Source organism: Epithele typhae (genome assembly GCF_022376455.1).
Source record: "Epithele typhae strain CBS 203.58 chromosome Unknown BXZ73scaffold_170, whole genome shotgun sequence".
In the NCBI taxonomy this organism is placed as follows: Eukaryota; Fungi; Basidiomycota; class Agaricomycetes; order Polyporales; family Epitheliaceae; genus Epithele; species Epithele typhae.
Window position 1 is genome coordinate 1 of NW_025954361.1, and position 53,122 is coordinate 53,122.

General features: G+C 60.1%; 11 protein-coding genes across 11 annotated transcripts; 5 read left to right on the forward strand and 6 right to left on the reverse strand.

Annotated features, from left to right (window-relative positions):
- Positions 1-61: 61 nt before the first annotated feature.
- BXZ73DRAFT_83225 (uncharacterized protein) lies at positions 62-3,397 on the reverse strand (the record flags this gene model as incomplete). Its single annotated transcript, XM_048023883.1, has 13 exons — positions 62-421; positions 476-643; positions 695-751; positions 803-937; positions 1,026-1,163; positions 1,252-1,329; positions 1,416-1,485; positions 1,535-1,945; positions 2,003-2,355; positions 2,430-2,536; positions 2,620-2,827; positions 2,888-2,941; positions 2,998-3,397. Coding segments are annotated over 13 exons (2,539 nt in total), but the record flags the coding sequence as incomplete, so codon positions are not given.
- Positions 3,398-3,663: 266 nt separating this feature from the next.
- BXZ73DRAFT_108551 (uncharacterized protein) lies at positions 3,664-8,846 on the forward strand (the record flags this gene model as incomplete). The annotated part of the gene is made up of 10 exons (XM_048017177.1): positions 3,664-3,688; positions 3,744-3,761; positions 3,812-3,946; positions 4,010-4,923; positions 4,976-5,040; positions 5,106-5,331; positions 5,514-6,496; positions 6,560-6,609; positions 8,610-8,741; positions 8,797-8,846. The coding sequence occupies 10 exons, from the start codon at positions 3,664-3,666 to the stop codon at positions 8,844-8,846; spliced, it is 2,598 nt and encodes an 865-aa protein (XP_047871061.1).
- Positions 8,847-18,285: 9,439 nt separating this feature from the next.
- Positions 18,286-19,897, reverse strand: BXZ73DRAFT_57801 (heterokaryon incompatibility protein-domain-containing protein; the record flags this gene model as incomplete). The annotated part of the gene is made up of 2 exons (XM_048021616.1): positions 18,286-19,248; positions 19,757-19,897. 2 exons carry the CDS (start codon positions 19,895-19,897, stop codon positions 18,286-18,288), a joined length of 1,104 nt encoding a protein of 367 aa, XP_047871062.1.
- A 1,444-nt stretch (positions 19,898-21,341) lies between these two features.
- On the reverse strand, positions 21,342-22,549 carry BXZ73DRAFT_108553 (uncharacterized protein; the record flags this gene model as incomplete). Its single annotated transcript, XM_048017178.1, has 4 exons — positions 21,342-21,559; positions 21,630-21,785; positions 22,048-22,464; positions 22,525-22,549. The coding sequence occupies 4 exons, from the start codon at positions 22,547-22,549 to the stop codon at positions 21,342-21,344; spliced, it is 816 nt and encodes a 271-aa protein (XP_047871063.1).
- Positions 22,550-22,799: 250 nt separating this feature from the next.
- Positions 22,800-24,101, forward strand: BXZ73DRAFT_57800 (HET-domain-containing protein; the record flags this gene model as incomplete). The annotated part of the gene is made up of 3 exons (XM_048021615.1): positions 22,800-22,963; positions 23,118-23,136; positions 23,298-24,101. 3 exons carry the CDS (start codon positions 22,800-22,802, stop codon positions 24,099-24,101), a joined length of 987 nt encoding a protein of 328 aa, XP_047871064.1.
- A 1,996-nt stretch (positions 24,102-26,097) lies between these two features.
- On the reverse strand, positions 26,098-27,400 carry BXZ73DRAFT_57783 (uncharacterized protein; the record flags this gene model as incomplete). The annotated part of the gene is made up of 5 exons (XM_048021613.1): positions 26,098-26,160; positions 26,210-26,405; positions 26,459-26,547; positions 26,606-27,194; positions 27,255-27,400. The coding sequence occupies 5 exons, from the start codon at positions 27,398-27,400 to the stop codon at positions 26,098-26,100; spliced, it is 1,083 nt and encodes a 360-aa protein (XP_047871065.1).
- A 3,228-nt stretch (positions 27,401-30,628) lies between these two features.
- On the forward strand, positions 30,629-32,351 carry BXZ73DRAFT_108556 (laccase hybrid; the record flags this gene model as incomplete). Its single annotated transcript, XM_048017179.1, has 4 exons — positions 30,629-30,808; positions 30,860-30,928; positions 30,984-31,282; positions 31,337-32,351. The coding sequence occupies 4 exons, from the start codon at positions 30,629-30,631 to the stop codon at positions 32,349-32,351; spliced, it is 1,563 nt and encodes a 520-aa protein (XP_047871066.1).
- Positions 32,352-33,562: 1,211 nt separating this feature from the next.
- BXZ73DRAFT_108557 (uncharacterized protein) lies at positions 33,563-34,585 on the reverse strand (the record flags this gene model as incomplete). The annotated part of the gene is made up of 6 exons (XM_048017180.1): positions 33,563-33,576; positions 33,628-33,921; positions 33,972-34,218; positions 34,316-34,375; positions 34,425-34,452; positions 34,500-34,585. 6 exons carry the CDS (start codon positions 34,583-34,585, stop codon positions 33,563-33,565), a joined length of 729 nt encoding a protein of 242 aa, XP_047871067.1.
- Positions 34,586-37,779: 3,194 nt separating this feature from the next.
- Positions 37,780-39,472, forward strand: BXZ73DRAFT_57797 (heterokaryon incompatibility protein-domain-containing protein; the record flags this gene model as incomplete). The annotated part of the gene is made up of 2 exons (XM_048021614.1): positions 37,780-37,914; positions 38,501-39,472. 2 exons carry the CDS (start codon positions 37,780-37,782, stop codon positions 39,470-39,472), a joined length of 1,107 nt encoding a protein of 368 aa, XP_047871068.1.
- A 3,347-nt stretch (positions 39,473-42,819) lies between these two features.
- BXZ73DRAFT_108559 (uncharacterized protein) lies at positions 42,820-44,705 on the reverse strand (the record flags this gene model as incomplete). The annotated part of the gene is made up of 8 exons (XM_048017181.1): positions 42,820-42,969; positions 43,023-43,151; positions 43,204-43,291; positions 43,341-43,495; positions 43,567-43,590; positions 43,653-44,105; positions 44,253-44,307; positions 44,683-44,705. 8 exons carry the CDS (start codon positions 44,703-44,705, stop codon positions 42,820-42,822), a joined length of 1,077 nt encoding a protein of 358 aa, XP_047871069.1.
- A 5,044-nt stretch (positions 44,706-49,749) lies between these two features.
- Positions 49,750-50,274, forward strand: BXZ73DRAFT_5889 (uncharacterized protein; the record flags this gene model as incomplete). The annotated part of the gene is made up of 1 exon (XM_048021668.1): positions 49,750-50,274. A coding segment is annotated over one exon (525 nt), but the record flags the coding sequence as incomplete, so codon positions are not given.
- Between the last annotated feature and the right edge of the window lie 2,848 nt (positions 50,275-53,122).

The window sequence follows — 53,122 nt, forward strand, 5'->3', positions numbered from 1 at the left end:
CTGAAGAGCGGAGGGCGTGCCTGCGGTACTGATATGGACAGTAATAGTGGCGGCGGAGTACGAGGGGAGGGGGAGACGGTGCGCTGAGTGGCATCAGGGGTGGAGTCGGTGACGGGTGCCGTGAGCTGTGGCTCGGCAGTGGTTGGGGCAGATGCATCGGTCGTAGGAGGCAATACCGGGAGGGCCGACTTCGTGACGCTGTTGGGCGCAGCCAATATGTCAATCGGCGTAGAGTGCCACATTGGCAGCGGGAGTGGCCCATCACTACCGGGGACACTACCAGTCTGCGGTAACGACCCAAGGGTGTTGTTCCCGACGCTTCCCCTTCCCCTGGCAGTGGACTCGGCATTTGCAACCCCGATCGGCATTGGAATCCGAGACCAGTCCATGTTCAACGGAGGATCGACGCTCTGCAAAGGATCTATGAAGTATTAGCGCAAGTGGGTAATGAGTGAAGTTAGACAAGGTCACATACCGGCAGGGGAAGCGGACTGCAACACCTCATGGGGGACGTAGTGGTGACTGTGCCCTGAAGGGCCGGCGATCGGAGCTTGTGGGTTGTAGTAACCCTGGCCCGCGTTATTACCGTAAGCGTCACCTCCGTGACCAGGGAACTGAGCATTGTACAGATGGTACGGGTTCACTGCCGGAGGCTTATTAGTTATTGCCGGGTGGACATGAATACCGGACGTACTGCTCGGTATTGGGGGCCAGACGAAGGGCACGCCTTGGAATCCAGTCTGGTTTTGAGCTGCGAAATGATTTAGTTGGCATGCAGATATGAATAGAAAGTAGAATGTACCATTGAAGACGGCGGCATTGAGGGTTGCAATTTGTTGCGCCATCTCACCCATCTGCTGTTGCATCGCTCGCATGGTCGTGTGAATGTCGGGAAGAGGTGCGTGGGGGTCTGGGCGGAAATCGTGCATAGGATCGACTGGAATGCGAGTCGTCAACGGAATGTTTAGGAAGTTGAAACCTGGCGCGCTATAAGCCGACGCCAGGTTGCGAGTATCAGGACATACCAGGAGGGGGAGGCGGCAGGTTCCGGGGGTCCAATGCCGGCGAAGGTGGACGGATCCGGGGCTGCGTTTGGAGAAGTGACTTAGCCCGTCCACTTATGCGCCTCTTCTTGGCCGGTGGCTCCGAAGAGTTACGGTGACCTATGGCGGATGTGTTAGTACCGAGCTATCTGTGTGTAGATAACCGCGATCCCGGTATTCAATGTGTGCGATCCGACGACTAACTCACCGTCTTCGTCGTCGCTATTGTCGTTGTCGTTGTTGCTTGCATCGTCTTCGTCGCTCTCGTTGCCTTGTTGACGCGCCGCTAAAAAGAAAATTGGCATAAGCACCAACTACCGACCGCTGACTACCGACTGCCGACTGCCGAAGGCGATGGCGCCCGGTACTCACCGGTAACATCCGGCTTTACAGCCCTGCCGGACCTTCTTGTCCTGCGAGGTTTTGGGTAGTCCTCGGAATCCTGAGCGAGGATAAGCAGATGTTACAACGAATACCAAGATTGTGCGTACCGGATTCACCTCCTCGTCACCAGCGACCCTCTGAATCGGGGTCTTCCATTCCTCCACGTGCAAATCGAGGTGGTACTTCGGGTCGCTGATCATCATCTGCCGCGTCGCCTCTGGTAGCTCGTAGAAGTCCCAGTACCAGTCGAAGTACCAGTCGACGAGCCCCGAGTCCTGGAGACCTAACAAGAGACGGGAGAGCATTACCGGGTCAGGATACATCGCCGGGTTTGCCAACTGCACGAAGGCCCGGTATGAGCGGTATGACGCGGCACCAAGTTTACCGTGCCCGATGGGCGAGAGGTCACAGGCCGCTTTCTTGACGCGGCACCCATGGCAGTATGACCCATCGAAGATGAATATCCGGCAGTCGGTACCACCGGTCTTGCACCGCTCACACCGGAGGTGCGCATTGGGCTGGTGTGTACATGGTAAGCATAGTTGTGTATGAGACGAAGCATCTCGTACACTTACCCCGTTCTTTTGAATCACGTAAATCGGGATGCGGCCTTTGCGGTTGGGGAATGGCTCGAAGTTCTTCTCGGGGGCGACATGGTCAGGGTGAGCGGGTCGATTTACTCGCCTGACTGCCTTCTTGGGGGTCTTGTCCCCACCACTGCCGGACACCCTCTTCTCGCCATCATCGGTAGTCGTCCCAGCAGTCCGCTTCGGGTCACGACTCCTCGCCCTCTTCTTCGGCGTCAACGCCGTCTTCTTGGGCGGCTCCGGGGCCACCGATGAGGCCCGCCTTCTCTTGGACACGGGTGGCGTGGTGGGGGTGACGAAAGACACCGCCTTCTTGGCGGCCGAGCGTGTCTTTCGTACCTCTGAGCGAAGGTTAGAAAATAGGTGTGGCTATGAAAACCGACGACCACTGCACCTTTCAAAGGCTCCCCTTCACCTTTCTCACTGACGTCCTCATCGGAATTGTCGTCGTCTACGTCGGTGGTCGCCTCCACAGTTGCGCGACCCTTTCCCTTGTCACGTTTGGTGGCCTGACGGCCGTTGCTGTATATACATTGTCAGCGTGATTGTAAAGAAACGTCAAGATGATATCGCAAAAGAAGAGGTAGGACGCAATAGGAACGTACTCAGCCTTCGCAGTGCCTTTCACCACCGGGGGCACGGTGATGGTGCCAGCCTTCTTCGGAGTGCTAGCGGTCTTCGCGCTGCCGGAAGTCTTAGACGTACCGGCAGTCCTCGCAATGCCGGAAGTCTTCACAGTACCGGTGTTCGCACCGCCGGTAGTCTGGGTGGTGCCGGCAGTCGTCGCACCAAAAGCGGGCGACTTGTCAGAACCTATACATCGGTGTTCAGGATCAGCGACATAGGCGTCAAAACGTTACCGGAATAACATACCGTCGCCGGTGGCATGTTCGTGGTTTGTTGTGGCCGCCTTCGTAGATGTGGCCCCTGCACAAGCGGGTAATGAGAGAGTATAACAATGCAGCCAAGAACAGGATACTCACTGCGGTAGTACCACTGATTGACGTCCTCTTCCGGAACGAGGTGGATCTCACCGCGGTCATTACCGACCATCTCCAAGTCGAAGCCATAGCCGGCACGATTGGCTTCCTCGGTGTCGGCAATGCGGACCACCTTGAATGGCGAGGCCCTGTATCCTTTGATGCGTCGGGCCTTTTCGAACTCATAAAAGGCGCCAAGGGTGTAGCGCGGCCAAACATTGGATTTGAACTCGTCCTGGTAGTCGTAGACGATGTTGAGGGTCTTGTAAAAGTTGTCCTCCCACTCCTTGATTTTCTCCGCTGGTGTGGTGGTTGGGTCGGGGCGGTGTGGCATCGCGTAGTGGATCTCGGTAACGGCATGGCAGACCTTCAGAAGGGCGCTCTCAGATGCGTGGGTAGACATGTTCGGTGGTGGGAGAATGCGGGGAGTGCGGTGATGAGCAGGGAGGCGTGTTCGGAAGTTGGTTGGAAGTGGGAGAGTGACAGAGCAGACGCCACGTCATTCAGCCCGCTGGTTGATCGCCTAAAATTGTTGGAGATCTGTATCGGGATCAAGCCCGGTGCTAGCCCACTGCCGCCGCTCCAACCAAACCTAATTCACCCACTCTTCCTCAGTCCCACGGTTTCAACATTCCCCACTGTCTCAGCACCTCCACTGCCACTGACACAATGAAGTACAACCTCCGAATCCTAGGTGATGTTTATTCATAAATTGTTGCGAAGCCGTTCTAATCGCCCAGGTTTTGTAGTTCCATCGCTGACCAACCGTGCGTTTCGGTGATGCTGCGTGGCACACCTGTCCTGACACTGATTACAGAGACCGAAAGTAACCATAAATATCGACACATCCCCGATGTTTCATTCACAGACTGGGAGGCCAAAACGGCTCCCAAAAAACTAATTCAGCTTCTGGTTCCCTCCGTGGCTGTAACTGTATATGACCTCGTCAAGCGTGAGTTCTGCTCCGAAGTGGCTCCACGAACTTGGTCCGCCGGCAGCCCTCTCTCGTACTCAGCCGAACCACCGGTCTCCGCCGAAGAGCTCCCCCCTTGGGTTTTCTACGTCGACCACTACTCTGCTCATACATCTGTCCCATTGCCGAAGGCGCAGGACTTCCGGTCATTGCCGAGCACATTCCGCTCGGTAATTCACCCCGGTGATCGTCGCACGCGACTACCGCTGTGGCTCGTTGACCTATGGCGACAATTGCGCGACATTGACACGCACCGGCGCAACATCGTGTCTGGACTACATTGGCTGCACAGATTCCAAGAACAGAATGACCTCGACTACAACATTTTCGGAGAAGCCATCTGGCCCATCTTCCTGCGCCCGGCTTTGTTGCATCCATGGTGCGATATTTTCACATCCCTCATTACCGACCACCGCGACATCAATGACGAGGTCATGGATGCGGCAACAGCGGTCGTGAAATTCAAAGCCGACGCTCTGGGTGGAACACAACATTATTACTCCTCCCTCATTTCCCAGCTCCAGCCTGTGGATCTTGTCGACCTGTTCAGCAAACGCGCGGCTCAAGGTGACTTTACCGTGGACAGTATCATCTACATCCCATGGATTCTAGGCGACCACTGGATCTTCGCCATCATCAACATCCCCGGTCGCGATATATGCATCGGTGACACCACTCACCGGAGCGACCATGATGGCCAGCTTGAAGTCGCCAAGCGAACGATGAGCCGAATCGCTCATGCGGTAGAAGCGTCGGTCAGCCAGACTCGCACGGACTGGTATGTCCAGGAATACAAGTTTCGCTGTGGGATTCAGGACACCCCCTTCCCTTCCGGTGTTGCCATTGCCGTGACTCTGGTGGGGGCTGTGGTTGATGAGGCGAAGCCTTTGTCATCCGAACACGAGGATTCACACCGGATCGCTGTATTCTTCGAGATCCTAGAAAACCTCCCCACAGTATGCGCCCTCTGCAATATGTTTTTGACATTTCTGATGGTCTATTTTGCAGAAACATGTCGATCCCAACAGCTACCAGAAGAGTGTTTGGGAGTTGGAAGACGACCGTGATGTTTCGTCATTACCGCCCTCTACTGGCGTTGCCCCCCTCCGGTTGCCGGTCCTTACCGAACCACTCACAGTCCCCTCGACGTGTCCAGCATCACCACCGAGTCGGTCCGCTTCACCACCGGCGTTCACTCGCCAACTGGCACGTCCGCGGACGCTGGACTCCCACCCAACGGTAGTGAATGCGGCAACCCCACCACCTGCCTTCGTGCGGGCAGTTGCCCGTCCGGTCTCCCCTTCCTCCTCGTCCCCGCCAGCATTCGCACGGAGGCTCTCTACGTGGTCCTCTTCACCACCGGCGTTCACCCGCCAACTTGCGCATCCGCCAACGCCTGACTCCCGCTTGACGGCAGTGAATGCACCACCGACGCGGTCGCCTTCACCTCCTGTGTTCACCCGCCAGCTCGCACGTCCGCCAACGCCGGAATGCCGCCAATCGGTATTGAATGGGGCAACTTCACCACCGGCCTTCGTGCGGGCAGTTGCCCGTCCTCCTCCCCTCCCTCCTCCACGCCGGCATTCACGCGGGGGCTCGCTCGGCGGTCCTCTTCACCGCCGGTGTTCACCCGCCAGCTCGCACGTCCGCCAACGCCGGAATCCCGCCCAACGGTGGTGAATACGGCTACCACACCACCAGCTTTCGTGCAGGCAGTTGCCCGTCCCTCCTCCCCTCCCTCCTCCACGCCGGCATTCACTCGGGGGCTCGCTCTCCCATCCTCGTCCTCGACCAATCCGCAGACGTGGAAGTGGTACGAAGGCTCAATGGCAGAGTATATGCGCGAATTGTGGGCCCAGAGATCAAACGAAACATCACACCGCCCCGACCTGATGTTCTCTCCTGGGACGATCGTACCGCCAGCCTCGATGCCGGAGCACGCCCTTCCCACCACACCATCGTCCCCACCGCGGGGACTTTCCGTCTCCTCTTCTACGTCCTTCCCACCTACATTCACAAGGCAGCCTGCGCTCTCCCCATCGCCTTCTTCTTCCGATTCGGAATGGAGTCAGCTGCTGAAGATGGCCGACACATCCTCGCCCTCACCGCCTGTCGTCACACCCCCGGCCTTCACGTGCGAGGTTGTGCCCCCAGCAGCGTCGCCACCGGTGTTCACACGAGGTCTCGCCCGCAACACAACGCGATCCCCGAGCTCGTCCTCTCCACCGGCATTCACCCGGCAGCTGGCGGGTACCTCAATGCCTGCCTCCACATCTCTGGCCTTCACGCGCGAGCTTGTGCTCCCAGTGGCAGCACCATCATCACCGGTATTGACACGAAGCCCAACGCCGTCCTCTCCGGAACCAGAATGGAGTCGGCAGCTATTGAGCCTATTCGCACCGCAACTACCGGTGCCCGCCGCATCCTCGCCCCCGGCTTTCACTCGGCAGCTGGCGTGCTCTTCAACGCCTGTCTCCAGACTCCCGGTGGCAACCTCACCCTCGCCACCGAGTTTCTCACGAGACCTCAGTGTCCCCACCCGACCCGCCTCCCCGCCACCGGTATTCACACAAGGACTTGCGACTCCTGTAGCTGCGGCAAGTTCCCCACCAGCATTCACGCGACAGCTGGCGCAGCCTACAGTACGTCCAGATAGTGATAGCCAGATGGATGTCGACCCACAGGAGACAGTCGCGCCTCCCGCATACCGACGGGTGTTGACACACATAGCCAACCATGACTGCAGACCGTGAGTTGGGGCATAGATAGCAGGTCATTCGAAATCCTTTCTTGCTGAGTATAAAATTCGTAATTATGCTTTCGTAGTATGTAACACCACTATTGTATTTTGCTCTCTACTCGTGGTTTGAACACGACAACCTATACGTTACGCTATGTCACCGCAAGCCCTTAGCAATACCGAGATCACCACCGGAATGTCTATGCATTACCGCTGTTCCAGTGTGTGCGGGCTGAAGGAGCCTCGTACGACCGTCTCGGACGGGGTACATGCTGGTACGAGCTCCGGCAGTGTGTGCATCGCCGCGGGGTAACCACCGCACGTATGGCCGTAAAACAAGACATTCCGTGCTCAGAACATCTGTGGCTACGTACTACATCCATCACCGCAATTCCGGTGCGTGCCGGCTGAGGGAGCTCGTACGACCGTCTCAGACGGGGTACATGCTCGTACGAGCTCCGGCAGTGTTTTCGTCGCCGCGCGGTAACCACGGCGCGCATCAGGAAAACCCCAAAATGCGAATTAGCGCTAACAGCGCGAAATTAGTCCTAATGGCTCGTCTAATCGGGCTAACAGAATTGGGGGATCTAGTCGCAACTAATGCATGATAGTTGAGTACTAGCAGTACAGTCGATCATCTATTCTCAATAATTCTAGCGGCTCTCTCACTAATTGGTGTAATTCACTGGTATCCGATCTCCCATGTCACTAATTCGAACGTCACACAGATATATTGCAGCTAATTAGAGTAACATTGAAAGGACGACATAGGGGCCCATATGGATGACGCCGTAGACGCAACACACAGGCAGAACAGGCAACACAGGTGAGGTGGGCAATATGGGGGCGACGGGGGCGGGGGTGATGCAAACACGGGGCCGAGACGGGGGTGGGGTGGGTGACGCAGACACGAGCGACACGAGCCAGGCGAGGGCAACGTGGGTGACGCGTGGGCGATGTTGATGAGGGTGCGATGTGGGTGAGACGTGGACGACGCGCGGGCGAGGCGACGAGACGTGGGTGAACGCAAGCGTGGTGACGACACGTAGGCAGACAAGGGCGAGGTAGTGACGCGAGGGCGAGACGGACGACGCAGGGCGAGATGTGGACGATGCGGGGGCGACACAGACGTTGATGCAGAGGCGGCGCAGGAGATACGGGCGACGTGGCGACGACACGTGGGCAACGCGGGCGTGGTGGGTGAAGAGAGCGACACGGGGACGAATGCGGACAACGCGGGGGCGACATGGGGGTGATGAGAGCGCGGTGGGTGATAGGCGAGGCAGATGAAGTTGGCGATCAGGCGACGTAAGGGCGAGACAAGGGCAACGTGAGCTAGAGCGAGACGGTCAAATGGAGGTGGGTGACTCCTGTGGCGAACAAGACAGAGACGGAATGGATACTCACCGAGAAAAACAGGCTGAACGTCGGCGTCGCAGGCGGGAGCTTGCTTCCCGCTTATGTCGGCGCGACAGCGCTTGAATACGCGTATCCTGTGAGTTTTGAGTCCTGGCTCGTAATCGATGGGATGGAGAGTGATAAGAGAGGGCTGTGAGTCGTGCCATCGGTGATGCGGGTGCGCGGGTGACGCGGACGAGGTGGGCGAGGTGGCAACGCGGGTGAGCAGGGCGAGGACAACGCAGCGGACAAGGTGGGTGACAAGGTGGGTGACGTGGGCGACGTGGGAGGCGAGGGAAAGACCGGCGAGGTGAGTGATGCGGGCAAGGGCGAGACGGGCGAGGGCGAGACGGGCGAGAGGAGTGGGGAGAGGTGAGGACGATGAGGACGACGATGTTGCTGGCAGAGCCAGTGCCAAGCGCTGGAGTCCACGCGACACGCGTCGATTCCCACGTGTCTGGGGCTGCCAGCACGTCGTCCTTCCCTTCGTCGTCTCCCCTGCAGCTGACACCAAGCTCGTCTTCCCCGTCCTCCACATCCCGGCCCCCTTCGTCTCCCCAGCCCGTATTCTGCGCCCTTCGTCTCAACCTCCTGACCCACAATCTGCGACGACGTCTGTGGTCACGCCCCGCCCCGGTGAGTCCCCCGCTCCACCCTCTTGCGCTTCCTACCTCGCCCACCAGCTCCCCAGGTCCTGCCTGCGCCATCATCCCCATCCCCACAACGAGCACGTCCCAATAGACATGCTCGGGACGCTCGTTCCCAAAGTGACCGTGGGACGCCGTCGTTATCCCCCGCCTGCCGCAACGCTGTTCGCCTGTGCTTGCCCCGTATGCAACCCTGGTGCGCGGTCTCCTCGTCTCGAGTGGGCCGCGAAGGAGAAAGAGGCCTGCACCGCGGCGGTCACGCGCGTGAAGGTTCATGCCCTCGGACGACAGGGTACGGAGGAGGGCACAACCTCAGTGCTCAGAGGTAAGCCTTTCCCATCTCGCCTGCTCTGCGCTCGCCCGCTCATGCATTCTTGCCCGTGTCTCCCAAGTCGCCCGCGTCCGCCTTGTGCGCCTTGCCTGCACTGCCCGTGTCGCCCACCTGGCCCGCGCTGCCCACCTCGTCCTCGCTCTGGCCCGTGTCTCTCTCATCTGCTCGCTCTCGTTCTTGCTCGTCTCGCTCTCATTCACCTTGCCCCCGCGTCACCCACGTCGCTCTTGCCCGTCTCCCCTAATGCGCGCCACCAACCTCCGCCGCCTCGCCCTCGCCCGTCTCGCCCTTGCCTGCGTCACTCGCCTCACTGGTCTTTCCCTCGCTTCCCGCGTCGCCCTCGCCACCCACCTTGACCTCGCATGCCTCGTGTCAGCATCACCACCTGGTCAGCGTCGCCCGCCTTACCCTGTCTAACCCCCGCGTCGCCGTCATTTCTTCCCCATATCGCCTGCGTCGCCTATCTTGCCCGTTGCCCGCGTCTTGCCCCCCATGTCGCCACATCACCTGCGTTCACCCCCGCGTCGCTTGCGCTGCGTCGCCCGGCGCCTCGTCTGGCGTGTCGTCCATCTGCTCCCGCATCGCCCGTGTTCACCCACGTCTCGTCCCCGCATGGCGCTTTGCCCACCTCGTCCGTCGTGCCCGCGTCACCATAGCATAGTACTTATATCTCTACATTTAAATATATCTGCTTTGAGCTCTCCAAATCTGTGACTACCTGTGTGCTTATTGTCTCTAAAGTTCGTCTAATTGCGTGTCTAAGGGTGATAATCACCACTAATGTCTGCCCAATGTGTGTCTAATTCCCCACTACATGCCCAGATACCCGGAGTAGCACATGGCTAATTGTCGAGCTATTCTGTCTAATGGTCCGAATTCGCAGGGGACCGATCTAATTAGACACTAATCGATAATCCGCACTAATGGCTGATAATCAACTAAATTAGTGCCATTAGTGCGAATTCGCACTTTGGGGTTTTCCTGATGCGCACGGCCGTAAAACATCAAGTTTTGTTCGCAGAACGTCCGTGGATATCTACTACACTCATTACCTGTATTCTAATATGTGCGGCCCGAAGGAGCCTCGTACGACCGTCACTGACGGGCTACATGACCGGACCTCGTACGACCGTCACCGACGGGCTACACGACCGGAGCTCGTACGAGCTCGTATGGCCATTACCGACGGCAACATGACGGGGTCGTACCGCCGTTACCGACGGCTACAGAGGGGGAAGGGGGTCGTCGCCGCGCTTGAAATCAAAGTCGACGATGCCGGCGGCGTGATCGCGCTCAAGCTTGCGTGCAGCGGCGATGCGAGCAGCGAAGACGCTGGAGTGGATGCGGGCGAGGTCGTCTTGACGTCGTGCAAGTGAGCGAGCGCGCGAGGCGATAAGCTCTTCGGTCGACTGGAGCCCGGTCGGAGGCGGCGCGAGGTACGTGGCTTCGACGAAGTCGAGAGGGAGGACGGGATGGCAGCCGGTCGCGGCGAAGTAGGGTGAGCATCCGAGGTGTCGGCGTGTGGTGATGCGGTCGGCCCAAAGGACGTGCGGGACGAAGAGCGGCCACTTGGAGGCGTCGCCGTCGGCAGCCTTGAAGAGTGCTTGCCGGACGTCGAAGTGCGGTCGTTCCACGATGCCGTTTGCGCGCGAATTGTAGCCCGAAATGCGGACGTGCCGGACGCCGTACTTGTTGCTGAGGTGCGTGAGCGCGGCGATCCAAGGCGTACCATTGTCCGTGACGATCTCCGCGAGAGCGCCCCACCTGCAGAGGATGTCTTGAAACAGCCAGTCCGCGATGGCGCTGCCAAGTTCGCGGCGGAGGGCGCGGCCTTCAGCGAAGCCCGTAAGTGCGCAGCGAGCGTGGACGAAGTACTTGAAGCCGCGCGCCGGGGGAAGGTGCATAGAGTCGGCGTGAACGCGAAGAAAGGGGGCAGCGGGGGGACGAGGAATGGTCGGCGGAGGGAGGACTTGACGCAGTTGTCGCGTCTGACAGATGTGGCACGTCTTGACGAACCACGCAACGTCGGCTTGCATGTGAGGCCACCAAAAGCGCAGGACGACGAGTGCGGTGGTCGCGTAGGTGCCCTTGTGCGCGGCATCTTCATGGGCCTGCTGGAGGATGCGCAGCCGCGAGCGCGGCCAGACGACGAGGCGGTCACCGACTGCGAGCGCACGGCGCCAGAGACAACCTTCGCTGATGTAAAAGCGCGTCGCAAAGCGGTGGAACGCGGTGAAGGCGTCGTCGGAGAGGTCTTCGGGGCGGACGAGCTCGGAGAGGTAGTACCAGACGCGGACGACGCGGTCGTCCTCGGCGAGCGCTGCGGGCGAGCGCGGGATGGTAGAGACCATGTCGGCGCTGGAGGGCGCGCTGGCGATGTCGGTCGTGAAGACGTCAAAGAGCGTGGAGGGAGGGGATGCTGACGCGAAGGCTTCGAGCTCGCGCGCAAGAAGGGCGGGGTCAACGTTGATGTGGTGCAAGCACCCGTTGAGACGGTCGATCCAGTCGTTGTCGTCGTCTTCTTCGGCTGGTTCATCCCCGTCCTGGCGGTGGCGGCGTGAGAGCCCATCGGGCCCGTGCATAACACCAGGTACGTGTACGAGGGTGAAATGGAACGTGAGTATCGCGACAATCCAGCGGTTGATAGCGGCACTGGGCGACTCATCGGGATTGTTCAACATCCCCTGGATGTACCGCGCGTCGACCTCGACGATGAAGCCGCGGAGACCGAGCACGACGCGCTTGCACTGCTTGAGCGCACGGTAGAGTCCGTAGAGTTCGAGCTTCGCCTGCGAGTACGCTGCTTCGCGGTCGTTGAGTGAGATCGACCCGAACTTGGCGATGTATCAGCGGGATGGGTCGTTGGGGTCGCACTGGGAGATGATGTACCCCACGGCGATGTGTGAGGTGTCGACCGCGAGGATGACGATTGCCGGTGAGTCGTAGTCGATGGGGCGAAGTGCGGGGGAGCGAATGAGGGCGTCCTTGAGGTCGTGCTGCGCGTTCTGCTGGTCTGGTCCCCACGTGAAGGCGGCGCCCTTGCGCGTGAGCTGCGTGAGTGGCCAGGCACGTCGCGCGAAGTTATGAATGAAGACGCGGGCAACGCCAACTGTACCCAGAAACGCGCGGACGTCGGAGAGGTCGCGGCAAGGTCCCCAATTGATGACTTTGTCGTAGTTGCCGGGCTCGGGGATGCGTCCTTCTGGTGTGCAGCGATGGCCGACTGCCGTGAACTCGCGGGCTATGAGGACGGACTTGGGGCCAGAGAACGTCGCGCCGACGTATTCAATGCGCTGGATGACCCGGTCGGTGTTGACGAGGTGTTCCCAGACGAAGTGCCGGATGCCAGGGTTGTCGGGGTGCGTGCGGAAGGAACCATTGGCGAGCTTGTACTCGGTCTTGCTGCCGCGCATGGGGACGTCGTCGATGAATGGAATGGTGACGTGGGGGATCTCTGGCTGGAGCGCATAGCAGACGTCTTCGTGGAAGATCGGGACGGAATTTGTCCAGCCCATGGGTAAGGTGACGAGTCGGCGCGCACCGAAGGGCGTCTGGAAGGTCGTGAGGTCGCGCGAGCTTTCGGCGATCTTGCGCTCGTCGTACCCGACATAGAGGTCGAGCGCGCCTCCGCAGGCACGGCCGGCGAAGTGCTCCGCGATCTGCTCGGTGAATGGGGGGACGCCGGAATGTGCGATCGTGACCGTGTTAAGGGGTTCGAGTGAGTGCACGAGGCGGAGGGACTTTCCGTCCTTCTTGACGACGCAGAACCAACGCGAGCGATACGAGGAGTTGGATGGTTCGTACACACCTGCGTCCTCCTTCGCGCGTATGATGTCGCAGATCTGGTTGAACAGCCCGGGCGGAATGGGGATGTTGCGCTGTACCCATGGCTTGTGCGCGATGACGGGGATCTGGACGGGTGGGAAGAAGTCCTCACGGAAGGAGCCGCGCTCGGAGTCTTGCCACGCGAAGGCTTTGTCGTGCTTCATGTAGAGCGCGTGGAGCAGCTTGCGTTCGGTCGGCCATAGGAAATCGCCGCCGTGGAGTTTGTCGACGATGTCGCGGCGCTCCGCGGTGTAGCGTCCGGTAGGCTGGAAGTCGGGTGGGTGCGCGGGCAGTGGCGCAAGGTGTTCGAGTGGGTCGCCGACGATGTTGCGCACGATGCGGAACTGGTCCGGTAGCGGCGCGAGCACGGGGCGTGTTTTGAGTGCGACAGGCTTGTACTTTTTCCTTGTCTTCTTCTTGGTCGTTTCTTGTGCGGCGAGGAAAGCGGGAGTGGCGGTGCTGGAGTTGTCGGGAGAGGCGGGGCTATCTGGGGAAGAGGAGAAGTTGCGGGGGAGATGTGTGAAGACTGGGGAAGACGGGGAGAGAACAGTGTTCTGGATATGGGAATGGATAGTGAAGGATGGCAACGTCGTGGGAGGCGCGGACGCAGGATTAGGTAAGGAAGGCGAGATGGGATAGGAGAGATTGAGTGGGGAAGCGGACGCGTGTACAAAGGAAGAAGCGGACTGAGACGTGGGTGCAATGTCGGATGCAAGGTATGGGAAAGAGGGGTCTATTAGCGAATCAGTATTCAGAAGGGAAGGGGCACATGCGGAGAGATATAGTAGAGAGACATCGGAAGGAGAGAAGGAGGGTTCGAGCGTGGAGAAAGCGTCAATGCGGGCGGAGAGAGGGAGGCCGGGAGAAGAGGAAATGAGAAGTGCGACGTCTCCTCGGCTGAACGCCAAATCATCGACAGCTACTGAAAATCCGATTCAGGGGACGAGGGAACGGAGGTCGGAGGGCGCGAAAGGAAGGATGGAGGCGAACGTGGGGCCGTAGGCACAGTACATACGAGATCGGAGTTGGGGTCGCGGAGCGTGATGGTTTGCGTGCCGTCGGGGTTGGAGCGTATGACGCTGGAGGTGAGGAGTTCGAAAGGTCGCCCGAGGAGGACGTCGTATGCGGGCGAGCGGATCACATGGAACTGTAAGTAGACCGTGATAGAACCAAAGCGTACCGCGACGTTGCGCGCGAGACCGAGCGACGCGTCGGTAGCTCCGTTTGCGCTCTGCATGTGTAGGATGACGCGGGGGTCGTATGCGAGGCCGAGGTGGTGACAGACTCCCTCCAACATGGAGACGATGCTGGAGCCGCTGTCGTGGATGCACGAGATGTCGACCTTGTTGAGGAAGGTGCCCGTGATGGCGCGGATCGAGGCCGACTCGAGCACGACGCGAATGGGCTCGGGCTCTTCGCCAGGTGGGAGTGACTTGAGGTACATCTCCACCGGGTCCGGGATGACGAGAGCGCCGATGGGGGGATCGTCCTCCTGCGCGAGCTGTGAGAACAACCCTGGCATGTCGTGAGTGAGCGCATCGCGCGTGGATGCCATCAGTGTGTCGTTGGTGTCGACCGGAGGTGTGAGGACATTGTCCGTCGTCTCGGCGGTGAGCACCGGCTCCACAGGCGCACGTCGAACGGTGCAGAGCTCACGCGTGGCAGCACAGAACTCGGGGGACATGGACAGCAGTTCTTCGCGCGTGACCATGACAGGTTGGTCGAGACACCGCTTGAAGACGTTGGCGACGTGCTGGGAGTTGTAGACCGGAGGGCGTGCACGATAAGCGGGGTCGGGCTTCTTGCTGAAGGGATGCGCGGGTTTCTGCGGTGTCGCGAAATTGCGCTGAGTCGGCGGCTGGTAGGTGGCGTCGCGTGCGATGGCGAATGGGTGTTCCACACGGGGAACTAGTGCCTTGCTTACCGCCTCAGGCTTGTGCATGCTTGTGGGGGCAAACGCGCTGCTCGGCTCGGTGCTCGAGGTCGCGGCGGCGGCGGGTGGAGCATCTTCGTCCGGGACCTCCTCGATGGTCGCGCGTGGGACTGCAGGGCCACGCTCAGGCTCGGGCGAGTCAAAGCGGACTGCACGACGCCGAGCACGCTCCTCGCGAGCTTCCGTGGTGTTGGCTGCCTCGGCGGTTTTCTGCCTTGCTGCTCGCTGTCGTTCAAGCGCGTACAACTCCTGTTTGCGGCTCTGGATCTGTTGCTCCAGGTCGAGCTCGTAGAAGTTGTCGTAGTGCGATATAGGCGGTGGGGCAGTGGCGACTGGTGTGCGCGGCTCGAAGAGAAGCTGCTGTGCTGTCCCGGGACCACGTGCGTCCGGATAGGCTTGGTGGTAGGCCTTGACTCGGTCGCGCAGGGTATTGCCGGTGAATGCATTGGGGACGAACGAACCCGACGGAAGGACCACGTTGCCTTCCTCGTTGCGGCGTACCAAGCCGGCTGTCGTGTCCGTGGTGACAAGTGGGCATGCGCGGATCGGATGGGACGGGTCGCCACAGTAGATGCAGGTGCGTGGGCCGGCGACTCGAGGCTGGGTTGGGGCTAGTGTCATATGCGGCGGCAGATCACGAGGGTTTCGGCTGAGCGCGGCCATGAGCGTGGTAGTGAGCGTCTCCATAGCCATTGTGAACTCGGATTTAATGACAGGGGTAACCGCAGTGGCCTTTACTTGCGCGTGTGAGCTGCCTGCGATGGTCCCAACGAGCGTTGCTTCTATGGCGTGGTGCGTGGCTTCCGTGACGTCACTAATGGAGTAGGGATCGCGGGGGTAGAGGACTGTGGGTTTGACGACACGGAGACGTTCGAGGACAGTGGCGCGCAGGGCGGGAGGCAATCCGAGAAGGAAGATTCGGTCGTGTTCGTGTTCCTGGAGCTGCTTGCCCACGATGAGGAAGTCCGCAATGTCCCGGAAGCGACGGCTGAACGCGTTGAACGTGCTGACGGCGTCCATGGCTTTGTTCGCTGCCGCGTCGACGTGGATCTCCAGGTCGCGTCGACTGAATAGTCCGATCCCGTTTTCGCCGACGTATTCTTTAGTTACCGCCTGTTTGAACTCGTCGAACGTCTGGGCTACGTCGGTGTATTCGGGGAAAGAGCGCCATATGGTCTTCTCCGAGTCGGGGGCGTATCGGACTGCGTGTTTCTTCCGTAACTCGTCGTCTGTGATACGAGCTTCGTCGAGGCAGAACTCCAGATCGTCAAAGAAACCGAGGATGGTGCGCGGATCACCCTCCGGATCGAATGATGGGGCTCCGGCGGCTCCGCGGGCGGGCATGCGATAAGTCATGATGAAAGGACGTGGAAGGACTAGCGGAGGCGGGGGTGGCGGTGTCGGAGCAGTTGGGATCTCGGGGGACGGAGGCGGAAGGTAGAAGGCGAGGCGGAAGAGGTCTAGGAGTTCTTCGTCGCGGTTTGCAAAGCTAGATGCTTCTGAAGGTGGGGGCGCGTTGGGGGTAACAGATCGGTAGACAGGGGATAGAAGTGGGGATATTCGCGGTGATGGGTCTGGAGACTCGAAGCGGGAAGACGTCGGGGATGATCCGGTAGACTCGGATCGGCGCGGGTTTCGGGGGTTGTTCCAGTCGACGAGCCGAAGGCGGAAAGGTTCGCGATCCGTGGTGGAGAGTATGGACCGCCGTTTGAGGGCGTAATGCAAGAGAGGGGGGTGTGTAGAAGAAGGTACTCGCCGGCTCAGAGGCCTACTGAAAGGACTTTAAATCCAACCCTCGCGGTGGGCTCCAGATGATGTGATGTGAACTCCGGTAAGAGTCGACAGGGGGTGAGGGCTGAGGTCGAGTCCGCGTAGGCGTGAAGCGCGGGAAGTCGGTAGAGGGGACGAGCACCGGGGGACAGAACGTCCGAGGGTGTCGCGGAGGAGGAAGGGGACGGAGTGCGCGAACGCGGAGGAGAGGAGAGGAGGACAAGCGAAGAGACGATAGACGCGGACGAGGGGGGCGCGCACGGGCGCTACGAAGGCGATGGGCGACGGGCGATGTGCGACGGGCGATGTGCGACGGGCGATGTACGACGGGCGATAGGCGAGGGCGATAGTCGATAGGCGGCGTGTGCGATGACGATGGGCGACGAAGACGAGATGAGACGAGCTGAGGTCGAGTAGAGACGAAGTCGAGAAGTGAGCACACAATGCACGCACAGAAATGCGAGGAAAAGGAACTGGATAACACTGAGCGCGAGTCGAGTCTAAATACATGCGAATGCGGCCTGCGCGAGAGCGTGACTACGACCGAAACGAACACCCAAAACATATCTACGAGTCGGAGTGTCATGGCGAGCAGCTGAAGATGTCCGGAAATAAGGGAAACAAGTGGCGGAGCGGGGCAACGAGTGTGGCTGACCGTGGCGGCCGTGGAATGAGGGATACGGGGGGACGAAAAGGGGAAGAAACGTGTGTGGGTGGGTAGCTAACTATGAAGCGGAGCGATCGCGAGGGTCGGTGTGGCGTACCGTAGGGATGAGGGACGAGGATGCACGGGACGAGGATGTACCGTGCGTGAGGGCGCGGAGCTCGCGCGGGCGTCTGACGGACGCGTGCACGTACCAGCGGCGGTGGATGCACATCACCGGACTTTCACTTGCAGTGTTCCCAGTCTACCCAACGGGCTGGGAGAAAAGGATAACACAGCTCTCCACAACCGACACTGCGCTCGGCGCTGCACTGGCCATGGTCCGTACATGCTGATATGATCCGTCTCGCACGAATGTGCAGTCGCGGCGGTTGGGGCTTCTTCACCTGGGCCCAGGTCGGACATACGAAGGACGTAGAAGTGTTCTCGGCGTGGTGCACCTATACCCGTCGCAGTTTGGAATGATAGAGCCGAGGAAGTTGGCCTAGATGAGCGTACTAGGTGGTTGTGGATGGGGGGCTTGGTGTTAGAGCACGTCCCAAGAACGACGACGAGCGTTGCGTTTACATCGTCCAGAGGCTTGCAGTTGAAATAAAGGGAGACGTCTCCGGTGGAATAGGGCGACGGCAGGATGCTTGCGCCGCCGTCGAAGAAGATGTACTGCTCTCGGAGCTCGAGGAAATTGCGAAAGGTGAGGTGAAAGGGGGAGCTGGTAGTGGTGACTTCGCAGAAGCGCCTGAGCAACTCCATCCCTACTGCGGAGTCCTCGGAGAGGTCGCCGGTGTACGGTGGGAGGGCTACAACGCGCAGGTAGGCCATCTTCCAGCCATTCGAGGCGATCGCTGCGCTTGGTTCATCCATGCGCACAACGGGTTCCTCTGCGGGCTGGTATAGCAGAGTAGCAGCGCCAGCGACGAGCTTGTCGTCCACCCTTTCGAGCAAGAGGAAGAGGGGGCTGGGATCTCTGCAGAATAAGTCGACGAGGAGGGATCTATCTGTGTCATCCAGAGCTAGAACGGCCGCGTGGAGCTCGATCCCATCTGCCGACATGGAGAACGTGGGAGCGCAGAGTTCTGCGGTCGCGCTCGCAATCGAGCCGTGCTAAAGTAGTCGTCAATATCGTACAGCGTACTAGAATAGCATCCATACCAGCGTACCTCATTTCGTCCCCTCCGTGAGCGCGCACACGGGTCGTAGAGCATCTGAGGGTTGGGCCTGGATGCTGTGCGAAAAGTCGGTGAAGGATTGAGGGGGAGAAGATGACGACGTGTCCGGCTTTGGGGCTCTCTACGGAGGCGTGATTTGAGGTCTTCTAACCCAGCCACGTATTGTCGTTTTCCCAAGAGAATGATGGAAGGATCCCGCGAGGCTTTCAAGATTTCCATGAGGAACCGGCAGAATGCGTGCCGTCCTTCGCCGTAGAGCGTCGGCATATTGACCCCGAAAAGCCCAAAGAGGCTGTAGGCAGCGTCTTCGGGCCTCGTGGTTTTCCGATGCGCCGCCCAGGATATGCGTGTCGCGATACTGGCGTCGGTGAACGGGCTCTCGAAGCGGAGGACTGCCGCGGAGATTCCGGTTGCTTCTTCCAGGCGATCGGCGAGCTCGTACTTGGTGCCTAGACAGATCCACTCCTTTGAATAGAACATGAGGACGCGGGACGCGATGAGCTCTTGGAGAGTCCAGCCCCGCCAGTGCCAGCGGCTTCTTTGGAAGGCGAACCACATGTCGTCCGATGGATCAGTCTCGGAGTATTGGACGTCGCTGAGGTAAACGTAGCAGATGGTAGAGAGGGCGTAGTAGCGGAACATGGAATTGATGCCTTCCGAGAGCTCGGCACTGCTCTCCTTATTGATACAGCACGTGTCGACCCAGGCGTATTCGTACCCGTGCTCTTCGGCGAGCTCAAGGAATGATCGAATTTTTGGAGTGAGGTGATCGCGTGGGTTGAACCATGGTGGCGACGAGCGGGATGGCTCAGCAAGTCCTTGGACGGGTGTGGGAGTAGGGCGAAACGGTATCCCGGGAACGCGTGGATCTGAATCCGTCGCATATGTCAGCGCCGATGAAGAAAGACGAGCTTCAATTGCACTGACCGGGATCGCATACAGTACCGGTTGCTCGCCTGTCTCGGCGGTTCTCGTCGGATCGATCGCGACCGACGGGGGAGGTTTCGGAACGGCGAGGAGGGCGTAGGTGTAGTGGCAACTTGAGCGTTTGCATGATTGGGGACTTCACTTTGTTGAGAGCATTTTTCAAGGTTTTCCAAGCCGCAGATTGTTTTGGAACTGCTTCGGAAATGAGAGAGCAGATGTCGTCACGGAGAACCGCTGTTTCTTCGGAGACTGCCTGGGAGACGAGAGATCGGAACTCGTCGCGGAGAATGGCCGCTTCTTCAGAGACCGCCTGGGAGATGATAGATCGGAGCTCAGCTCGGGGCAAGGGATGTTGGTCTTTCGGGGCGAAGATGCCGTTGGATTCTACATTCAGCTTTTGAACCTTTAGAAACGTGTCTGCTTTGTCCGCTTCGAGCCAGGTGTGCGACAAGATAGCATACCCTCTAGGAACTTCTTCAGGTTGGGGAAAGAAGATGAGGTCCGCGCGCGCGGTGCCCAGGAGCCACATCGCTTCTGGTACGAATATTAGCACAGGTATTTCACGCAAGGGCAAGCACGAATACCGGGTGCGAGTTGATGCGTAAGATTTGCGGGGAGTACAGACACTTCGGGAGAATAAACAAATGTGATACAGGGCATCGGAAGAGCGGACGTACGATGAGAGTATCCAAGACAGTCAATGGGTCTCCCGGTACCTGATAGCACGGAGGGCGTCGACGTCGATAGCTGGGAGGAAACGCGAGATGGATGGGAGGAGACGTGCGGTGGGTTGAGGGCGAGACGGAAGAGACTAAGTTGCAGCCTTGCGAGGGCGACCCCGGTCTCATACGCCGACCGGCGGCCGCCATGTTCCACCATGCGGAACATGGCGACATGACTTGGACATGGCATTCCCTGCCACGAACGTGTCAGGTGATATCGGGCGTGTTTGCCATTGGGCGAAGCTGACAGCCGAGACATTGCGCGCGATCGTCGAGAAGTGGTCCGACACTACGTCGGGTGAATGTACGTACATAAATAGCCGCCCAGATGTTCAAAGATGCCTAGTTCACCGGAGTAGACACTGACAGTGAACGGGAGTGCCTCAGCCACAGTGCATCTATACGAATGGACGGCGGCGCCCGGCCAGCCCATCTGTGATTTCCCAACTCAACGTTCCTGTGAGCTCTGGGCAGGCCTGATCAAGGTTACCAGGACTTCAGGGATGTCGCTTCGCGCGTCCTTATAGCATTACAAAGGCACTTACTTAGAGGTTCTGGCTTGAATCCATCATCATCAGCTTCGTGCGTCCTTGTACCAGGGTCGTTTCAGGGAGTCCGGGCCGCCAGGCCGGCCAGTTCGGTCAGGCAGGGCCAGAAATACAAACATTCATAGTTGCATATATACATGGTCACTTTACTTAACGCTTTCAACTTCGTGTATGGGTATACAACGCAGCCTTCCCGAGGCAACGTGCTCCTCTCGCCCCACCACCGCCCAGCTCCCGCATCCCTGTATACACCATCGCCGTAAGGCCGAACCACAGGATATCTACATCACCCGCCCTGTACTCAGCGAGGGAGCCCATCCACCACACCTGCTACATCCCCAGCGAGCGCGGGCCACGGCGTGTACATGCGCGCGTCCCACGCGGTATGCGGCCGAGCGCGGCCGGAACTAAAGGTGGGTTACGACAGCCGATGAGCGCCGCAGGTTGCGCGTGGGGTTGAATGTAGAGTGAGAAGAGACTTCAAGAGGGGAGGGGCGGGTGACGTGTACTGGATGTCGGCGAAGGCTGCGTGGCGTAGAAGTTCTTCGTGCCGACGAACACGACTGGGATAAGTAGGCGGGTGTATGCTAGGGTCAACGGGTCTCTTCTGCCCTCTCCCCCCGTCTCTTGGCAGGGGCACTTACACTGGTCAACTGGTCTTCAGGCAGCGCATTGAGGAACTCAGATGGGAGGAAGCGCAGGCTCACCTGAGCGCCTTGAATGTGTTTGCAGGGGGCATTGGGAACCATGCGGATGAGCGCGCCCAGCGGGTCGAGACGACATTGATCGCGAGGGAGACGACGCTGATCGCGAGGGAAACAACACTGAGCGTGAGGGAAACGCCGCACTCACGACCGGCGAGGCGCGTGACAGCAAATACGACGCCTCCGATGAAAACGGAAAGGTGCTGGACGGCGAGTTCTACAGACACATCGTGAGCAATGAGTATGGCATCGGAGCGGACACACCGATGAACGTGATGCCCATGAACCATGGGTCCCTGAGCACACCTCGAAGATGTTGTACCGGCGGCTGAACGAGTTGAAGATCTGCGCGAACAGAGACGCGATGACCACGAGCGTGTTGTTGCGGAAGTTGTACGGTGGGAACCCGAGCAGAGCGTCCCGCGCGATAGCAAGAAGTAAACCTAACGATAGGTTAGAACACACGCTTCGAGATAGCACAAGCGAAGGAAGGCTTTGCGCGACTTGGGGCGGAGTGGTGGCAATCATGGGGGGACAGTGGGGGTGTGTGCACGCGTGAGGAAAGCTACATACCTATCTCGTTTTGGAAGACTCTAGCTCCAGTTCTTCGTGCTGCGTGAGCTCTGATGGCAATGCGCCTGCCCCTGGAGCTGAGAAGGAGTCAAAGTTAGTCACCCGAGGGTCTGGATGGGCTGTGTACATAACTGGCATTGTTGACAAGCGTCTCGACGACGACGAAGACCGTCACCTTGCCCGCGGTAATGCTACGGTGCTTCTTGAGCACCTGTTGGAGGACGTCGCGGAGCGTGGCGGCGTCGCCGTGCGCAAAGACGCGGCAGCAGGAGAGGTTGATACCGTCACGGAGGGAGGTGTGCGCGAGCTCGTCGAGGAGGATGGCGTCATACCCAGTGTTTCCCAGAACTGTGTTCTCGGCGTCGCTGGTGGAGATGCTGCTCGAGCCTGGCATACGTGAGCCGCCAGACACGAACCCTCGAGGATCCTTGGAAATATTCTCGAGGAACACGGTGCAATCGATGGTGGGGCGCGTGGAGTGGTGCAGATTGGGTGCAAATAGGAGGAGGAGGAGGAGGAGGAGGAGGAGGAGGAGGAGGGAGGAGGAGCCTAGGAGGAGGAGGTTGTCAGATTTCAGCTCAACGCGTCAACACGTGATGCGGAGGCCACGTGTTTGACCCGAAGCGGGCACCATGACACCGGGGCTTGTGCAGCCACACCATACTCTCGCAGCTGCGATCCAATTTGTCGGCCGTTTTCAGTGTACGTGGGCCCTTCCGTGGCTCTGCATCGCGAATACTCAAGTACTCAAGTCCAGGCAGCAGCGTGTTCATCAGTCGCGCGCTCACCTCCTAATTCTTCATCACATCTACGAGGTGAGTCACCCGTCAGTATCATGGCTGTTTATGCTTTATGCCTACGCTAATAGCAGCCCTTCTAGGCCGATGTGGCTTCTCACCACAGCTCGAGCAAGACTCGACTTCTTCCCCCGTCCCGAAGATGTCCCCAATGGATATGCCATCTTGTCTCACACGTGGATGCAACCTGGAGAAGGAGAGGAAGACACCTTCCAGATTGTCCAAAGGCTGAATGAGGAAGCACATCGACAGTTCGCGTTGGACGCTCTACCGACACAAATTGGACGGAAAACCACTCCACGCATCCCGAAGAGCGCGAAGCAGCCGATCTCTACGATGAACGTGGTCTCGGTTCGGCGTTCCGCCTCCGCAGATAATCTTGTCGGGACCGACGATCCCACAAAGCTCTCTACACCACAGCCGGGTGGCTCTGCGTTCGCAATACCGGGTGGTCGAGATCCGTCTGCTGCGGTACGAATTCCTTCCATGCTACTTCTTTTACGTTGCACGCTGATAGCGTATGGTTTGAAGTCGTTCCGCACGACGCCAACCTGGCACAATCCTCGTGATGGCCTCACTCCCAAGGTCCGCGCTTTCCTCGAACGGGCGGAGAAGGCCGGATTCGACTACGCCTGGGTCGACACCTGCTGCATCAACAAGGAGAGCAGCGCCGAACTCACCGAGGCCATCAACTCCATGTTCCGATACTACGCGCTCTCCGAAGTCTGCTACGTCTACCTCAGCGACGTTCACACCGCCGGGGTCAAGCTCTCAGGTCCGATATCCGATCCAGATACCTCGGAAGATCTGGCGCGCGCTTTTGAGAGAAGCCGGTGGCACACGCGTGGGTGGACACTCCAAGAGCTCATCGCGTCGCGCGTCGTCGTCTTCTTTTCTCGCCAGTGGACGCTCCTCGGCACCAAGCACGAGCTTTCCGGCCTTCTCAAGAACATCACGGGAATTCCGGCGGTCATTCTCAGCCTCAGGGTGTCGTTCACGGACAAGAGCATCGCTGCGCGCATGTCCTGGGCGGCGAAGCGGGTGACCACGCGGCCCGAGGATAGGGCGTACTGCCTCTTTGGGCTCTTCGGGGTCAACATGCCCACGCTCTACGGGGAGGGCGACAATGCGTTCATCCGACTCTTGGAAGAGATCATGAAGACGTCACGAGACCCTACTCTCTTCCTCTGGGGATCGGCTCGAGACGTCCAGAGTCTTGACGGCCTTGTTTCCGATCTTAGAGAGGCAGATACTCATGCTCGGCATATCCTTCCATCGACCCCGAAGGAGTTCGATGGATGTGGCAGGATCGGATACAGCGACCACGCTGTATTTCGGACGAGTGGATCCATGGTGCGATTGAGCGATGATCGTACAGTGATAGACTAGCTGACTACATTAGCAGGACGAAGCGCTTCAAACCAAGTCTACCTTCCGTGGTCCTACGTTCTCGCTATCACCAGACGGAATCCAGCTCTCGGCCCCCATGCTCGCACTCGACGATGCGAGGACATTTCTGCTCATAGACCTGTCCTGCACGAAAGGGGTGGAACCTCGCTACATCATCCTGCAAAAGCTTCTCGACACTTCCGCCGGGAGTCTGCCATTATATCACCCGGTGGAGACACACGTCGTGCGCATGTTCAAAGGATTCCAAGAATTGGCTGCCACGCGCTGGGTGATGTCGAGCGTCTGCGTTGTCGCGCGCCCGCCGTACGTGACAGACCCCTCCGCGCACCATCACGAGGAGATGGTCGAACTGAAGCACTTCGTCGAGGCGATAACCGCCGCCTCTCCCTTCCATCTCTCTTTCCGCGACTTCCGCGCTCTCTCCACGGCTCTGGACGACGACCTGTCCCCTCCGAGCTTTAGTCAGCGCGCGAGCACCATACCTCGTCCTGTACCCTGGCCCTTCACGTCCCTCGTCCTCTACTTCAAGCTGCAGGCGTCAGACAAGTCCGTCCTGCTCATCTCGCTCGGAACATGTCGGGACTCCCACCTCCACCAAACCTCCTCCGACACCGCCCGTCCTCATCCTCATCCTCATCTGTCTCCGACGAGTCCCTCTCTCGACTCTCCAAGTTCTCCGACACCGGCCACCGGTCCATCCGGGACGGACGGGCCGCAGGCGCACTTTTGCGTCCTTCGGTGGTACGACACGATGGACGGGGCTCTCGCTGACGGCGCCGCGCACTCGTGCGGCGCGGATCACGTCAAAGCACAGGATGCGAGGCGAATCGAGCGCGAGTGCGGGGGTTGGCGGTATGTTGTGTGCTTGACGTTCATGCGGAGTCCGTTTAGTTTGCGCGGGGAGACGCTGCAGGTGAGGCTCCGCGTGTCTAAACACTCGTTATCTGTCAGCACGTAGAGTGCGTTTGTGTTGTGTACATCGATCCATATGAGGAGACTTTCCCTTATCTGTAAAAGAACCCACAAGCCTGGCGCTGCTCGATGACTGGCACACTGGGCGCCGGACACAAAAACAGTGGGCGCTGTTTGCGTTGTCTCCTTTCGGGTTTTCTGTTGTGGCGGGGAATGATTGCCCTGGACATGTCTCAGATTCGCCCATAACGTGCGATTGCATCAGATGACTCCGCCACCGTTCTTGTTCATAGCGGTATAAAAGCATCAGGAAAAATAGGATTGCTCCCCGCCGTGTGTCCTCCCCTCCCCTCTCTTCTGTCATTCTCGCCTCATCGACGCCGTCAGACGACGCCATCGTTCGGGAAACGCACCGGTGTGGTGGTTTGGTGAGATCCCGGCGCTTTTCTCGAAGTATCCGTGGTATGTGACTTGATCATGTACATGTTCCTCTCGATCTGTTTCCACATAACTGCCGCTCACAAAGGTGATAGCTCCAGCGGCGCCCGTTCGGTCTGCACTGCGTGCGACCGCCGGGCTCGCGCGGAGCCAAAGACCCACCGAGGGCGAAGAATGCGCGGAAGATGTGCGGTAAGTGACGCTTCACGAGTCCTCCTCGCTGCATGTGCTACCGCCGCAATGAGCACACAAGTGTGCACCCTCCGCGGCAGTTGGTACGGCGACGACCGCAACGAGACACGGCATCAGAGGCGTCCGAAATCGCGCGCGGCCGCCGGTGCCTCACTGGCCGCGGACAGTGGCAAGTCTGCGTGTGCGCGCGACGTTCGGACTCCAATCTCAAAGCTCGGAGGACCGCTCGCCGCTCGCCGGAGTGTTCGCGCGCGCTCACGAAGCACAGGTACGCATACGCCAGTTCGATGTGCGATCGCGTGGCGGCAGCGCACGTCACCGTGCTTTCATCATGCCGATCGCCGAACGAAACGGCTCAAGCTGAAAGATGATGACATGAGACGACGACGACTGAGTGCTACACTATGATGCAGGATACCCAAGAGACCAATGCTTACGCCAGGTGAGGCTCGTGCTCCGCACCGCGGCTGGCGTTCCACACATCCCCGTTCGCTCCCTGCGTTTTCGTCAGCCGCAAACAGCTGTGTTATCATCAGCGTGCGCACCATCTCGTTGCTGACACGCATGTTCTCCACCCATGGCGCGTGAACCACTTCGCGCAGGTGCCGCGCCGCGCCGCGTGCGACCGCATCGGCGATGATCGCGCTTTGATCCGCGAGCGGCGCCATACGGACGCTGTCTCCGGGCCGGGTGAAGTAGACGAGCGAGTATCGCTCGTACCGCGCCTGCTCTCCAGGAGGTCTGTTCAGAGCCGAATCAGTGGAGACAGGGTGCGCGTGTGATGGGACGCTTACACGACGCGGTGGAGGTTGGACCTGAGAAGGCCACCGCTGAAGATTGTCAGTGCATCTCCGACGTTGCAGATCGCGTGGCCGGGAATGGGCTGTATCGCGGCGAGACGGCGGTCAACTCGATGGCGCGACAGTGCGATGGGGACCCACCTTGACATACCGCCACGTCTGCGTGCCAGGTACCATGTCCTGCAGCCCCCCAAGGCGGTTGTGCAAGAACGACAGGCTGCCAAAGTCGGTGTGAGCGGCGAGCGGCGACTCGCGAGCGCCGCCTTGGCTTCGTCGTCGGTCGATGCCCTCAGACGGCCCGCGCGGCGGGCCCCGCGTGACCCGCGCCTCGCTCTCGCTCCACTCGTCCGTCCGATGCCTGCTCGCGAGCGTCCCGCGCGGCAGCCCGAACCTCTCGTCGAGGATCCCGAGCATCGTCCCGTTCGGCTCGATCGCGCGCCGGACGAAGGGGCCCACCACGTCGCCCATGCGCGCGTTCACCGGCGCGGGGTAGGTGCGGCGCGCGACGGTGGGCCAGGCGAGCGCGTCGTCCGCGGCGATGTTGAGGAAGTCGGTCGTGTCGCGCGCGCCGGAGGCATCGGTGAGCGTCGCGCCGGACGCTTTGTACCCGAACGAGAACCCGGCGTCGCCTTGCTCGAAGGCCATCTTGTCTGCGAGGGGGAGCGCGAATGTTGCGGCGCCGGTGTCGAACATGGCGTTGACCGCGGTGTCGGCACCGTGGTTCTTCAGGCTGATGAGTGCGTGAGTGGAGGCGACATACGGGTGTGGGAGATTGAAGGTGCTTATGTACCACCAGAAGTCGAGCTCAGTTGCCGCCTTCCATAGCTTGGCGATCTCAGCTTCATCGTGTGCCTTGAGAAGCTCGTAGTCGACTACGAGCAGAGGATGGATCGGATTGTCTGCTGGGAATGGCGGGAAAGCCGTGGCGTGAGGCATGTTTTGTGAGAGGAGGAATATCGCAGCGTTCGATCGACGCTTCAGACGGACCAACCTTCCACGATGGCGGCTTCTCGTGACGTCGTGCGCCGTTCGAAAGGGTTGAGAGAGGCGCCGAGAACTGACCTCGGACCCATGGTGCGGGAAAAGGTTCTCCCGCTTCATGATCTGGAGCACGCGATCTCGGAGGTACAGTTGACTCGGCTGGCAGATTCGCATGGGTTGTCCCCGTACCGAGTTTGACGTGTACAAAACACGACGGCGCAGACGGTGACATTCGATATGAGTCACAAGATGTTGAAAACCACCTACTTCAGCATGAATCCCTCTTCCTGAACAGCTCGTCCGCGTCGGCGGAGAAGACTGGGGAGCCTTCATGCCTCGCGCACTCTACGCGGCCCGCCCCATTTAATGTGTGAGAATGAAGGCCAAAAGCAATCTTCTCTCGCACTACCATTGCGCATTTGGACGCGTGTCGCATAGAAAGAGGGATAAGCAAGGTGAGAGGGACGAAAAGTAGTAGGGGATGAGAGAACGCGCGCCGCGGGCGGACTCGACGGGAAAACTGCGCGAGACCTAGGCGCCCTGCGCGAGGCCGGACGCTGGGCTCGGCCGGCACCGGCAGTACGTCGCCAAATCCCCGGATCTCGGGCCGGCACATGGCGTCATCGCCGCAGTCATCGACAACTGGTCACTCTGCGGTGCGTATTCACGCCCATAATGAAGCAATGAGCGTTCGGAACTTCAGAAGTCGAGGAAAACGCATCCGAGTGGCACGCATTTGAGACGAAGCGAAGAGCATCAGAATCAGAAGGCAGTGATCACAGAGACGGGCAGAATCATGTACAACTACAGCGTCAAGAAGACTCCTTGTACGTGACACCGCTGATCACTTGCCCCCCATCCAGCCACCCCAGCGCGAGAAGACATCCGCGTGAAGACGCCCCACGAACGGTGCAGACGCGAAACCAAGCCCGGCCCCACTGCAAAGTTTCCCGGATTCCCTTTCTTTCCGCTACTATACTACTACTGTACCCATACTATACGCACTCGGTCTCTCTTTCTCACTCCCCACTCATACACACACCCCGAGCCCCACAAGGTTCACTGGCACGCCGGCTGACGCCTGCCGGCAAGTTTCGGTCCGCTGCGCCTTCGGGATCCTTCCCGAGGGAGCATATGCAAAGACGACGCTCTCCATTGTTCTGGGATACACTACGTACGAACTCACTGTATGTTATGCCTACCATAGGGCTCCGCCCTCGAGGGCAATAAACAAGGATCCAAAAAAAAAAAAAAAAAAAAAAAAACTACAGCGTCGCGCTTTCAGCACAAAAATATGGTGCATGCGCGCAGCTTTATCTGAAAATGGGAGTCGGGTAAGCATGTATTCGTATTTCGGAGCCAGGGCAGAGCGCGCGCGCACAACTCACCTAGTGACTAGTCACATCGTCCTGCGTGTGTGGTGATGAAGGACTCGACTGGATAAGGCGAAAGATGTTAGTTGGAGGGCGCATCAAATGAAACAAGGCCCGACTCACCGTCCGTCGTGCTCATGGGAGAGCGGGTGGCGGTGAATTTCCGGGTGGTCATCCCAGACGAGAGAGGCAACGTCGCGATGGAGGAATGGAAGGGCTTGTCAGAGGGCGCCTGGGGCCACAAATTCAATCAGCTCAGTTCAACGAAGTGACGGGACGCACGACACACTGCCACGGCCGCATCATGAGAATGTAGGTAAGACCGACGAGACACCTGGGCTGCATTGTGCCGATAGAAGTGAGGCTGAGTTGAAGTTGAAGTGCGATGGAGCGAGCAGGTAGGGAGCGTGGAACGAGAGTACGAGCGGTAGCGGGTGTGTGGGTCGATGCGAGAGGAGCGGCATTACTTATAATACTTGAAGACCGAACACGGCCCCAGTAGTTGCCTGCCCAGACTCGCTCCCTCCGACCGCCGCATATGATGTTAGTAATGACGCAGACTGAACACCGAAGTCTCCATGGGGTGCCGCGCGTCGCGCCAACGCTCGCCAACGGCACGACGCTAGGATGCCTGTATCGGTGCGGACAACGTTTCCCTCCGATCGCTTGAATCGCTTGAATCGTCGCGCTGCAGACTTGATGATGAAGTCACTGCCATGGCCGAAGACGAGCTCTAGTCCCCGTGTCAGCTCATGTCTGTGTCGGGCTCGCGTTCTTATCTCCGATGCGGCTAGTCTTGTTTCATCTGTTCGGGAATAGATATGCAGTCGGCTGGTGTCGAGCTGGTCGTCGTGAGGCGGGAGACTTCATGACCGTGTCGGATCACGGGCCTGGTAGAGTACACACGGTTGAATAATACGCATCCCCGCAGTGACGGCACTGGTGGCTACGGCGATAGAGCCTCGACTCGACGGCGCCCATCGACGGAGGAGCGCGTTGCGGTGTGCTGCGGAGAAGTCCGTGGGCCGGCGGAGGCGGAATGGAAGTGGCTGAGTCAGCGCCGGGTACTGCCGTGGACGGAGATCAGCATCGGACAGACGCCCGCAGCGCGGCTCATTTCAGCGCTCATCCGCTGGCAAGCCGGCAAACTAGTTTCCATGCTCTGGCCATCTCCAATTGGCTGCGCATTTCGGGCAATGACGCAGTGCACTGGACCAGAAGCTACATCGCAGCCGAAGTGAGTGATTTGTGCAGATGACACCGTCATGCGCAGCGACGCACGCTGACACGATGGTCGGACGGAGAACCGTGCGCGTCTCTCTCAGTGCATTATCCTTGATAGAAGGTGTCTTTCTCAGAAGACGCCGAACTCAAGACCTGGTAAGTGTAACTAAGCGTGCCCGATACTTAACACGGATGCCAGGGATTGCTTGACAGGTCTTCAATCGCAGCGCAGACATAACATGGCTGGGGCTTGCGCACGCGGTATAATGACGGCAGGCCAACGTTTACGCGCGATGATCGCCATCGAGATTCAAAATCAAACCAACATCTGGACCCCGACGGAGCAAGGACTAAGTAGCGACCTTCGTGCACGGCCACGCGGCCATGATGCGCGCCAGGTAGAGCCTGCTTCCGCCACGGCCTTTGAAGATGGCGCAGTACTTCGTAAACGCATCGCCGCAAGGCCTCACACCGCATATAAGCCTCACGAGCCTGTCCAACGTTCCTCACCAACACCAACTCACCTGGTCTACTCCCTTCTCCACACCAACCCGACCCCGCATTCCTTCAGTCTTTTCTCGTCGGGATGCCTCCTACCTTAACGTCTTTAATCTCGCTCTTTGCGATCGTTCCACTCGCGTCTGCCGCCATTGGTCCCGTCGCGGACTTGACCATTAGCAACGCCGACGTCACTCCCGATGGCCACACTCGCGCCGCGGTCGTGGTGAACGGCGAGATGCCCGGCCCGCTCATCACCGGCAACATGGTATGTCTCGTCGTCCTCGTCGCACTGCTTCCCCGCTGACTTTGGGTGCAGGGGGACAACTTCCAGCTGAACGTCGTCGACGATCTCACCAACGCGACGATGCTCACGGCGACGACCATTGTAAGCACGCCCAGTATATGGACACGCACTGCGTGCTGACGATCGCGCTATACAGCACTGGCATGGGTTCTTCCAGAGTGGCACCAACTGGGCCGACGGCCCCGCCTTCGTCAACCAGTGCCCCATCTCGGCCAACAACTCGTTCCTCTACGACTTCACCGCGACCGACCAGGCCGGCACGTTCTGGTACCACAGCCATCTGTCGACGCAGTACTGCGACGGCCTCCGCGGCGCCCTCGTCGTCTACGACCCCAACGATCCGCACCTGGACCTGTACGACGTCGACGACGACTCGACGGTAATCACGCTCACGGACTGGTACCACACCGCGGCGGCTCTCGGCTCCCGCTTCCCGTGAGTACTTTGTTACTTCAGTCCTTCCCCGCGGCTTACCGTCCTTCTACTCAGGACCGCCTCGGATGCGACGCTCATCAACGGTCTCGGTCGCACGACCAGCACTGAGGGCGCGAGCGCGAACCTCACCGTCATCACCGTCACGCAGGGCAAGCGCTACCGCTTCCGTCTCGTCAGCCTCTCGTGCGACCCGAACTACACGTTCTCGATCGACGGGCACAACATGACGGTGATCGAGGTCGACGCGGTGAACCACACGCCGATCACGGTGGACGAGATCCAGATCTTCGCGGGCCAGCGGTACTCGTTCGTGCTCACCGCGGACCAGGACGTCGACAACTACTGGATCCGGGCGCTGCCCAACGCCGGCACGACGTCGTTCGACAGCGGGGTCAACTCGGCGATCCTGCGCTACGACGGCGCGGCGGAGACCGAGCCGACGACGGAGCAGGGCAGCGACCTCGTTCTGCTCAGCGAGACCGACCTCGTTCCGCTCGAGAACGTCACGCCGCCGGGCACGGCGGAGGTCGGCGGCGTCGACCTCGCGATCAACCTGGAGATGAGCTTCAACGGCAGCGCGTTCTTCATCAACAACGAGACCTACACGTCGCCCACCGTCCCCGTCCTGCTCCAGATCATGAGCGGCGCGTCGTCGGCGTCCGAGCTCATGCCCAACGGCTCCATCATCGCCCTCCCCTCCAACTCGTCCATCGAGATCTCGTTCCCGATGACCGCCGACGCGCCCGGGCAGCCGCACCCCTTCCACCTCCACGGTCACACGTTCTACGTCGTCCGCTCCGCGAACTCGAGCGACTACAACTTCGTGAACCCGCCGCAGCGCGACACCGTCTCGACCGGCACGACTGGCGACAACGTCACGATCCGCTTCGACACGAACAACCCCGGCCCGTGGTTCCTCCACTGCCACATCGACTTCCATCTCGAGGCCGGGTTCGCGGTGGTCATGGCGGAGGACGTCGCGGAGGTCTCGTCCTTCGTCTCGCCCTCGGACGCGTGGGACCAGCTCTGCCCGACGTACAACTCGCTGTATACCAACACGACGTCGTGAGCTCGCGCACGTACGTCGCGACCCCCCGCTGCCCCCGCGCGTTCGGCGACGGTGTGTAGGCCTCGCGTCTCGTCTTGGTTCCCCGCGCACGAACATGTTTTCTTCTTAGCTCTCACCTAACTTACCCACACGGAGTGCGCGTGCGCACGGCGCCACTTCCTAGTAGTTCCGAGTTTCTTTTCCCCGCACATCAGCTTTCGGATCGTCGCAAACTCCCTCGCCTTCCTCTCTCACTTGGACTAGCACACACCCCCCACGCTAGCACGCTCCGTTTTGTGGTGTGGACTAGCGCTACTGTCTTTTGCCGTCGTTGTCGTACATACCCTACTGCCCCGCACGTGTAGCGTCGCGCTGCGATCTAGTTATGCATAATCGCCCTCCTTCGCTCGGGCTTGACATCGAAGCTCTGTGGGATGAGAACTTGTGGAGTCCGCGCGCAGTTCGCCGTTGGCAAACCCTTACACCGCCTCGCGCGCGCGCGTGCGGATGCGAACTCCGCCGTCCGAAGCCCATCGCCCACACTCGCCGCACCGCAGGGCGATCGTGCAGATGGCGCACGAAACTCAAGCTGCCTCTGAGTGTGCGTGCTGGCCCGCCATTTGAGAAATTTATGCCCTTCGTAGCAGGCTACCGTCAGCGGTCGAGTACCGAGTACTTGGACGCCCGCGGCGGACCAGGGAGGAGACGGAGATTGCGCCCGCGCCCGATCACGGTACTTAGCTTCCCCGCCGGCATCCCTTGCCGCGAGCGCGACGGTCGGGCGGAAAGCCTGAAGGTTGAAACGTTGAAAGCTTCCGGCGGGCGCACGTCGGACTCTCGCGCGCTGCCACGGGGATCCTTGAGGCCTCACATGCACAGCCGCGCCCAGCGCCGCGGCCGGGTTCGAGCTCGGGGCGTGATCGATTGACCGGCCGGGGGCGCGTCCCGCGCCCAGCTGGTTCAGACCGATCGCCGCAGGCAGCACGGACTCTAAATTTGCGTCGATCACTTGCACTGCGAGTGCTACTTAGGAGCGCTCCGTCCGGTACGCACTTCGCCTGCACCCGTCGCAACTGCTATCCACTTGCTCGCTGGGGCCCGGGACGACTGTCACGATAACCGACCATTATTTCCGACTGTTCATACAAGGGGATGCGCTGTATCTGCTTAGGTTACGGCGCCCATGCGGTCCTAGCGCACTGAAGCTTCGCCTGAAGCCTTGCTCGCTCGCCTCAAACCCTAAGCTCTGGTAACGTCAGTCAAACCACCAACCTCTGAACGCAAAAAGCTGGCTCACTTTGGGACCCATCGTCGTCTCGGCACAGCACCGCGCTCCGCTTCTCCTTCCGCGTCCGTGCCACCCGCGCGGGGCTCATCCTGACCTGCACGCACTTGCTGCGGTGCACGTACTCGAGCCCGGTGAGCACGAACACCGTCCCTGGCACCGGCGCTGTCGGCCGGTCCCCAAACACGCGCCGGACCGACTCGGCCTCGACGAGCGAGCTGAGAGCGACGACGTCCGCGCGGTACAGGACGAGGAGCGTGCACGGCTGCAATGGCGCCTGTGGCGACCACCACGCGAGCGGGTGACCTATCATGTACATGTGCATTACGCTCATTGGCTCGAGCGGCGCTTCCCACACGGCGATGTCGTCGCGCACGTGCGCGCGAAGCCGGACGGGAGCGCGGTGAGCACGGGGGAGTGCAGCGCGGTCGCGAGCACGGGATCGAGGCTGACAAGCCACGGGTCCGTAAGCATGCACCGCAGCTTGCGGTCCGAGACCGGGATCGGGTGTTCGCCGCCGTAGGGGGCGATGTCGGATACCATGGGGCCACTGAGGATGCGTGCGCAGGATTCGGAGAGCCAGTGGGTGAGGGAGGCGACGCGCTGGAAATGCATGGGGAGGCCGAAAAACGTGATCACGTTGGGGGGGATGCGGATGTTCGTCGGAGAACGGCGAGTGTCCAAGGATCAAGGTCTTGACACGCTTCGTGAGCTCGTCAAGGGGGTACGGGGGTGGCGGGCGACCTATGACAGGCTTCGTCTGTGATGGAGTGGGAGACGATCCGGTTGCATCTCATGTAGCGAAGTACCTCGTCAGGGAGAAAGAGAGTGTACCCGCTGGGAAGGTTCAGCATGAATAGTGCAGCAGCGAGCGAGCAACATACATATGAAAAAAGGTCTCGTCGGAGTCTTCCCCGATGGTGCCCAGCTGACAGAAAACAGTTTCACGCCACAGCCGCCCGATGGCCATCTTGGAGGTATGCCACGATGTAGATGGTAGCTGATGGTGTTCATGGCAGTGTAGTTCCTGTTCCACCTGCGTTAGATAAAGCCATCAACGAGGCAGGAGTCGACTCACGGAACGTTGCTCATCCACATTCGCGTGAAGTGGGAGGGGAACACCTCCAACCGGTTCGAATCGCCTATGCGCATCTCCATCAGTTCTTCCAAATACGGGTTCGATGATTATCTTGCAAGAGGTCCACGCTCGGCCTCGGTAAGCTTTGGTCGATGGACTCGACCACATCATCTTTGAGGCGTCCCCGTCGGGGTAAATGGTCGGATCGTTGTATTTGATGTCCTACTGTCCCATTAGCGCCTGAATCGAGAGTTCGAGCGCGCAGTACGCACAAAAAGGGCGACGTTCATCTGCCAATCGCTCTCCTAGTGAGAAACAACCTGGGTGAAAAGCGTCAGATATAATATAGACAGGGCGAAGCGAACAAAGCTCACCTTCCGCCTCAGGGCTCTGACAACCCGCGTTGTCGATTCGGGCGTAAGGCTCAGCCAAGGAGGAAGTTCGGGTGGGTCCGCAGAGAGTCGATTCGACAGGTTTTCGAGGAGAGCGCACAGCAGGCTGTAATGAGAGGGGAGTTGGTGCCGCGGAAATATGGTCTAGTGTGTCGCTCACCAGTTGTAACAGTAGGACAGCATTTAAGAAACGCAACGCAGAGACGGGAGCTTCCTGCACGATCGGCGGTTCGAGTGCGTCGCCGCGCTGTCGTCCCGCCCAGAACTTCATCCATCACCTGGGGCCCTCGTCGGCGGGATTTTCCCCACTCCAGAATGGTTACGGGCACGAGGAAAGGGTTGAATCGTCGTTTCTGCGAGTGGGAGGGATATGCAAACGAAGGCCCATGGAGATGAGGAGAACAGATGGTGCAAAAGGAAAGGAGACATACCACGGAGCGAGTGAGAGGGTTTGGACCACCCCATCGGTCGTACTAGCTGGGCGTTGGACGACGCGTTTTACGGAGCGCATAGGATGTGTATAACGATGGGTCTGACTATATGCACGGGCATCGGAAAAAGGGTGTGCTCGGAAGAATATAGGGCGACTGAAAACGGACGAGACATCCAAGGAGTAGGACGTACCATAAGAGCACCGTGATACTGCTGTTCATGATCGACCACAGCGACTGAAACACCTCCAGCCATCTCATGCATCCGCCACAGCCTTCCGTATGCCTTTACCCGCGGGTTCGTGTGCGATCTTTGGGTCCGTCGATTCCTGAGCAGAGGAACAACGACCGTAAGAAAACAGGTATGGAGTAGGGGTGCGAGTCAAACGCACTGCGAACGGCCTCCACCCATCCTGACGTGTGACTGGATCCGCGTATCCTCGTCGCCTACTTGAAATAGCCTAGATGGAAGGACCCAACTTCAAAGAGTGTCTCGAAGGCCGACCTGGAGGACTGATACCGTCTGTGGTGAAGGGCAGAAGTTCGTCCAGGTGGAAAAAAAAAAGCCGTTCAAAATGGACAGACAGACCTTGGCTGAGCGACGCGTCGCGTGTATATCCCGTGCCATAAAAACCCTCGTGCATTGACATTGAGGCCCATCTCTCGGCTTGCGGAAGCGTCGATACGACACGACCCGTAGAAGCTCCTGCGGCGTCGCCTTGAGCGCATGCCTCGTGGGTTGACGAGAGGTGCGTACGCAGCCGGCGTGGCCTGAGAAGGGAGCGTGGCTGGGAAAGAGGACGAGCTGCCAGACAGAGCTGGGCCGCGCCGAATCGCTGATGACGATGCGCGTCTACGCCTCGGAGAATGCGGACCGTGGTCTGGTTGGCGCTGGTGCCTGTGGGTGCCGCCCGAGTGAACTCAGACTGCGTCAACTTCGACCCTTTCAAGCCCCCGCCATCCCCAAAACACGCGGAGCATTTTATGTGTGGAAGCTCTCCCAGTTGTGCATTTTCAGGGTCTCAAGCCGCACCACGACCTTGTGCATGTTCTCGCCGTTTCGAATCGACTTGCACGATGATGATTCCCGAATCCCTGGTCCAGGACATACGTTAGCGGGGTCGAGCGCACCGCGGTGATCATGTGAGTCCGCAGCCAGCTCCTCTCCTCCTTCCCGCACTCAACGCGCTTCCATTCGTACTCCTGGATACTGGTGACGGCTCTTCCGCCGCTCTTAAGTAATCTGACTATTCACGCGCACGCGGACGTACTCGTATGACTGCTCGAGAGTCTCGTTGGTGCAAGCTTCGGGCGATATTTCTGTTCACAATGCGCGTAGACCGTGGTATGTGCCATCATCGGCAAGCGAAACGCTGCGGCAAGTCCGCTTAAATCCTCGTTGCAACGGTATGTATCGGTAACCGTGACCGACCTGCGTATGCTTGGGATCAGCTGCCATGTATCTCTGGGGTGCTTATCTACGCTCAAAACAATGGGTGTTCGAGGTTGTGCAGCCAAACATATCTATGTTATCGCGCTTGTTGTTGCTGGAGATGGTCCGCTTCGCACCCAGCTGGCGTATGGTGCCTATGCGCACGCATGCACTGTCATTTTGAACGAGCGCTGCTGATCGGATACGTCCACTCTCGTGATCCAGGCATCGTCGAACATCCAGGGCGTTACCACTGTACGTACATCCGCCAGATGTAGTATCGGACCACATCATGTGCCTCTCGACAATTGACATAGAGTGCTCTCGGCTTCGCCCACTGATAGCGAACGCACACGATAGCATCTGATACGTTGTTCGAGGATGGGAAGGTCATCTCGCCCTGAGAGCGCAAAGCCGGCCCGGACTCTGTGCGCCTTCATATCTCGGGAGAATCGTCAGAGGCGCTCTGATGTTATCGCGTGGGTATTCTGCACGGTGGAACGTGCGGACGGTGCATGAGACTGGGGTCGCCCTCGCTCTTGGACTCTTTCGTCTCGCCCTCGACCGATACCACGTCCCGTCTCGTTCATCTTGCACCTCCTCCCAGCCACTGTCAGCTCCCTCTGTGATACCAAGTCCCACAGAAACCATCGACCGTCTTTGATAATCTCAGAATTGTACGCCCGCTCTTCACATGCTCTGTATCGCATTTTCTCATGCCCCCGAAGTGTCTGCACTTACTCCTCCAGAAAATCGTACAAACCAACTCGCACCCGGTATTCGTGCCTGCACTCGCGTGGAATACCTGTGCTAATATTTGTGATAGAAGCAATGTGGCTCCTAGGCACTGCGCGCGCGAACCTCGTCTTCTTTCCCCAACCCGAAGACGTTCCTGGAGGTTATGCTATCCTGTCGCACACCTGGGAGGGGGAAGAAGAGACGTTTCAAAAGGTTCAAAAGTTGAACGTAGAATCCAACAGCACCCTCTCCCCGGAAGACCAACGTTACTTGCCCCGAGCCGAGCTCCGATCTCTCATCTCTCAGGCAGTATCTACAGAAGCGGTGGCTCTCCGTGACGAGCTCCGATCTCTCAACTCTCAGGCAGTCTCTGATGAAACAGCAGTTCTCCACGATGAACTCCATTCTCTCGTCGCCCAGGCAGTCTCTGAAGAAGCGGCAGTTCTCCGCAACGAGTTCCGCTCTCTCATCTCCGAGGCGGTCCCAAAAGAATCTGCAGCTCGCAGAAACTTAAAGAATGTTTTCTGTAAAGTAAAATCCCAAATCATGCACACGGTCAAGTTGCTACGACATCTACGTCCTCCCCGCCGTAACGAGACTTCTCCTGTCGTCCGCGATCGCGTTCAAGACGGGGATTACCAAGACGGGAGAATAGCCGCCGGTACCGAATGCGAGCCCGGTCAGTTTAATGAAAGCTTGTGTTTCCTCCTCGGCGCTGACATACGCGAACCAAGGCTTCTCGACAGATTCGAAGCCGCCTACTCCCACGACGCTGTTGTCCCCTGTTCCCATACCCGTCCAAGCAATTTCTGAGCCACGCCGGCCGTCTCCACCATGGTTCAACCCACGCGATCGCCTAACTCCAAAAGTTCGATCATTCCTTGAGCTCGCCGAGAAGCATGGGTACGAGTACGCTTGGGTCGACACGTGCTGTATCAACAAGGAGAGCAGTGCCGAGCTCTCGGAAGGCATCAATTCCATGTTCCGCTACTACGCCCTCTCCAGAATCTGTTGCGTCTACCTCAGCAACGTCGGATACTCACACACAGATCCGTTCCAAGACGGTCAATTCAAACGAAGCAAGTGGCAAAGGCGGGGCTGGACTCTCCAAGAGCTCATCGCGGCCCGCTTCGTCGTGTTCTATTCCAGTTATTGGATATGTCTGGGCACCAAGTACGAGCTCGCCGACCGCCTAGAAGAGGCAACTGGAATCTCTGCGGCAGTCCTCCGCTTTGAGAGTTCGTTTGCCGACGCTAGTATCGCGACACGCATATCCTGGGCGGCGCATCGGGAAACCACGAGGCCGGAAGACGGTGCCTACAGCCTCTTCGGGCTTTTCGGGGTCAACATGCCGACGCTCTACGGCGAAGGCCGACACGCATTCTGCCGGCTCCTCATGGAAATCTCAAAGACTTCGCGCGATCCTTCGATTTTTCTTCTGGGAACACGATGGTATGTGGATGAGTTGGGAGACCTCCAATTGGCCCTCCAGGGGATGCCCCAAAGCCGAACACATCGTCATCTTCTCCCCCTTCAACCGTCGCCAAGAAACACAGATTATTATGGAGTCCCACTCGCATTGAATCCGGTATTCTACAAACCGAACGAACACCGCTATCAGAGAGAAGAACGTGGGGTACGCTGGTATGGCTACTGTTCTACACTGTACTACATTGACGGCCATTTTAGGACGGCTCGACTGCAAGTGCGACCGAAGAACTCCGCGCTCCCACGTTCTCTATGTCGCCGGATGGAATCGAGCTCCACGCAGCCGTTCTGCCTCTGAATGATACAAATAGGTTCATCCTCGTCGACTTATTCTGCAGAAATCCCAACCCTCTCTTCCTTTTGCTTGAAAGGTTGGACGAAGAGGACAACGAGGACAACACTGGCCGCGCTCCTTCGCTATACCAGCCTGCAGAAAAATCCGTTGTGTGGATGCAGAGACCGAGCACGGCCATCGCCTCACATGGCTGGACGATGACCAACCTGCGCGTTGCGGCCCTGCCGCCGCCGTACACCGGTGACCTTTCCGAGGACGACACCACAGGCATGGGGTTGCTGAGGCGATTCTGCGAAGCCACCACCACCAGCTCCCCCTTTCACATCATCTTACATGACTGCCTCTGGAAGTTCCGACTATATAACTTCGTCTTCGACGGCGACGCAAGCACTTTACCGCCGCCTTTTTCCACCGGGGACCTCTGTCTTCATTTTCATGACCAGCGCACCAGGAACCCGAAAAGTGCAAGGGTCATTATCATTCTTGGTACATGCTCTCGCACTGAGTCCCACATCGACAACCACCTACGCTCATCCGGGCCATCCTCTCCATCATCTCAGACTGCGACGAAGACGCCAGATCCAGGAGAACCGGGCCGAAAACACTTCTGCGTCATTCGTTGGACCCTCAGCAGTAGGAAAAAATTCCCCGCCGCTGCGCTTGCCCATTCGTGCGAAATGGATCATATCGACATGCACGAACCGTGGCCAGTGAAGCGCCGCGCACATAATGGGTCTTTGGGGATCATGTTATCGTTCTCCCCTAGTTCGTTGGGTAGAGAAACGCTGCAAGCAAACATCCTGCTGTATAAGCGCAAGGGGCGTCGTGGACAGATGCGTCTGGTTAGAAGGTCATAGCTACAGGTGTACATGGTGGGACGAGACGTAGGGCACGACCTATTGAAATATTGTATAACCGCACATCATTCACTGATGTTTCAGAGAGCATACAACGTACACGCTGGGTGACGCAGTTCTCCTGCTTCATTCGGTCGTTCGGATATCAACAGACGTCAACCGCCAGAGGTGGAGTCTGGGTGAGCTTCTCGAGGGATCGTGGATGGAGGATGCGAGGGAAGCCGTCGAGCGCGACGACGTCCGCGCGCCCGCGGCATCGGCGGCGGGTACAGCTCGATCACGAGTATGCGTAGGGCCGGGCAGACCGCCTCCCCCACGTCCGGCTCGGCTCGCGCCACGCGCAGGTATGCGGCGGTGGCGGAGCCCGCTGGGAGTCGTCGCGGAGAGTGTCCTAGGCTCACGGTGAGGGCGTCGAGCGCGGTTGTGTTTGAGCTCGGCACCGATCTCGAGGTGGAGGCGCAGTGCGCACACGGAAGGGAGCAAGGGGAGGGGGGGCCACGCTCGTGCCAGTGCGCTGGTAAGGCGCGCGCGTCAAGTGTGCGGGCCGGAGGTGGAGGTAACGAGGAGAGTGAGGTCGTCATGCAAGGCGTCGAGGCTCACGCGCGTGGACATCGGAGGCGCGTTGAGACGGTGGTGGCGGGCTTGGGGAGCGGCTGGATGAGCCCGGCGGAGAGATGCCCGTCGGCTGGGAGGCGAAGGGCGTCGAGGAGGGCGAGCACGGCGCGTCAGCGGGGGCAGTGCGTGACGGTGACAGTGCGCTCAGCGGGAAGATGGACGGTCGGGAGGGGCGTCGAGGGGAACGTGTGTTGGGATTAAGAGGGATTCAGCGGACGCTTCTGCTCTCCTGTTCACAGAATACGGGGCAAGGCGAGTCTCCAGCAACGCGCAGTTCGCGAAGCATCGCCACTGTCCATCGAGGCGGGTGTACTCCGGCGACCTAGGGCGCGAGGGATTCGCGATGCCACGTGGTCGGGTTGTGTGCTCAATTTAAGCAACTGATGGGGCTAGCCTGTCGGGGGGTGTGCCCCATGCGGCTGCGTCAGCTTCTTCTTTCCACTCGCTCGGTCCCGCGGCCTGCGCATGAAATTGACGTCGTAGATTGAATTTCGGACCACAAGACGACGGTCTTGAACGTGGTAGGCGTCGCGAATGCTGAGAAGCGATGGTGTGAGCAATATTTGGTGGGCGAGATCTCCACAGCCGCACACACCTGGCAGCGCCTGATCTGTTCCTGCGGAATCGTCGTTCCGCCCGGATCTTCATGTCTGCACGCGAGCGTGTCTTGAGCCCGAACTTGCGCGCACCGCAGCATAGGGAATCTGGATCGCGTCTGTGGGACGTCGTCAGAACCGTCGCCATTCCTCCTAGAGTCCTTCTGGCACGTATTGAGCCCGTGCAGAACTCCTCAAGCGGCCTGGTTCACCATCACTTGTCCACAGAACAAGGATGCTAGACCCCTGTCCGCCACCAGAGTGCCCCTTCCTCCAGAACACAACCCCAGCGCCATCTACCCTCCAGAAACATGCTATGGCCGTCGACGCCTTCCATATTACAAGTGCATCCCGGTGGGGGCATCGGAAGGGACGCACCCGAGCGAAAGACGCGCGGGGAGGAACGCAAGAGCGAGGGCGTGAGCTGACGTACCGGCATGCTTCATCCCCTCCGCGGCGTCGTGCGGGCGAGGGCGAGGGTGCGGAGGCCGCCCGACGCGCGCGCTGCGACTGGATGCGGCGTCTATCGGTGCTGTCGTGTCATCCGAGCGATGACGTCAGAGACGTCGACCAGCGTTGCGACTCGCGAGCGATGCGTCCGCCGAGACCCGAGTGGCTCTGCCACGCTGAACCATAGCATTTCATGATGCTTGCGATTGGTACGACACATTTGTGCCCAAGGTTATCAGGTATGGCTGCAGACTGCTAGATCTATTGTCGATGCATGGCACTCGGAACCACGCCCCTCTGCCGTCCAGGGCTCGCGCCTGCGTCGGACGCGAGGTCGCCAAGGTGCTTCTCCGAAACATTCCGCTCCTCCAACAACACGCGCGCGGAGCTCGCAGGGTACGCGGGGTCCGCTGCGTCGGGCGCAAAGGTCGACGCGAGGCGGTGGAGGGTGCGCTGGGTTGGGCGTGCCCAGTTGACGTTGAGCGGCGAGGGTGGGCTGAAGCCGCGTCGAGGGGGCTAGAGGAGACGGTCCCGCTGAGGATGCGGATGCGGATGGGCGCACGGTGCTTCTATAGGATTTCGGGGTCGCAGGACGCGATCGGGACATGTCGGAGGGTGAGAGCGTCGCGCTTGGGCTCCTCTGGGCACCGGGGACAAGCGGACGGACGGCGGATGCATGGGAGATGGTGGTGGATAGGAGCAAACGCGTAGCGTACGGTACAGGCGATGACGAGCACTGTCGCTACACAATTACCCAAGCAAGGGCCCGAGGTTGCACCTCTGGCGCCGAACTCCAACAGCTTCACCTGCCGCTCCTCCTTGTCGACAACCGTTAAAGAGCCCCGGTGATCGCGCGACGAGCACAGAAGCTCTGGCAGAGGCTCATCCGCTGCTTGCGCATGTCCTCGATCACACGCCGGATCGGCTCGGAGTTGGACGTCAATAGCAACGGCGGCGACGAGTCCGAGTGCGGCTTGCGCGGCTAGGGAGATGCTTCTGAGACGTGCGTCGTGCCATCAGATGAGGGGCAGCCACCGGGGTTCTGGAACGCCTCCCGCGGATTGTTGGTGATGGTTCATTGGGAGAATGAGGAAGAGGGGAGGAAGAACCCGCGGCAGCGGCGAGCACTGCAGGGGGCGAGGGCGGGTGCCCCTCGTTCGACGACTGGAGTTCCGAGCGCCATGAGTGGACCCCTTGCGGCTGGGCGGCGAGCGACAGGCCCGAGGATAAAGACGCTTCGGCCTGCGGCGGCGAAGACGGGGTAGAAATCGCATTGCTCGGTGATGGCGCGGGCGTCGACGAGCCTGGACAAGGACTTGCGCTAGTCGACGCCGATTCCGGATGTTGACGCACCAACCGCCCGTCCTTCCGATGGCGGAGCTCGGGAGGCCGTCCAACGCGCTCACCGCTGGCAAGCTTGGCCGCCGGACGGGGAGGTTCGCGCGTTCCCACTGCTCCGACCCGCGGAGCCGCCGCTGTTGCCACCGCTCGAACACGTGCGACTGGTCCTTGACGGGCAGAATGCGGCAGCTGGTGTGCGGGGGGTAGCCGGCGACACGCCCATCGCCGCACGACGGACCTCCTCCAAGAGCTCGGGCGGAGCCTGCACTATCGGGGGCGAGACCGCGTCGGACGAGCGCGGCAGCGTGTGGGCTTGGAGGAGACAGGGGCCGGACGGGAGCGGGCCTCGACATCCATGGAGTCCGGGGTGAAGCCGGCGACATGTTTATCAACTTCGCAGTCGCCGACAGAATCCGGAATCGTGAGCTTTGCTTCGCCCTTCATCGCTAGGCCTTTAGATGGAGCCGTGGGATCGACATCCATCGCGTCGGTGGGGGCCTCGCTGAGGACGCTGGAGCTTCTGCGGTACTCGTCGGACACACCGTAGTGTGCCTGGAATTCCGACGCGGCTTGCGAGATGACGGGGCCCTCGACCTCGCCCTCCTTTGTCTTGTACATCTGGTGCCTGACGGCGTCGATGGCGATGAACCTGCCGCTCCGCCGGACCCCGGCTGCGCGGTGGAGGTGCACGGGAGTATTGGCCTTCGCAAGGATCGCGACGCCAGTAGAAGCGACAACTTCTTCCGCGGCAGCGACCGGGGATGCGACAATCGAATACTGCGATGATATCGATCATCCGTGCTCGAGCTGCCAACAGAGTCCTCCGCGCGAGTCGTTAGTCAACGGCTGTCAAGGGTGATGAACATCCGTTATTCGCGATATGTTAGAAAGTGGATCGAGCATCAAAAGATCGAAGCAACGTACCACGGCATGGTTGGAAGCAGTATCGTCTCCATTATAGACCTGGGGAAGAGCGAAACTATAGGTGTGGACGGAATAGAAACATTGTCAGCACAATACACACCTCTCAGTAGTCGCGCGAGGCCAAAACGCAGCAAGCTCTTCTGCAACCGTTGACTGCCCTTCCATCCTCGGGTTGAGCCGTCGAGGAGGCTACGGGAGTGTCCGCCACTCCGGCTCGTAGGCAGCATACGCAGCGACATAGTCTTGTCCGGGAGCGAGACCTCTTCGAAACTAAAGATTCCTTAAAACCGCGTCAGCAACCGCACGGCAACATGTATATTGGAGAGGAGCGCCGACCAGGGGACGCGGTAACCAAAAAGATGATCAGAACTCACCTTCAACACTGGACCGCTTCCTGAATGCAGCCGCCAAGGGTTCCCGAGCGACGTACACGCTGAACAAGTCGACGCTCATGAATGTTGACAATGTCGTGTATTTCGATGAGGCATTGAAGATGCGACTGTACGACTGGCATCGCCTGCCGATGGCGGACAAACTATGAAAGAGGGAGAGCGCGCACGTCTGAGAGGACGCGGCGATTGCGACGGTAAGCAATCGACATCAACCACAGGGCAGGGTAGGCGTTGATCGCGGTGTGGGGAGAGGGCACAGCTGTGGACTCACCCTTGGCCTCAGTCACTGCCAACCGTACGCTCTCGCTCAAACTTCCCAGCCCGCCGTATGATTGCGGAAGAGTGGGTGTTCACCGACGAGGCGGCCGACAGTCCTGAGCGGCACCGGAGTTCAGAGGGCCTGACAAAGAATTAAGACAATGGCATATACGTACCGAGCTAGATTCGATGACAGGTGGCGAGTGGGCCTCTGCTTTCAAGCTTCAAGAGCCAGCGAGATGGCTAAACCGCATGTTCGGTATCTGTGGACGCAGCGATACGCAAACTAAAAAAAACGCACCCTTTAAGGACGACTCATGCTGGTCTCAAAGGGTCGGAACTTGACCACACGAGGACCGCTGAGAAGAAACGAGAGCGTGTCGCCTGCGTCCAGGGAAGAGGCGCTAGGCTTGAGGCAGCTGGAGAAGTATGGACGAAGAGCAGGAGAGAGCGTAGCATTAGTGCCGGTACTGGCCGAGGTCACGAGGTCGGTCCCCAGCGTCCAGACGAGCACTGAGCCGCAAGCGCTCTGAGCAGTTTTTCTTCCCCGTTCCTCACAGTGCTGGGCGTCTCTCGTCGACCCTGCATCTCGCCGTCATCCGTTACCACGCAGAAGCATCCACCCCGTTATCGCTGTCAGCCAGCTCCACCATCGCTCAAACCGTCAAAATGGCCGACAACGTCAACGATCCCACCAAGTTGCGGATTCCCCAGGGCGACCCTGGCTTGCCAACGCCGCAAGACGTGCCCACCAGCAGACCGAGGTCATCTGCACGAGTCGCCGGCAGGAACGCCACCAACGCCACCACGCAGCCCGAAGGCGGAGGCGCTGAGAAGCCCAAAACGAAGACCGCGTCGAGTAGACCCGTGGTCGACAGCACCGGGAAAGGTAGCTCGGACCCGAGCGGCAGCGGAGCCGCGCAGGCGGCTGGGCCCAGCGCTCCCGCAGCTCCGGCGCAGCTGGCCACGCCCCCGGTTACTCAAGTCGCGACTTCGACCGCCCCGACCGCCACCACGGCACCCAAAACGACCAAGCAAGTCGCCGCAATTCCGGCCACGCAGGTCATCATAGATCAGAACGAGCTCATCATCGCGGGCGTGAGCCGTCTGCTGGGCGGCGGTGGGCACAAAGCATCGCCCTCCTCTGCCGGCCTTCCTGCCGCAGGGGTGGGCAGCGCGCCCACGGCCACGTCAACCGTCGCGGGCACGTTCCCAGTCCCCACGCCCATCAGTAACCCCCTGGCCAACACACCCCCGACTACCGTTCCCCCGACATCGGAAGCCACGGTCTCAGCTCTCGCGGCAGCGGCTCCGGCCGCAGGCATCCCACAGTTCGCAGCTGAAGAGTTCGTGTTCGAGACGCCGGAGGCTCGTCTCGCCCAGGCCGCCCTGCAGGCGAACATCGTCCCCAGAGCCACGAGGCTGCCCGACGTAGTGCCCGGACTGCAAGCAGGCGGAGTAATAAGAGGTGAGCATCCGCACATTCTCGCACACTCGCACACACGCACGCACGCACGCACGCACGCACGCACGCTCGCTCGCACACGCACATACTCGCTCGCTCGCTCGCATACCCATCTCGCGCACACCGTCTCGCTCGTCTCGAACCTGTATTGCATGGTTGCTGACCACGTGCCCATGGCTAGGGGTTCCCCCGAAGGTGGACTGCGCAATCAAGGCCGGTCAGTACACGCCGTACACACACGTCGTGGCCGAAAATGCCTTCACCCACCGCGAAGAGACCACCCTCGCCTCGGTCCTCACAGCCTCAAGCGCACTCGACCCAACCGGAGAACTCTCCCTGGATTGCGCGAAGTGGTCCGTCGCATCGAAGGCAGTCGAGAGGTGCACGGACACACACCACGGGCCTGCACGCGCCGAAGTGCTGAGAAAGCATCACACCATCGTGGAAGGCATTGGCGCGGACCACAGCTGGGAGGCCGCACTCAGATACGACTCGCAGATGCGCCGCATCTGGGTCATGTCTCCGTACGTCGACATCGGCATCAACGACCCCGTACAACTCGCTATCGCGTTGAACGCCGTGGCGGAGAAGAAGATCGACGCGCGTTTCCAGGCGCTGCCCCAGCAAGGCCAGCGCACTCATGTCGGAGCAGGAGGGAGGGGCTACGGCGCGGGCTATGGCGCAACCACCACCGGTACAGCGCGCGCGGCGCCCTACGACGACGCTCCGCGCAAACGGGCCCGTGTCGAGAGCCGGTGCTTTCGGTGCGGCGGGACCGGGCACATGCCATCCGCCTGCGTCGCCGCCACCACTGTTACCGGACGGCCCACCGCTCCCCGCCTCCTTGGCGGCCGCAGCCCCCATGCCCTCATCGCACCCGACAACACCGCCTTCTGCTTCGGTTTCGCCCGTGGCGGCAACACCGGGTGTGCCCAGGGTGCCGCCTGCGTCAACTACCACGGATGCAGCATCTGTGGAGACACCAGACATGGCGCGGCTGCGTGCAACCCTCGCCGCAACTGAAGCGCCCCGCGCGGTCGTGTCGCCCATCAACCCTGATCGCGTTGAGGAAGAACTGCGGCGCCTGGGCATCATGCAGAAGTGGGGGCATGTGGTGCGGGGACTCCGTGAGGGCTTCGACGTCGGGGTTCAGGAGGAGGGCCGAATCACGAGCACGACGATATACCCCAACCATAAATCATCCCTCCTTTCCCCTTCCTTCATCTCTTCATACATCGCGGACGAGCAGGCCGCAGGACGGTACTCTCGCGCATTCGAGCCCGCGGAGCTGGAGGCCGCCATTGGACACTTTCGCACGGCGCCTCTCGGTCTGGTACCGAAGCCGCACTCGGACAAGTTCCGATTGATACAAGACCTCTCATTCCCCCGCGATATCGTACGACTCGTTTTCTGTGTAGCCCCGTGAATCGCGCGTTAACCATACGCATTATTATTTCTCCTGGCAGCCCGGTGCTTCCGTGAACTCACATGTCGATGCGGACTGCTTCCCAACGGAGTGGGGAACCTTCGACGTCGTCAGCAAGATGATACTCGCCCTGCCAGCCGGTTGTCGCGCGGCCACGTTCGACATCTCAGCAGCGTACAGAATCACACCTGTGCGTCCGTCACAGCAGAACGCGCTGTGCGTATTCTGGGAAGGGAAGGTCTGCGTCGACCGCGCGCTGTGCTTTGGCCTCGCCTCAAGTGCGGGTGTGTTTGGGTCCATTGCCGACATGCTGGTGGACATCTACCGCGCTCACGGAATCCGTTACGTTGTCAAGTGGGTGGACGACTTCTTCGTCATCTGTCTGCCCGGGAGCGAGTTCACTGAGGGCGACTTTATGGCCATCACAGCGCGGCTAGGGGTCCCCTGGAGTATCCCCAAGCTCCGTCCCTTCGCGTTGGTGCAGCGTTTCACTGGCTTCGATTGGGACCTGGCCGCACGAACGGTGTCGCTGCCAGAGGAGAAGCGCGCAGCCATCCTCGCGCTAGTCGACAACTGGCTGCAGCCAGGCGCACACAAGACCAAGCAGGAGGCCATGTCACTACAGGGGAAGCTCATCCACACGGCGACCATCTTCCGCCTGATCCGCCCGTTCATCCAGTCCATCCCCGCATGGATCAAGAAGTTCAACAGCCCACGCGCGAGCCTTCATTTGCCACGCAGCGTCCAGGCGGACCTCCGCTGGATCATCGACCTCCTCGCACACCTCCCCAACACCCTCCCACTGTCACGCCCGGAACCGGTGGACATTGGCTGGTGGGGCGATGCCTCAATGTCCTTCGGAATAGGAGTGGTGGTCGGCGGCTACTGGGCCGTATGGCGGTACGCGTCAGGAGTGCGAGTCGGTCCAGGAGGGGACTACGACATCACCTGGGCAGAGGCAGTGGCAGTCGAACTCGGGGGCGAAATTGCGGAGCACCACAACCTCTTCGGGACGCTTCCCCCTGGCTCCCGTGTCGTCCGTGTGCGCTCGGACAACACAGCGGTGGTTTCAGTGGTCAACGCGGGCAGAGCCTTCTCCGAGCGCACCAACCAGGTGGTGCGCCGATTGTGCTTGTTCCAAGCACGGCACGGGGTATCACTAGAGGCCACCTACGTCAACACCCGGGACAACATCGCCGACGCGCTCTCGCGCGGAGACGTCCCCGCGTTCCTGGCTGGGTTCCCTGGCGCTCGTACGCCCAGCTCCTTCTCGACGCCACCGCACCTGCAAGACCTGCTTGTGAGGTGGTCTTGATGGCGCACACTTCTCCGATCGAATGGCAGTGCGCTGAAGAAGAGCCAGCGGGCTCGGATGCGCCCACTGCGGGACCCACCACTGCCGCTCTGCGACCAGAGGTTCAAGCTGCCCGACGGATCTTCGAATGGACTGGTCCCAATGTAGCGCCCCCAATCACGGTTCGCCACCCCTTTCTGGACCGCATGGAGCAGATCGCGGCAGACTCTTCGCTGCGCGATGCGACGGGGCCAGGGTACGGTGCCGCAGTCAAGAAGTTCCACACCTTCTGCGACATCTTCGGCATTCCCGAAGCGGACCGCCTGCCGGCCTCATTTCCCGTCCTCCACTCCTTCGCACTCTGGGCGACAGCCGACCCGGCAGTCAACACTGAAGTCGGACCTCTGGCTCTGCGGTTCGGGATCAAACTGGAGCCAGTAGCGGTCAGCACGGTGCGCAAGTACCTTGCCGGGGTGCGCGCGTGGCACATCACGCAGGGTTGGCTGGAGCCTCTGACAGAAGCGGAGCGAACGCGCCTGGAGTGGTCTCTGCGGGGCATCGAGAACGTCCAAGCAGCGTCGCGCACGAAGCCGCCGCGTCCACCGGTCACAATCGCAATGTTATCAGCGCTGCAAAGCGCACTGCGGCTCGACGACCCATACGACGCGTGCCTCTGGGCCATCGCAGCTTGCTCATTCTGGGGTCTCATGCGATTCGGGGAGTCGACCGTCAAGTCGCGGAGCGCGTTCGACCCGAACAAACACCTCACGCGCGCGCGCGCGCATTTCAAAACGGACGCGCTAGGCGCTGAATACCTGCGCCTTGACCTGCCGAGCGCGAAGACGGCCAAGCCCGGCGAAGTCCAGCACGTTTTCCTCGTACCTCAGTCGTCCCTCTGTCCACTGGCGGCAGTACGCAACTTGATGACTGTCATGCCCGCCCTGGACGACGATCCCTTGTTCTGCTGGCGCGATCTCAAGACCGGCGCGATACGGCCCATGACACGGAGCGCCGCACTGCGGTCCATCAATGAGAGGCTTGCAACAAGCAGTTCGGGCCGCGCGTTTGGACATTCGTTCCGCATCGGCGGCGCGTCTCACTATCTCGCCAAGGGCACGCCACCGGATGTGGTGCAGATGATGGGCTGTTGGCGATCGCTGGCCTATCAGGTCTACGTGCGCTCCTTCGAGCTAGTCGTGTCGAAGCACATCGGGTCGGGCGAGCCCAGTGGCCTCGGTCGGGCGAAGGACGAACCGTCCGCCTCGTTGGGGTTGGGCTAGGCGGCACGGAGCGGCTGCAGTTAGTCCTCGGCGGACTGGATGGGGTGGCGGCTCGCTCCGCGTCGCGTCCGCGCCCGGCTTCGCCGGGTCCCAGCCCAACCCATGTGTCCGGCGGGCGTCACGGTCCCGCCTGCCTCCACGCTGTCCCAGCGCCGTGCTCAGTCGACGAGGCTGGATTAGTGCCGGTACTGGCCGAGGTCACGAGGTCGGTCCCCAGCGTCCAGACGAGCACTGAGCCGCAAGCGCTCTGAGCAGTTTTTCTTCCCCGTTCCTCACAGTGCTGGGCGTCTCTCGTCGACCCTGCATCTCGCCGTCATCCGTTACCACGCAGAAGCATCCACCCCGTTATCGCACCCACCCACCTCTCCCTATTATATATGCCGTGTTTGTTGTAGACAACCCTCTAGCATCACATTGCTCGTCCGTCTACTAGCCTAAGCAACGCACGCCGGACACCCTCAACAAATCGCGGCGCGGAGTAGCCCGCCCACCCGGCGGCTCGCTCCGCGTCGCGTCCGCGCCCGGCTTCGCCGGGTCCCAGCCCAACCCATGTGTCCGGCGGGCGTCACGGTCCCGCCTGCCTCCACGCTGTCCCAGCGCCGTGCTCAGTCGACGAGGCTGGATGCCTGCGCCTCCGGCCTGCGGGTGTTGGATCCGGCGTCTGGCGCTCGCCGGTGATGTGATGCTAACTCCGGGAAGAGTCAACAAGGGGAGAGGGCTGAGGTCGAGTCCGCGTAGGCGTGAAGCGCGGGAAGTCGGTAGAGGGGACGAACACCGTGGGACAGGACGTCCGAGGGTGTCGCGGAGGAGGAAGGGGACGGAGTGCGCGAACGCGGAGGAGAGGAGAGGAAGACGAGCAGAGAGACGATAGACGCGAGACGAGAGGGCGCGCACGGGCGCTACGACGGCGATAGACGATAGGCGATGGGCGACGGGCGATGGGCGACGGCGAAGGGCGATAGGCGACGAAGACGATACGGTAGAGGCGAGGTCGAATAGATACGAAGTCGAGGGGTGAGCACACAGCACACGCACGTAGATGCGAGGGAAAATGAACTGGATAGCAACCAGTGCGAGTCGAGTCTAAATACATGCAAATGCGGCCCGCGCGAGAGTGTGACTACGACCGAAACGAGCACCCGAAACCTGTCTACAAGTCTGAGTGTCATGGCGAGCGTCCGGAAGATAAGAGCAACAAGTGGCGGAGCGGGGCAACGAGTGTGGCTGACCATGGAGGCCGTGGAATGGGGGATACGAAGGGGCGAAAAGGGAGAAGAAACGTGTGTGGGTGTGTAGCTAACTATGAAGCGGAGCGATCGCGAGGGTCGGTGTGGTGTACCGTAGGGATGAGGGACGAGGATGCGCGGGACGAGGATGTATAGTGCGCGAGGGCGCGGATCTCGCGCGGGCGTCTGACGGACGCGTGCACGTACCAGCGGCGGTGGATGCACATCACCGGTCCGCAGGCGCGTCGTCATCGGCGCTTGCAGATTGTCCTATGCTTCCATACGCACGGCGACGCTCAAGCGCTCATGTCCGTGGGCAGCGTCTCGAGACAGAGGACGGAGACGGGGTGCACGTCATCCGCTCAAAGCGCTCCGCGAGCTCGTATCGCTTGGTGCTGACTCCCGCGCGTTGATACGCACGCACCGCCGCTGTACGGTGCACCGCGACTACACTAGCGCCTGCGCGTCGCCGTCCACCTCGACCTCGCTCGTCCTCACGTACCTCGACCTCTCCGCCGTGCGCACCCATCGCGATCAGTCCGCGAGCATTCCATATCGACGCTCCAGCATTCCAGGCCAGGCGCGACGCCTACGGACACACCACGCCGCAGTTCACGCACGACCGAGGCCGGCACGGCACGCACCCGATCCACCTCCTCTACAGTACGCCGACCTCGTCCATTTCCTCATCTTCATTCCCCTCCTCTTCTTACACGATTAGTATGTCCTCCTGTTCTACATCTCGTACATTTCGTATTCTCGTATCCACTTCCCCTTCATTCTCGGTCTCGATTTCGTACATTTTCGGGTCTCGGACTGTACATTGATCTGTCTACATACTCGCCCCGTGCGTCGCATGTACTTAGGCTCACGTTTTTGCTTATTGATGCTCAGTTCACTCTCCCGCTCTTTCTGTGCGTGCTGTGTGCTCACCTCGTCTCGCCTTCGCCTTCGCCTTCGACCTCGACTTCGACTTCGCCCACGCCCACGCCCACGCCCACGCTTTCGCCCACGACTTCGATTCCCTTCGCCTTCGCCAGCGCCGCGCGTGCGCGCGATCTCGTCTCTTCACCCCGCGTCTATTCCCTCCTCGTCCTCCTCGCGCTCGCGCGATCCCCCGATCTATTCTCTCTTCGCGCTCGCTCCTCACGCGGCGCGTCGTAGCTGTTCTCTTCTTTCACTCTCCGACTTCCCGCGTCTCACGCTTACTCGGGCTCGCTCACTCGCCCTCATCACTTTTGACTCTTCGCGGAGTTGACTGCACATCATCTGGAGCCCACCGCGAGGGTAGAGAAGAGACTACAAGCTCTCTCATTGTAAGCCTCTGAACCGGCGAGTCCTTACTTCAACCCTTCTCCTGCATTGGCCCACAAAAGGCATCCCTTCTTCTACCATCACGGATCGCGAACAATTCCGCCTTCGCCCGGTCAACTGGGACGATCACTGCGCGTCAAGTGGCTCATCCGAGTCCGGTTCGACCTCATCTTCCTCTTTTCCATTTGTATCCCCACTTGCTTCTCCACCACCCG